This window comes from Aulonocara stuartgranti (genome assembly GCF_965226115.1).
Source record: "Aulonocara stuartgranti genome assembly, chromosome: 20".
NCBI classification, from domain to species: Eukaryota; Metazoa; Chordata; class Actinopteri; order Cichliformes; family Cichlidae; genus Aulonocara; species Aulonocara stuartgranti.
Genome location: NC_138956.1, coordinates 7,115,402 through 7,176,349, shown reverse-complemented (window position 1 = coordinate 7,176,349; position 60,948 = coordinate 7,115,402). Strand labels below are relative to the sequence as shown.

General features: G+C 39.4%; 2 protein-coding genes across 4 annotated transcripts; both read left to right on the top strand.

The window, feature by feature from the left end:
- The first annotated feature begins 207 nt into the window (after window positions 1–207).
- LOC309696506 (transcription factor HES-2-like) lies at window positions 208–1,152 on the top strand. Its single transcript, XM_082517757.1, has 4 exons — window positions 208–321; window positions 431–526; window positions 642–729; window positions 825–1,152. Exons 1-4 carry the CDS (start codon window positions 232–234, stop codon window positions 1,148–1,150), a joined length of 600 nt encoding a protein of 199 aa, XP_082373883.1. The 5' UTR covers window positions 208–231; the 3' UTR covers window positions 1,151–1,152.
- A 978-nt stretch (window positions 1,153–2,130) lies between these two features.
- acot7 (acyl-CoA thioesterase 7) lies at window positions 2,131–59,772 on the top strand. 3 transcript variants are annotated; one of them, XM_082517756.1, is made up of 10 exons: window positions 2,131–2,469; window positions 7,258–7,375; window positions 8,330–8,486; window positions 26,280–26,371; window positions 26,668–26,782; window positions 27,867–27,881; window positions 28,446–28,532; window positions 43,028–43,144; window positions 47,243–47,427; window positions 59,286–59,772. In XM_082517756.1, the coding sequence occupies exons 1-10, from the start codon at window positions 2,420–2,422 to the stop codon at window positions 59,382–59,384; spliced, it is 1,035 nt and encodes a 344-aa protein (XP_082373882.1). In that variant the 5' UTR covers window positions 2,131–2,419; the 3' UTR covers window positions 59,385–59,772. The 3 variants fall into 3 exon arrangements, with proteins under 3 accessions (XP_082373882.1, XP_082373880.1, XP_082373881.1); XM_082517754.1 differs by lacking the exon at window positions 2,131–2,469 and adding an exon at window positions 6,156–6,604; XM_082517755.1 differs by lacking the exons at window positions 2,131–2,469; window positions 27,867–27,881 and adding an exon at window positions 6,158–6,604.
- The last annotated feature ends 1,176 nt before the right edge of the window (window positions 59,773–60,948 follow it).

Sequence of the window (60,948 nt, the reverse complement as noted above, 5' to 3'; positions counted from 1 at the left end):
TGGATTAAAGTAAAAGACAGATGGTTATCTGACTAAATTTGATGCCTTTGTCTTGTTTTCGTAGAATGTGGGTCCCGTTCAAATCGTTTTGTGCCGGCTTGGGGGCGTACCCATGACGCACGGAAACCGACGCCACGGACCTGGATATATACCCCAGTACTTGGCCGTTAGAGGCACAACTTCGCCTATCTTGGTTTTGAACACTACTCTGGCACAAAGTCGACGCTGAAAATGTCTCCGAACATGACATGCGAAGCTCTCCAATTTTTTTCCCCAAAGCTATCTCTTGCCAAAAGAAAAGAAGCTCTTGAACTGAGAAAGGTAAGCAAAGTGGCTAAATTTAGTTTCATTTCCTTAAGTATTTTTTACCGCATACTTCACACATGTTGTAATGAATGAATACTAAATTCTATGTGTCCTTTTGTTTCAGACTATGAAACCGCTAATGGAAAAAAGAAGACGCGCCCGTATTAACGAAAGTCTGAACCGCTTAAAAAACCTAATCATCCCCCTCACAGGCAGAGATGTAAGTTGTTTGAATTTACATTTTCAGTATGCTCACTTTGCAGATGTAACTGACTATAGTCAGCACAGCATTTTGACTCGTACATCTAACATCTTCTTTTCCCTTTTGTCTCCAGCACTCTCGTTACTCCAAGCTTGAGAAAGCAGACATCCTGGAAATGACCGTGCGGTTCCTCGGTGACATTCAACCTGCTAACGCTAAAAGTAAGTTAGCTATGACTTATTTAACCCTTTTATTTCTAAATGTATTAACAACAGATTAGATGAACATCAATCCTAACATTTATCTGTTTTTTCAGGTTCTGTAGAGAATTACAGGGAAGGTTTTAAGGCGTGCCTCAAACGCGTCTCTGTTCTGCTTCCCCAAACCAACTTGGATCCAGACGCACACCAGCGCGTCAATGAATTTGTCCAGCAGTCCATATCCGCCACCGTCACCCCAACCTGCCTGAACTGCTGCGCCCAGACCTCGATGACTTTGCCTCAGATCCATCAGAGACTCTTGAGCATCAAATCCAGCTTCAGCTCCAGGGTGCAGAGTCAGCAACGCAGCAGCGCAGCGGTCCCAAACCATGCGCAGTCAGACTCGCAGACTGCCAGCGCTGCAGTGTGGAGACCTTGGTAAATTTTTTAAGTGGTCCTCCGACAGCTGTAAAAAGACTGTAATGTGTTTAATGTTGGGAATAATATTGAGAGAGCATTACCTGTAAATACACACAGTGATTAAGAGCTTGGATTCCGTGATGAAAAGCAACAATTCATCGTATTGGTTGAGTATTGTATACTCGTTTTGCGCGCGAGTCTTTTGTCCTGTACAAGCTGACAAGTGTAGACAGTCGTGTATATATGAATTTTTTAAAAATCTGCATGTATGTATACGTTCAATATTTAGTCCTCGTCGCGGACTAAGTAATCAGGGGCCATTGAAACAGCCCTGTAAGACCCAAAGGGTCAGTTTATGTCTGAATTTGCACAACAGACTTCAGAGTCCTGAATCTGTGCAGATGAACTTTGTAGACATAAAATGTCTGCAGTGAGTATCTCTGTTGGGGTGTGTTGTATTTTTGCTGTTTACAGCAAATTGTATTGTATATTTTGTACAATAAATGAATAAATAAACTAGTTAGATCTCGCTTTGTGTTTTTGCTTAGACTTTCTGGTCTTTTAAAGGTTTATTGATATGGATCGTTTATTCAGTAATAAAAGGAAAAACGCTCTTTGGACCATGACTGTGATTTTAACTGTAAGGACAGGGGCAGGACAAGGCACGCAGCAAATTTGCAAAGCAAAACTGGCAGTATGAACTGACCTATATTACAGGAAGAAAGCAGACAATGCAGCACCAATGTGTACATAAAAAAACGGAGTTTTTTGAGCTAAAACGTGGCGTAGAGAATTGAATGCATTTTTTTACATTAATGAACAAAGTATTATATGACACAGTTGTCAGGCAGATGTGAACAAAACTGACGCCACTGGCTGGGACGCATTTTGAGGTCAAATGCGCCCACAGCAGGCAGCATAAAATATTGCTCCTGAATGGATAGTTTGAGAAAGTGCGGTCTCTGCTGCCCCCCTCTGGGCGATTATAGGTATTGACATAGCTGAGGTTTCTGTTTCTCAAACATGCCTTTCTCATTTAACAATTTAGGAAGCTATGGAATGCAAAGGATCTTCTCTGGCTTATTATATCGATAATATAATAGTTTGTTATTTTAGGGCAATTTTAAAAGAACAGATTTTGCAAAACATTTAGCAGATAATTTCTACGAGCTCTGCACATTTCCTCTAATCGAGCCATTTCGCAAAGACACTGCGACCACAGCAGCCGGCGGACGCCGGGAGAGTGATTTCCCTTCACATCACACACGAATCTCACTGCAACACGAGAACCATGTCGGCACCGCAGACGGGCGAGGCAGCATCCCCCCTTCAGATATGCAGGTAGGACGTTTAATAAGACACGTTTACACGAGTGCTACCTTCACACACATGCTAATAACGTGCTGCTGGTCGCCAAATGACGAGAACAACGCGGCTACCGGCGTAGTTGCGTGAGAGCTGCTGAGAGGACGATAACCCAGATAATCCGCTTCTGCTTCTTTTTATATTTTTGCGCAGACTCCATCGCCCGAGGCGAGTTCAGCCGCTGGTTCAAGATGTTTGACGTGTGCTGTTGTATAAAATACGAGACGCAGTTTTTTCAGGATGTTTAACGTTCGAGCTTCGTCAGAGGTGCGGACCATCTCAGCCGCGTTTCACAAGTGATGACCTCAGCGCGGTTAGCTCATACAGAACAGGCGAAACACGGCCAAGGACGAAGGCCACTACCATTTTACCCAAAGTCCAAGAAAAGTAAACACTTTATCGCGTGAAAGTTTATCGCGTGACTCAATTTGTCTGGACATTAGTTTAATTAGTCCGCACTTTGCCCCTTTATTTATTTAATCAGATAATGAACAGATGTAGAGCCCAGAAAGCAAACAGCCATCTGTGATAATAAGGGCACGACTGCGACCTATTAAAATACCTTTCAACTGCGCGTAATTTTCCAGAGAATAGGTGGTAGTACTTGCGCCCGTCCGTAGATGGAGCCAAACTTCTCTTGCGCACCTCTGCTATGTCAGAAATATATGCCTACATTTAAAGAAAAGAAAAAAAGGAAAATAAAACATTCCCTCAAGTAAAAACACGAAAAACGACGAAAAAGACGGGAAAAAAAAATGCACAATCAAAAGAAGATTTAAATTATTCTAAAACAGCAACATATGATACTTATATAAGTCACTATGACATCTATAGGACATTTAAATGGTAAATGGCCTGTATTTATATAGCGCTTTACTAGTCCCTAAGGACCCCAAAGCGCTTTACATATCCAGTCATCCACCCATTCACACACACATTCACACACTGGCGATGGCAAGCTACATTGTAGCCACAGCCACCCTGGGGCGCACTGACAGAGGCGAGGCTGCCGGACACTGGCGCCACCGGGCCCTCTGACCACCACCAGTAGGCAACGGGTGAAGTGTCTTGCCCAAGGACACAACGACCGAGACTGTCCAAGCTGGGGCTCGAACCGGCAACCTTCCGATTACAAGGCGAACTCCCAACTCTTGAGCCACAATCGCCCAGTTTTATAAGTTTTATAATCTTTTCTCATTCTTCACTGCTCAGTGTTCAGTTTCTGAGAAGTTTACCACGGTCTTCGGAAGACTTTCTGAAGCCAGACAGTATTAGTATTAGTATTAATGAATCATAACTTCAAAAGTATTTCTTTAAACATTGGGTCTGATCCGCCCCCCCTCGTGGAGGATGTCAAGTATTTCTGGCTTTGCATGATTGATGCGTTGAAACCTTTAGGTGACTGACCATGTGGGAGTAAGTTTCCAGTTACTGGGATGTTGCGGTAAGATGCTAGTAGTTCGATTGGATATGAACTTCTTTTCTGTAATCATGAAAAAATGTAATGTTTACAGTCATAATAATACAGTGATCATCAAAGATTATGGGATTATCTTTAATGATCACAGAAAACAAAGGCGACAGTCACAGGTTGGGTCAGTGAACATATTTATTTAAGCTTATGCTATAAACTCACACTATCTACTTCAGCTACACTACCACAAGCCCAAAACAGATTTAGCCTTGCTAAACTAACATGAAAACCATGTAATGTCTAAAAGCAAAGAGCGAAGAAAAGAATCCCACCAACCACAGGTTGTCACAGACTGATTGGATGATTCACTGTATAAAAGGTGCACTCACTTATCAAATACATCATTCTTCATCATGCTTCAGTGCACCAGCTTCTAGATAAATCACTCACAGAATTCAGTATGAGTGCATATTTTCAACATTTAAGGGCTGAAAGTGTTTCAATCCTTTACAAAAGGATCAATACAAACTATTCAATCACCAGAACGTCACCTTTTGGGCCGTGTGTGTGGAAAAGTCACTGAGAGCCCAGCTCAAACCCAAAATCCTAGTGGTATACTCATCCTGCTCTCTTCTCTCCTTCCTCTTGTTGCTGCACTGGCAAATTCTTACAGAGTTGATGTCAACAGGTTCGTGAGCATTGTGCACAAATGACAGGGAGCAAGGCCAGGAAGTGCAAGTTTATTATGTGAACGTCTCAGCAGGCCCTCTGCCATCAAAGCTTTTCAGAAAAAGTGCCTATTTTAATCAATGGAGTGTAAAATGACTGAATAAATATTTGCAGAGCTAAAATTCAAATCATAAGGAAAATGTGTACTGCATAAAATTTTTTAATAACATGTCCACTTTGCCACTTTACCACAACACTATGACTGTAAACACCCAGTATAGCCCAGAGGACGGCTTTTTTTGTTAGTCATTTAGATTGAGGTCTTCCTAAGAAGTTACCCTGACTGATCCATTGGATATTCTGTCTTTGCACAATGATCTTTAACGTCACTGAACAGTTAGAAGTGGATGTATGTGCATTAACAGGAAGTTAGTCATCTAGTTCTTCTTTAAGTCAGCTTCACTGACTATATATCAAAGATGCGCTCCGTCTGATTTCTTCGCTGCAATAAGAAGCTAAACAGGATCCATCAAAGCGCCCTCGTGATTAGTTTAAGAGTGCATTTGGAAGCGTTATGACCTTTATATTGTTGGCTTTCATTTGGCCTCATATCCAATATTTTTTGACTTTCATTTTGGCACTATTAAGAACTTCAGATTGCTTTTCTGCAACACACTAGGAAGGTATATTTTTTCCAACTGTTTGCTCAGAGTTCAGTTTGTTCCTCTCTAAAAGATTCGTACAACGGCTTTGTGAAAAGCTAAAAAATATAAACAATTTATTTTGTGACTTTTAGTACAGAATAGGAGAACACCAAGTGGTAAGACAACATTCTCTGACTTACTGTTTATGCATACAGCGATATGGATGTGTGAGTGTGTTTGGCAAATGCCTGTCTCACGTGGTAATGTAAGTATGCTTGCAGTTAAACACTAGGATGCAAAATCACTTTCACACCTGTGCTGTGATCTTGTTCTGTGGACAGCCGGGAGAGAAATGACACTGAGACCCCAGTTTGTGAAGATAATTCTGTCTTTCAGCCAACATTGTTCTCGACGCAGGTAAACTAAAATAAATAAATAAATAAGAGTTTTTTTTCAACAGGCAGAAGCTTTTGTCTTAGGCACCCATTAACAGCAATATTTTGCATTTTCAGTTAGTTATCATCTATATATTGTTTGTATGTTTAGTCCAGTGGTGCTGCTTCTAATCAGAAACAACGTCAGCTTTTGTGTACTCACCTGTGTATATAATCTGTGTATTATAGATATTTTGGTTGATTTACATGAGTAAACAAGTGATTAATCAACTACATCCTGATTTGGAGGTGTGTAAGTGTGATTTGAAAGGTTTGTGGACTTGGCTTTCTTTATTTTACTTTTTTAAGCCTGCTATTCTGTTGAACATATTAAACTGTATTATGTTGGTACTGGGGTGGTTGTAATCTTGGCCAAGTATCTTCAGTTTGTTTCCTAAATTTCAAAATTTAGTCTTTACTATAGAAAAATACAGTGGAGAAACATTCTCGTGAATTAAGGATCTGAGACAAGTTTCATTCATCTGGTGCTTTGCATGTGTCTCAGGACATCTTGGCAGATTTGTCACTGTCAAACTCTGTCAGCTGCAAGACTCAAACCTCAATGTGATGATGACTTCTTTCATTAGCTAACTCCTGTCTGTCTTTGTATCAGCGGGTCTGCTGAGATCCAGTTTGACTAGTTAATGTGGTTTGAGCGGTAATACTCCATGACATCACTCAGACCATCAACGTCAGATCTCAAAATCTTGAAAGCTGGGTTCTTAGAGCTCATACACAGAGGAAGTAGGTGAGAGACGAAGACTGAGAGCCAGTCCGTGTTTAGAGATGGATTGCTCTAGGGCTCAGCAAAGTCAGGCTTCAGATGAAGTGGATAAGACGACTGCAGTGGTGGAGAAACAGCAACATAGTCAAAGTAAGCAAGTAAGCAAAGATGTCAGGGAGGGTGAGAAGACTGGAGCTTGGAAGTGTACCAAAAATCATCTTAGCAGGTACTTGGTTACTGATGCACACACACTCACACACACAGTCTGTTTTGATCATTTTGTGTTGGTTCCTAGTCATTTCCTACATATGGTGAGGAGTTTTGTGAATTCTAGTAAATAGAAAACTGAGAATTGTCAAGTTTTATGGGAAGTTATTGATCACCTTTCTATTACACAAGGGCTTACTAATGCTGCCAAGCTGCGTATTGTCTTCCTTTTTGTTCTATACACACACACACACACACACACACACACGCACATACACACACAGTCTAAATCTTAACCGTGTGTGTCACAGAATTAGTCAGTGCAGTGGCGCACTGCATTATTGTGGTTAGACATTTGTACATTTTGGATTAACAGTGCGTAAAGTGATTACACCAGGTATAACTGGTACGACTCGTTTATCCATACACTGAAGAAGTGGAGCCACTTCATGCACCGTCTGCGATAATGATGCTGTGCTTGATAACACTATTCGGGAAGCTTATAATACAGTTGGTGATATGTAATAAAAAGATAATGACACAAATTTGAATGTGAATCAGACCGAAAGTCATGGGTCATATAAAGAGCCTTGAGGCGACTGTTGTTGGGATTTGGCGCTGTGTAAATACAATTGAATTGAATCGTAGTAATGCATTCATTAATTATTGCAGGATTATGCGGCCAGACGATGCCAACGTTGCGGGCAACGTCCACGGTGGCAACATCCTCAAGATGATAGAGGAAGCCGGATGCATTGTCGGCACGCGGCACTGCAACACACAGAACGGGGTAAGAGACAACAGCCACTGTCTTTCTGGACTGTGCTATCGTACTGTTGGATAAATGAAGTCAAGGAAGTTCTCCATAAGTTCCTCTAATGTTAATTTTTTTGTAGCAGAGAGGTGTCATTTATATAATGCACTGCAGTACTAAATGTTTCTATTTTTTAGCACCTGAATAAAGAGACTAAAATATGTTGTGAATAACAGTGTTGAAAACTTCTGTACTATAAGTGTGAATTGACAGAAATTAATGCAAGAAACTAAGAAATGATAACCATTACTTTTACAACTCAAATTTTAAAAAAAGTTTAAAAAAATGTGAAAAATTAATTAAAAACACAATAAAGGAAATACAAAATCTCAAAAGGGAGTTATTTCTGTCTAACTTGCAGTTATACTAGCATTAAAAACATATTTATCAAATTAGTGAAGTTTCCATCCATCCATCCAATTCTTCCACTTATTCATTGTACTGGGCTAGGATATAGCCTGCCAATCACAGGGCTGACACAAAGAGACAGACAATCATTCACATTCACACCTAAAACCAGTTTAAAATCTCAAATTAATCGAAACCCTGTGTATGTCTTTGTGGGAGGAAGCCAGAGCACCCAGAGTGAACCCATGCAGACAAAGGGGAGAACACACAATCCCAGCCTGGATTTGAATCTAGGACCTTCTTGCTGCGAGGCGACAGTGCCTCACAGACAGTGACATCTGCAGTTGTACACATCATTAACCTCATTTGGACTATACAACCTTGCTCAGTGGTATTATTTTTATCACTCAGTGTACAGTCATGTAACTGGGGGAATCAACCTCAGTGACTCAGGATTTTAAACCAGATTTTCCCTCTGATCTTCCAGCAGAGCAATTTCCAGATTCCTGCCATTGCAGTCAGATGTTGTGATTATGTGACTATGTGTGTATAAGTTTTGAGTCTGCTGTTTGTCTTGTATAGGACCGCTGCTTGGCAGCTCTGGTTCGGGTGGAGAAGACAGAGTTCCTGTCCCCCGTGTTCATAGGCGAGGTCACCCACGTCACTGCTGAGATCACGCACACCTCCAAGCACTCGCTGGAGGTCCAGGTCAAAGTCATGGCTGAGAATATCCTCACAGGTGAATTGCTGTGATATTCAAAAATGAATGCCTAACCCTAACCCTTAGCCTAAACCTAACCCTAACCTAAATGTAACCCTGTCACTAAAACCACATTTTGAGTCTCAAAAATGCCTTCAAATTTGTGGAGGTGGGCATTTTGTCCCCATAAAGACTGTTGGTCCCCACAAGTATAGTAACATTACAATTTTTGTTCCCTACAAAGATATGTAAACATGGTACACACACACACATCAAACCTGTTTGGGAACCGTTTTATAGCATTTTTCAGTTAATGATGAAAGGGAATTTAATTCACCCAAACGATTTTAATCCTGCTTAGTTTACAGAAAAACTGTTTGTTATAAGATAAATTTAACATTAAGCACGCTACTTTTGACTGCTCCCTTGCCACAAGGGGTAACCACAGCGGAAAGTGTCATGGCTACTGAACGGACCCACGCGCAGACAGTTCTTTCAAGGAAACAAAAAGGGGATTTATTTACAATAGGGATCACCTTAGTGCAAAATATATGTACAGTGAGTTGGGAGGGGGTCCAGGGCTCCAGGGAGAGAAGGGGGGGGGGGGGGATCCACACACACGCTTCCTCTTCCACTCAGTCACCGCCACCGCTCCTCCGCACACACGCACTCCTCTTCAGCCGCACTCGCTCCAACACTCCACACACTGCCCCACTTGGACAGGTCCAGTGATTCGGTCCAGAATCTACAGACAGAAGGTCAAGGTTAGTTCCACAACATAAAACACGTGTAAGCGATTCTTCTTTGAATATGCCGCGAGCACGAACTCAGGTGGTTCGACGTTCCAGCGGTGAGCTGCTCTGTGCCACTGCCTTAAATAGCAGCTGGGGAAATCAGCCAGATCAGCCGCAGGTGGACACCATCCACAGGGGTGCGTGGGCCAAGAGTGAGAGCCCGTAATGAGCTCCACCCAGGCAGAGAGGAGGAGGAGAGACAAAAAACTAAAACTAACAACAACAAAACCTGTAGCCAGCGTGGGCCAACCAGAGAGACACGGGGACCATGACAGAAAGATCTGCAATTTTTAATTGACTGATTTTTATGTCCTAAACAAACCCAAAGGGGATTTATGTGTCCAGTGGAATCTAACCAGCAGTGGTTAACTGCACATCAGCATGCACATTGATGTAGGATTTCTGCTTCCTGGATGATTTTGTTTGAGTCGCACTACTTTATCTGTGCATCGTTGTTCACCTTTAGCCTCATTCTCATCATTTCAGAGAACCAATGGTATGGTAAACATTGAAACAGGAAGTTGACTACAGAAAGATAAAGTTGACAAACACAGATATACAAATATCTGCATGTTCAGCATGTACTGTAAAAATTGGGGCTGCAACTAATAATCTTGTGTTATTAGTTGGAACAAGTAACTATTTGGAGCTTTTGCTTGGAAATATCTTAATCAGTTCTCAAAGAGCTCTCTTATTCAAAAAATTAACATGTGACATAAAAAAAAAGCAAACGTGTGTGTGAAAGTTTAGCAGTAAGCGTTATGGTGTAAAAAGTGCATAGGTGAAACTTTTTGTCTGGTTATTTGTGCAAGTCAAACATTAGTTTTGTCTTTATCTCTTTGTCTCACTGTCAGGCAGAAATATTTATGAATCGGAATTTATCTCTGTGTTTCACGCGTTATTTCTTAAATGGGAAAGACTTCCTATGGAAATATTTTGTCACTTCTGGAAAATTGGATTACTTAACGATCAATGAAAAATGACTTCATTGTGACATTCCGCTGTTTAACCACAAGAGGGCAGCACATAGTAAGTGGTACTGCTTGTGGCAGCATGAATAATGAAACGCTTTCACAAGGGACTGCATTACGTGCTGTGATGGGGGAACAGAATGTAAGAGGGATGCTGATTTCTAGAGTATTTGGCAACTGATGATGTTTCTAATTCTGTAATACACGTAATACACTTTATTTATATGTGTGCAGGTTAACTTGAACACACAGGCTCCCACAATTCTCAGAGTACCTCAGGTAAAGATGCAGAGACCACTTTGGGTTGCTGTATCTGAACCTTTAAATGGCACGGGGACAGAAGTCTGCCTGTGATAAATGTCTCTACAAATTTAATGTCTTAAGGCACTGTAAAGTATGTAATTAGGGGGTTATCTGTGAGTTTTGGCAGTTTACACCAGGTGCAGTTTTTAAGTATGAAAGAAAAGCAAATTTTAATAGTTGTGCAGTGGTGGTGTCCATCTTTCAGCTGGTGAAACTAAAGACGGGAGGAAATGGAAAGAGAGGCAGATGGAGAGCAGCAGACAGACATATCGATGGGGAAAAAGATAGCAAAGAGAATTTAAGAGGAAAAATAGCAAGAGTAGCGAAGAGATAGAAAGAAGGATGAGGAAAAGGAGGTGTGGGAAACAAAAGAAGTATCCCCTAGACAGCCGTTGCCCTAGCAACAGGCTTATACTGGTTGGTTGGCTGGTTGCTGGGCTGAAAGCAGGTTGACGGAGGCGGAGGCACAGATATGAGGTGACAGGTGGAGAGCAGCATACATACGTGCAGGCACCGGAATGGACAGCCCTCTACAGTGAATGGCCCGTTAGGAAGGACCCCTAATGAGGGGGAGATCAGGAAGCAAGCACATGGACTCGAAGCATTGTTCAGTTTGGTTCAAACATTTCTAACAGGGGAGACATTTTCAATAAAATGGAATCTAGCTTCCATTCCTATATTCACTATTTAGTCACATCAAGTTTGTCTTATAAAACATGCTAAGAAATCCTAATTTGCATTGCAATATGTAATAGGTTTTAAAGCAGTAGTCCACAGTTATAGAAAATGACACAATGCATCTTCTGGTACTTTCAATCATTATTAATTTCTAAATTTTCTGTTCTCTTGAGAGTGAAAAATCTATTACTATACTCGCATAAACAAAGAAAAAGGATTCGTTGTGAGGGTTTGAGTGTAGGTTTAGTGTCAGGGCAATGTGGGTGTAGTGTAAATAAGAGGAGTTGTAGCCCGGGGTGGGAGCAGGCATGGAGGTGAGTTCCTCTGGGACATCAAACTTTGCTACTGAGGTCTCTAGAGGCTGTGTGGGCCAAGCACAGTAATAGAATTAGTTTATATTGTATGCTAAATTTTATGTACAGTAAAAAGTACACTGTTTTCCTGGTTCACACTTAACAGCAACTTATGTTAGTCACAAATACCCCCCCAAAACAAAGTCAAGTCAAAGTTTATTTATATAGCACATTTAAAAGACTAGTGTACATCAAAGTGCTTCACAATAAAACCGCAGTGCGGGCAGAACAAAGAACAAATAGTACAATTATACTTAAAATTGCATTTACATGGTGTAGTGCAGGCCGAATGAAAGTCAAACTAATTTGTTTCAAAAGCTAAGTTAAACAAGTGTGTTTTTAAACGAGATTTGAACGATTGAATTGATTCCAAAGTACGGATTTCGACTGGGAGATAATTCCAGAGTCTAGGGGCAGGGTTTTTAAACGAGACCTTGGTTGCATTTGGAGCAGTTGGCTGGAGGATCTTAATGCTCTCTTTGGGTTGTATGGATCAAGGAGATCAGTTAAGTAGCTAGGAGTCATGTTATTTAGAAGAGAAGAAAACAAAAGTACAAAACTGCTACAGATATTAATCATTTGAAGCGATCGAAACCTGCATATAGTAAAGTGAGCTGGCAATGTGAAAGACTTCATTAAACATTTAAAGGAGAGCCCGAGAAGGAGCAGCAGCTTGGTGGTGTAGTAGGTCATATTTACAGGAAGTGGGCCATATTTGTTTGTATACTGTAACTATGGCTGTGCATTTGAGTTGGCGCAGCTGCGAAAAGCCAATGGTTATGCATTTAATGGATCTATTTTTGTCCAAATCTCAGTAGAATACAGTATGCTCAGCTGTGGCCGAGCACATGTTTTTAGTTTGTATTCTTGTTAGATGTGCACTTTTGTGCCTAATTTTTTGAATGCATATTTGGATGTTCCATGCGCACTTCATACATGCATGTGGGTTTTCGTCTGTGTTTGGCTCTTTAAAAGGTTCCTGCAGGGCAGAGAGGGAAGAGAAGATAACGGGAGCAGACATTATTTGCTTCTGTCATGTTGGCTTAGCATCATGGCTCACACAATGTGGCCCAGTCAGACACGGATGCCAAGTGGATGTACCTGCACACATTCTCCGTCACAACGCATGCACGTACCCAACACACTGACCCACGCCCATACACACACGGGGTTGTGCAGGGATGACCTGCATGCATGCAGAGCCTCATATGTAGACACAGAAAAAGAAATCACACACCTACGTGTTCTCACACCCACACTGAATGAGCACAGTTTCCTTCTTGCTAAAAGAGAACACATACCGAGACAGGACTGGCAGGTTTTACATATTCCCGACCAGCTCTTTTCCAAGGCAGAAGATTGATGGATTGCTTAAAACAGGAATACAGAACAAAGGATTTTACCAGTTGTAGACCAGATTATGCACTTTGTGTATTTTCTGGTGTACATCACAGGGTGTGCATTTGTGCAGCCGTGCATGCTTTTTTAGCTCTGTGCAGATGTTAATGTGCATGCTCCTTGTATCTTGCACTCTTTGTGCAAGGATCTTTGCATTTATTTAATATGTATGTGTGTGTGTGTGTGTGTGCGCGCGTGTGTATGTGGAGGAGGCAATCATCCAGGTTCCACAGTCAGTCAGGCAGCATCTCGTCAGGCAGGCCTCAGTCACAGACCCTCAGGGTAAGGCTGCCTACTGTGGGCACGAGCCGTGATGATTGTCCCTGCTGGGGGGATTGCGCATGCGTACTAACATACACATGCACACTCACAGTCAGACCTACACACACTACAGCACGTGCAGATTTGCAGATGTGAGAATACACATACATAATGAAATGCCACACTCTCTCACACACACACAAACACTCGCCACTTTATAGAATGTGCACATACACGCACACACACACATGCACACACACATACACACGTGCGCTCTGTACATTCATATAATGTGCTTGTGCTCAGTCACTCATGGGACTCGCATATATATATATGCAATGCTACTTGTGTTGCACTCTGGCGCACATTCACATGAACACGACATACACAAATCCCTCCTGTTCAACACACATGAGCAGGGAGAGAGCTGAGAGCGCAGCATTGTGGGTTTGATGCTTAAAATGTTGTAACCATGATAGTTCCTGTCCTGGTAGGTCACAGAACTGCACATCCTCAGAGAACATACAAACACATCTAAAATGGATTGTTTTAGCTTTAAATTCAGCTCAGCAACATAAAAAAAAAAGATCATGCTTTTTTTTTGTAATAGCGTAATTGTCATTAATATATTTATATGAAGAAAATATGTTTAAATCTAACACAGAAAACAATATACTTAAAAATACCACACAAAAACCCTTAACAATAAAGCACAAGACTGGTTTGATATGAAGGCATCTCTTACTTTTTTTTTTTAAAAACATGATGCTACAAGAAAATGAAGGTTAGTTTAGTTTAACAGGGAGTTGTTTATGTGGACTCACAATGGAGTCTGTCAACTGTGCAGAAGCTTTTTGTCTCACAGCTGGATTTTCCAGATCTTTATTTTGATTGAGAAGAGAGGTCCTCGCAGTAACGATGTTCAATTCAGTGTGCTAAGCACAAACAAATATTAAAAAAAAGTTTACATTGAGTATCAGATAATCCTCACTCAGAAAGCACTGTTAGAAACTCCGCTGCTGCCATGATTTAATCTATTCCTATCAGGCTGTAACATTCCCCAGAGAGGGAATGTAGTATTATTAAAAGTAATGGAGCCTTGGCTGAGCACAATGGAAAATCTGTGGTTTTGATCATGGGGATCAAGTACCAAGAACGATCCCCTCTGCACTGTCTCAGAGCCTGGAACAGGCTGTTCAGGAAGGAGAAAAGAAAACAGGGTCTTTTTTCTGCTTCGAGAGAGAATTAAGGCGAGTGAGTAAGAGACCAAGGGGAGAGCACAGAGGTGAATCAGTAAAAGACACAAATCAAGTGAAATAGCTCATGGTGAAAAAAAAAGGAAAGATATCGGGTAAAGGACAGGAAGGAAGAGCAGGAAAGGTGAGAAATTACACACACACTGAGGTTGTCAGACTGGGACTGCCTAAAAGGTTTTCATTTGAACAGAAAGTGTGAATTTTACTATGAAGTCCTGATTGATGCCTTAAACTTAGATTAAAGGAACTGGAAGATGTATGAGTCATGCTGGAGGGACGTTGTCCCCTACCACCCCCACCAACATAAGCACCCATGTGAGCCGTGAGATCAACACCAAAATGCTCTTATTTCTAATTAAATGTGACACAGCTTAGTGTTTTAAATGCTGCTGCATGTTATGCTAAAAGAGTGTCTGTGTAGTACTTACAAAACAACACCTATTGGATTCTTGTTCCATAATGAGGGTTTTTATTTTTGCCTGTCTCTTCAGAAGGTGAAGCTGTCCTTTTAGTGATGTTATACTCCTGTAAGAAGAGCCAAGTGATACTAGTTGGCTTGTATCACGTGCAATGTCCTTTCTTGCACAGGCAGTTGCAATTTTGCACATTAAAGCACTCACTGCACCGCTGCACTGGTCTTCCTCCACTGACACCCCATATATATTGGAGGGGGGAAAAAAAGGTGCCTGCCACTGCTAGGTGCCATTTCTCTCAGCTGTCATAATGCCTTTTACCATTTATGCAGGCCCTTGTTCCAAAGCTGTCACTGCCTGAACTTGAAAAATCATCCCCAAAGTCAAGCGAGATCCGTTAGCGCAGAGTGTAGAAATTTGACAGAGCAGATTTGTGCCCGTGGTTCATGGAGCCAAAAATCTTCCTATTCTGCAATTCGTAAATCCAAACTAAGTAAGCAAGCTGTTCCTCCTGCTAGTTCAGACCCAGCTTTTGTGAGTCTGTAGACACGTGTCAAAATCAACCACTTTTCTAGTAATGGTCACTTTTACATGCAAACAGTCAGACGATACTGACCTTAAAAAGCAACTTAAAGGCTGCTTCAGCTCGTCAGTGGGGCTGTGTCGTCTACGGTTGTACCCTTGACAGTGGGTAGTGATTGGTGCCTGCCTACAAAGAACAGTCTTAAACTTAAGTGTTTAAGGTATGTGCTAACTAAAAATAAAGACAAAATGATAGTTTATTAAATTTTAATGAAATTTGCAGATTGTTTCGCTGAAGTTTAATAAACTCCTTGCTATCTAAAATATAACAGGACACCGGAGTAAATTCTCGAGCATCTCACACTTCTGATGATCAGTTGTTTGCTTGATGTTTATTCAGCTGTGTAAAAACTTTAACTTTAATCTCAGCCAAACCGATTCACTCAGGAACAAATAAAATACTAAAAAAAGCCAAACAAAAACATAACAAGTTATCTAAGTGACTTATATATCATGGTTAACCTGAGTAGCGAAAGACGGCGGTGGGTTTGAAAACGATATGCCAGGAGTCCGGTGTTCTCACGGGCTCTAGTGAGCCTTTCCCCCAGCTAGCTATCGTGCTAGTGGGTAACAGACGTCTCCGAAAACGTCGGAGCGCTTTTGAAAGTATGTGGTGTCTTGATAAACTGAGCAGATATTTGAAGTTTACACAGCTACATTCTCGCCTGAAAATATGTTAAACTTTATTTTGTGACCCAAAAAGAATAATAAGAGTAATATTAAAACTAACTAGCTGCCGCCATTGTTGGAAACTGAGCTGTGTCACTACCCGATCCGTACCGGAAACCCGATCGGTACCCCGCATGCGCAAATCTTACGTCACTTCCTCTCTTTGCCAACATTGCGACATTCAATATATTTGAATGGTACGGTTAGCGCCCAGTTAGCTCCTAGCATTTCTCAACAGCTCTGCCTCCTTTTCGACTGCCCGGGACATTTAAACAATGGATAATCCGTATACAAAGAAATTCATGCTTTTCTCCTCAACAGAGAGCGTCCCCCGATTGAGCAACAGCGCCGTAAAATAAGAAGAATGGCGCCTAATTACAGAGTTAATAATGCAGACTTTGTAATATCTCACGTGTAGATTCATCAGCCAGATTAAGTGTTTACTGACAATTGACAGTGATAGCGCACATCATCATCACTATTCGAACAATCCTCTCCTCACAGACAAGCATAAACACACTCGACTATCGCTAAATCAGATTTAACACACGTTTGTAATGACGATAATTCAGTTTATAATAGGGTTTATTCGCTCGGTCAGCAGGTGGCGGTATCCTCGTACACTGGGGAGTAAACTGCCATTAAACGAACAGAAGAAGAAGAAAACATCTGCACATGCGCGGTACGGATCGGGTAGACCCGATTTGTACGGTCAGACTTTACACATGCGCAGTAAGGATCGGGGAGTCCTGATCCGTAACTTTCTTTTTATTTTTCGTTTTTGTCTACATTGTACTGAAATGCTTCATTATTGCAAACATTTTAAGATATACTTGTTATTCTTAACATTTTAACAGATACTCTGACCCATAACTATCGTAAAACGCTACGACCGGAAGTAGAAACCTTTCGCGCATGCGGGGTACCGATCGGGTTTCCGGTACGGATCGGGTAGTGACAACCTGGGCTGCGCTATGAATTCTGGGACACAGCTTCTTCTTCTTCGGGGTTTAACGGCAGCTGGCATCCTTGTACATGCAGTGCTGCCATCTTCTGTTTCAGTGCGTTATTACACTCTTAAATCCTACTACTTATTCCTGCGTCTTTTGGGATCTTACAAAGCTTCAAACGACGCGTCGACTATTAAATTAGTCGTCGACGATTTTAATAGTCGACGTAATCGTGACTAGTCGATTAATCGTGGCAGCCCTAATATTTATAAACAATCAAAAACAACAATTATTAGGCAATTTATTTCCAATTTGTATTGAATTTATTTCTGTTAACATGGTGTTTTTGGTCTGATTGAAGGACTGATGTGATGGTAAGGTGTCTGCTGCTCCGCTTTGAATATTGGTAGGCTTTTTTTTTTTTTAAATTTTCACAAGAATTGCTAGTTCCCCTAGAGTTTTGGCCACCCCAACAATCAGACGATTCCCTATGAGCAAGCATTTAGCAACAGTGGGAAGGAAAAACTCCCCTCTAAGAGGAAGAAACCTTCGACAGAACCAGGCTCAGGAAGGGACAGCCATCTGCCGCGACTGGTTGGGGTGGGGGGAGTAAAAATTTTAAAAAAAGAAAAAAGCCAAAGTGATCATTATTGGAGCAGCTTAATGAATTTTCCCAGTGCTGTTAATACCCTTTTCCAACCCCAGTTTGTGTTTTTGTCACTTTTGTCCAAGGTGGAGGAGGCCATGCTGTAGATTGATTCTGTATGGTCTTTCAATGTCAATACAAGGGAACCTCTTAGAGAGGCCAGGGTTGAAAAAGGGATGCCGGAGAACCTCCGAGGGTGTTATCCGCTGGTGTGCATCCAAGGCCAACATCCCTTTAATTAAGCTGACAAATAAACGTTGGCCATTTTCAGGTCCTCGTCTAAACACCATTACTTGTTCGAGGTCATCAAGACGCGTAAGTTTTATGTATCGAGTCTCCAGGGACTCATATCCTGTCTCGCACTGAAATTGTTGGTCAGTCTTAAATGTCCAGCGCTGTTGGTTGTAGTTGTCTTCAATGAAATAGTCTTCAGTGTACACGCCAGAGTCCAGAACATGATCTAGTGGCTGTCCTTGAGTCTCTATGATGAATTTCAAAACATCATATTCTCCATTTCCAGGGTAGAGTGGCACCCCTGTACCAAGTTCCACAGCTATCAGCCCCAAAGACCACATGTCAGCTGCTTCATTATAAGGAAGGCCAAGCATAACCTCAGGTGCACTATAACCAACCGTCCCCACACAATCACTAGGATTCACTGCAGAAACAGGACATGCGAGGTCAAAGTCTATAAGTCTGACTTTGACTGGAGACTCATGGCGGTTAACAACCATGATGTTTCCAGGTTTGAGGTCAGTGTGCACTATTCCCACAGAACCTAGGTGTGACAGGGCATTTGTGAGTTGATGTAAAATTGGCCTGACTTCGCTTATGGGGAGACCCTGGTTTTTCCGGTCCCGTATGTAGTCCCAGAGGCATTGATCAAGGAGTTCAAAGTTTAAGCAGACCCGCTCTCCGTCGTGGAAAAAGCCGTTCCATTTAACTATGTTGGCGGCATCTGGATCCAACCTTCTCAGCTGCTCCAGGATGCAAATTTCCAGTTTTGCCTGTTGCAGAGTATCAGGACGGTTCCTGTTGACTTTAATAGCCACAGCACGATTGGTTTTGGTATCGCGACATTTGGCTACAATACCAAAGCCCCCTTCTCCGAGGAAAGCCTCTACCTTGTAGCGGTTTCCCAAAATGCTCCCTTCAACTATTTCAAGCTCACCTGAGTTGAAGGATGAGCTGGCTGACGTGTGGTCGCATACTTGCAGAGAAAATTCAACTGAGTTTTGGAAACTGCAGTTGATTTTCTGTGATCTCTTGCTTTCCAAGTTTGAAGGGTGCTGAAAGACCACAGGGTTTTGTGGTCTTTCAACACTCATGTTAGTGCAAGGGGAACTCTTACGGTTGAAAAAGGGATGCCGGAGAACCTCCGAGGGTGTTATCCGTTGGTTTGCATCCAAGGCCAACATCCCTTTAATTAAGCTGACAAATAAACGTTGGCCATTTTCAGGTCCTCGTTCAAACACCATTACTTGTTCGAGGTCATCAAGACGCGTAAGTTTTATGTATCGAGTCTCCAGGGACTCATATCCTGTCTCGCACTGAAATTGTTGGTCAGTCTTAAATGTCCAGCGCTGTTGGTTGTAGTTGTCTTCAATGAAATAGTCTTCAGTGTACACGCCAGAGTCCAGAACATGATCTGGTGGCTGTCCCTGGGTCTGTATGATGAATTTCAAAACATCATAATAATTTCTCCCAGGGTAGAGAGGCACCCCTGTACCAAGTTCCACAGCTACCAGCCCCAGAGACCACATGTCAGCTGCTTCATTATAAGGAAGGCCAAGCATAACCTCAGGTGCACTATAACCAACCGTCCCCACACGGTCACCAGGCATTACTGCAGATGCAGGACATGCGAGGCCAAAGTCTATAAGTTTGACTTTGATGGGAGACTGATGGCGGTTAACAACCATGATGTTTCTAGATTTGAGGTCAGCGTGCACTATTCCCACAGAGCCCAGGTGTGACAGGGCATTTGTGAGTTGATGTAAAATTGGCCTAACTTCGCTTATGGGGAGACCCTGGTTTTTCCGGTCCCGTATGTAGTCCCACAGGCATTGATCAAGGATTTCAAAGTTTAAGCAGACCCGCTCTCCGTCATGGAAAAAGCCGTTCCATTTAACAATGTTGGCGGCATCTGGATCCAACCTTCTCAGCTGCTCCAGGATGAAAATTTCCAGTTTTGCCTGTTGCAGAGTATCAGGGTGGTTCCTGTTGACTTTAATAGCCACAGCTTGGTTGGTTTTGGTATCACGGCATTTGGCTACAATACCAAAGCCCCCTTCTCCAAGGAAAGCCTCTACCTTGTAGTGGTTTCCCAAAATGCTCCCTTTAACTATTTCAAGCTCATCTGAGCTGAAGGATGGGTTAGCTGACATGGTGGAATGTGTCGGCTTGATCGGTGAATTGCTGAGAAACGTGAAATTCTCTCAAAACTTTCCAAAAGGGTTTTGGTTGCTGTCAGGTCTACGTCCGTTAAGCACTAAAGTTTAACAGAGCAAAGCCCCTATTTATGGGCTTTGCCTCTCAGCAAGATTATGACATAACAAAGGATCAAAGGCATTCTATTTTTTTCAGTTGAAACACTGAAAAAAAATAGTGTTTCAACAGGGCAGGCTGGCGCCCTATGGGACGCAGAGGTGATAGGGTAAGGATGCAGAGGATAAGATCCAGGATAAGATTTACTTATCGGTCAGCTCATCAGCAGCTTGGCAGGAGATGGACTCAGGGTGAAGACACAAAATCAACAATGACAACACTGTTATTCTTTATTAGTGTGAATGCTGGTAAGCATGTGTTTCAACCAGGGTTTTAATAGTTTTGCAATTTTCATTAGTTTTTATTTTTATTTAGTTTTGACTTCAGATTTTCAATTTTATATCAGTTTTAATTAGTTTTTACCAATTGCTTGCTAGTTTAGTTTAGTTTTTATTTTTTTGAAAATCCTTAGTTTCAGTTACAGTTTTAGTTGTGTTTGCAATAATTAAGTGTAACAAAATCCCAGTTTCATCATATCAGTCATTCTCTTCTGCTTATCCTTGGGTATGTTGCTATTCCAGCTACCATACCCTGCACCCTGGACAGGTCGCCTGTCTGTCGCAGGGCTAACACGCAGAGACAGACAACTCACATTCCCACCTATGGGTTCTTTAAATAAATAAATAAATAAATAAATAAAGGCAGATGAACAACCATTGATACCAGGCAACTATAAAATGTATATCTTGGCCCCAATGAGACTATTAACTCTTACAGCACCGGGTGTTCATAATTTTTGGTTCAAGTGAATTGATGAACTTTTTGAAGGCAATTGACTCACACAGTTATGTAGATATCCCAGTCCTGTTGTCTCGGGATGCATCACGCTGCCTTGCCTGGGGTTAGCGTCTGTTTCTGGGGATGAGGGTTGAGTGTGCTCCCTTACCTTCTCAAGGTAAGCTAGGTGAGCCTTCTTGTGTGAGCTTTTCAAGTGCACTTTAAGGTTTGTGGGATTTTTTTCCCTTTAGAAATGTCCCTCATAATTTGTCTCTTTCCACTACAAGACACTTGCTTTATCCAAAACACAGTCATATTCAAAGTAATCCCAAATTGGACTCTGGCGCTTTCTCCCGACTTTTCCTGACATGATTCTGCGCGTGGACGGAGCAGCAACACAGACGACTCGACTAACGTACTTGCCACCTGCTGGCATAATTAGACAGCAAGAAAAAAATCTGGAAATTAAACTTCATTTTCACCCTTGACTATTGTATGACACGCACACATCAATAAAAACTAAACACATTTTTGCTATAAATTCAGTTAATTTTAGTTAGTTTTGTGAACACTCATTACAGTTTTTGTTAGTTTTCCTTTTTTTGATTTTATTTTTATTTCCGTTAACGAAAATGTTTTTTCACTTCTAGTTTTTGTTATTTCGTTAGTTTTCGTTAACGATAATAACCTTGGTTTCAACTGCTGCTGTGTGCACAGTGTTTGCTCTACAGCCATCATTTTACCCTCACGCATGGAGTCACACAAACCACCTGCAACTCAACACCTCAAAGACTAAGGAACTGGTTGTGGACTTCGGGAGGTCCAGAGAAGGTCCACTGCCGGTTCAGATAGAGGGGGAGGAGGTGGAGGTGGTCAACAAGTACAAGTACCTCGGGCTGTGGGTGGGCAATAAACTGGACTGGTCATGCAACACAGAGCACCTGTATAAAAAAGCCCAAAGCCGACTGTACTTCCTCAGGAGGCTGAGGTCTTTTAACATCTGCAGGAAGCTCCTGAGGATGTTTTACCAGTCGGTGGTTGCTGGAGTACTTTTCTATGCTGTGGTGTGCTGGGGGAGCAGCACAGCAAAGAAGGACTCATCCAGGCTGGAGAAACTGATCAGGAAGGCTGGCTCTGTGGTCGGCATGAAGCTGGACACTCTGGTGACAGTGGCCGAGAAAAGGACATTAAAGAAACTGCTGGACATTATGAACAATGCTGGGCATCCTCTGCACACGGCCATAAACAATCAGAAGAGTCTGTTCAGTGACAGGTTGCTTCTCCCCAAGACAAGAACTAACAGACTTAAAAACTCCTTTGTCCCACACGCCATCAGACTGTTTAACTCCTCTCTGGAGGGGAGAGGGAGGGGAAACAGGAAACAGGAGGACAAAGGAGGGGGGAACAACTAAGCTGTAGTGCCTCTTCACCTCACTGTACAATACCTTGTGCAATACTTTTTGTAAATAGTCAACAGTGCAATAGACTCAATACTTGAAATGTGCAATTCACTTGTATTTTTATTTTTTATTCCTATTTATTCTATTTATCCCCTTTGTATATTTTATTTATATTTGTCTCTGTATTTATATATGTGTGTGTGTGTGTGTGTGTGTGTGTGTATATATATATATATATATATATATATATATTTATTTATTTATATATATATATATATATATATATATATATATATATATATATATATATATATATATAACAATTCTGTAACTGTAACTTCGGTCGTTGCTGTGCTTTTTTTTGGAAGTCGAATTTCCCAGAGGAACCCACCCGAGGGATTAATAAAGTTCTATCTTATCTTATCTTATCTTATCTTATCTTATCTTATCTTATCTTATCTTATCTTATCTTATCTTATCTTATCGTTGTTGTCTTTCCAACAGCATGTCTTTCAAAGCTCAGAGATGTAAACATTTTTAAACTGTGTGGATCCAAGTGGAGGGATAACCGACCCATAGAAATACATTATATTTTCAGACAGGAGTTTGTCTCAACAGCAGGAAAGACCCCACTTTTTAAATTGCTCCTGTGACCAAAGTTTTGACAGCAGGAACATGAAGAACACACTGTTGTATAGAACAGGTCCTCGGGATCGTCACCGTTTGAAAATGATTTTGATGGGAGTTAGGGTCTTGGATTTAGAAGCAGTCGTTCAACAGGTGCACCGAGGCAGATTTGGCAGGGTTTGGCCACAGAGTAATAGTATGTCAGTAGTTAGTCCTGGACAACTAGATCAAGCATTCCGATTGGCCCATGAAATTCAGGCTTCTGTTTGATTGGTGCATTTGTTTTCAGCAGACAGGTGGTTCAGATCTGGGCTTTTGGAGTCAGTTGATGACTTTTAGAATCATCTTTTCTGACTGGATCATTAAAACTTAAAGCATTGATCTTTCTGCAGTGGATTCTCCCACATTTCAGTGATATGGTGAATAAAAGAATATTGTAAAGTCAAAATACACAACGTCATAGTCTCACTTCAAGCACTTTATTCCTTACGTCATGTTTTTCCGCTCACCCACAATAAGAACAACACACCGCAGGCAACAGTACTCTCGCGATATAACAGAAAATAACAAGTTAACAATCTCCCTCTTTCTTTTTTAAAACACACACAAATAACAATTTAAAAATTGTTATTTGTGTTGTAATCTTTATAAAAAACCTAAAAAAAACCCCACCTCTTAATCTTTGGTATATGGCGAGGCGCTGTGGACACCCAAGTTTGTGATTGTGTAGAATTTTCAAATCAATACCATGGTTGCATCTGCTGAAAATCTCTGTGAAGCTTAAATCTCAGTGACCTTGACTTCAAGGTCAGAGGCCAACTTTTTTGAAAATCAGAGCAGTTTCACATTTATAACACAGGTATGTCTACTAGGAGGCTGAAGGGTAGCACTATATATTTATTAGGGCTGCCACAAACGATTATTTTGATAGTCGACTAGTCACCGATTATTTTTGCGATTAGTCGACTAATCAAATCCATTGGACGTAAAACGTACAGCACCAGCACCCATCTGCTCTCATATAACTATCATTAGCTTACAGCTTTAAGGGCACTATTTATTCCTTGATGTTGTGACAGAAAAAAATATACCTTTAACAAGGGGGCCATATTACATATGAGGAAACCTACTGATTTATATTACATAAATTGCTACTTTTAGGACTAAACTGACATGTCCACTGCACTTTTCCAGTCTCACAGATGACATAAAGTTTTAGCTTACTCATATCTGTACCTACAGTACACATATCAATGTTTAATCTAACATGCAGTACTTTGGACTGTGGGAGCAAACTGGGGTGCAAAGAAAATCACCAAACACAGTAAAAAAAACAGCAGAAAGGCTCAAACTCATACACTCCCTGTTGTGAAGTGAATGCTAACCTACGTCCCCGTTATACACAACAAATGCTAAAGTAAAGTTATCTAAATGCTTTCTAATTGCGCTGAGGGTATATTTTAGATTTTGCATAATTTATTTTTGTTTTTGGCAGAACATAGACTGCTTCTTCTGATACTGCACATAAAAATCTTGAAGAAACAGTGAAAATAAACAACTTTCACTGCATGGGATCATATGTGTACTTTGTGTCCCTGAGAAAAGCATGCAGAGTTATCTTAAGATCTAATAATTAGCCCTAAGGGGCACATTGTGAAACTGTTGTATTTTCAAGGTCTGCCTCAAATTTGTCTTGCCTTCAAAATGTGCTATGCCTGTAAGCGTGATGCAAAAGAATATGTGCTGTTTCAGTAGATGAACTGTGAAGGATAAAAGGTTGCAGCCTGGACGAGGATATGGTCAAACATTGACATTGTCTCCATTTGATGTAGAGGGATTTTAAATTCAAAGCCGGTTATCTGGTTCCTTTTCGATCAAAAAGGGCATCAGTCGTACTGGGAATGGTTCTTCCATCCTTTCTTCTTCCCTTCTCGCTTCTCTCTCGTTTCTCCCACCACCCTAAACACAGTTCACTTCAAGGTCCATCAGTAGCTAATAATAGAGTAGAGTCACTCAGTCTTGGGTAGAGTCAAGGATATGTAAATATCCCTCCCTTTTTCCTGTGGGCAACTTCCTGGTTGCTGACAAAGGCGGGCACAAATGAGAGGAGGAGGAAAGAAGCATGGTTGGCATGGCAACGAGGCCTGGCTGTCTGCACAGTTTTTAACTCGGGTGTAAAATGCAAATGCTATTTTCCCAGGAGTAGCCTGTTAAAAGCTGCTCGCTCAGCTCTCTTCTCTTAACTTCACATGTCCTCATGCAAAGATCCCAGCTGGTTCACCGCTGAGACACATATTAAATGACATATTTTCTCTAAGGCTGTAAAGATGCCTTATTTTTAAGCCTGTGGTCATGCACATTTATGAAATTTGACTCAAGTTATCGTAATAAAAATGCAAGACGTTCAATAAAACATTTTGCTCATTCAGGCCTCAAAAAGGACTTCAAAGCTCGAAAGCTGAAAAGTTAATCGGATATTGTAGGTAAAAAACCCTTTAAAACAGTAATTTCACTTCAACCTGCTGCCCCGATGCTGCCTTTAATCTGCGTGCCATAACAACGCCAACCTAAAATAGCCCCTCTCTCTCTGTGTGTGTTAGCAAATTAAGTGAAAAAGTGTGGGCAGAGTAGAACAGATATATCACTATGACAACCTTGCTGGCTGATTGCGATGTAATGTGACTTCTATGAGTTTTGTTTTCTGATCATCTCGTTCTGAATTTTCTGTAGGAATTCAGAGTCAGTGCTACAGCCTCCAACTGCCAAAGCATTACACTGTGGTATAACCAACATACATATTTGTGCAGACACTTGATGATGAATGAGTTGCCATGGTTTCATTGGTTTCATAATTACAACACTGAAATGCAGAAAATTCAGGATTTACAGATACGCCGGGCTTAGCTAGCTACGTGACTGTGAGTACTTGTTTTCTGAACAGGCAACAACTATTGTGTTTGAACACAAAGTGTTTTCTTCTCCTTTTCTTTTCACAAGAAAGACGAATCTTTTGCAAACAGGCAGCGCCAATTGACTTGTTAAAAACTGAAGTGGCCTTTATTGTGGTATTAATAAAAGTGTCTGTTTTGACAACAGCCGTTTCAAAATTCTTTACTCCATTGTTGTTTTATTTGAAAGACAAGATGTCAAAATTTCTCGCCAATTAGATTATGGTCACAAAAACGTTGCTTCTTCATTTGGTAGAAATGACGCGTTCCCTGACATTTTCCCTAGGACAAGTACTCAACCTTTTCTCTGTGACTGCAGGTGCCAAAAAGCTGGCCAACAAGGCAGCGCTGTGGTACGTCCCCTGCTCTCTGCAAAATGTTGACAAGATCATGGAGGTGCCACCCATCAAGGTACATGGAAACTCAAATTGCTTGCATCTTAAAATTGTGGCAGCTTCTCTGTGTCTCAGTGACCTTTCCACCCACCTTCCCCCAGCCCCACATCTAAAATGACACGAGCAAGGCTATATGGTCAAGATAGAAATGACTGACATTTAACAATGTGAAAAGTCCCTTTCACTCACCTTTGTTTTGAATACCTGCTTGTTGCAATTCTTTGCTGTACTCCTCGTGCATTTGTGCAGAGAGTGGTGTTCGAGTGGATCTATGCACAAGTGTTCAGCATGTTGAATATATTCTTTCTACAGTATGCTAGTGCTGAACAAGAGGAGGAGGGCAGGAAGCGCTATGAGGCTCAGAAGATGGAGAGATTGGAGACCAAGGCGAGGCCTGAAGAGATGATGCCATCTCCACCCAACCCAGGTAATATATTCAAGCTCAGGGTCCCATATCAGTTTGCAGATACAAAACCACAGCTATAGAAGTCGTTTCCCTATCTTACAAGTTTTCAGTGATGATGCAGATATGAGTGAAATTTCTTCCATTTCCTCCCTCATGGGGTTTGCTAATAGTATGCCATAAAAATACTAAAAATACTGTACAGCCATCTTTGTTGTTGCCCAATTAATGCAGTGACGGGAGAAGCAATTAGTTTTTTGATGTATTTTCACTGCTGGCACCATGAATTCATGCTGAGCTGCAGCAGGAAGTCAAAAGCAAATGTTTTTTTCAAAGTTAAAACACAGAGATATTATTGCTGAATATCAAGATAAAACAATGATAAATCAAGCAAGTGAAGAATCCCTGGAGTGCTCTCAGAGTGCGTCCACAGGAATACATTTAAACATTTAACATGTAAACACGTGGGCCCTAGCATCCTCACAAGAGCACTTGAAGAACTCAGAAATGGATCCATTTGGAAACACTGCTGCGTGGGCACTTCTTTTCTCATTTCTGAGGCTTTCTTTCTCTGGCAGGGGGTGATACCCTCTTGAGTTAGCTTTAAAAACACCTCCTAAGCCGATTTTTTTCAGAGCCACTAAAGTATGTGTTTTACTTTGACTGTCTTCACACACGAATGGCAAATTGGCTGGTTCTTATATTTCGCTTCTTTACTCCACTTGATGACTTAAAGTGCTTCACACAACATGGCTCATTCATCCATTCATACCAACAATTATTTCTCCGTTTAAGTGCTTTCAATCTAACATTCACACTCTGATCTCACCAGTTTCAGCACCACTCTCACTAAATGTCCAGGCAAAGACATCTGTTTTATTTTCTTCTTCTACTTTTATGTTTCTTCTTTTGTAGTATTTTCTATAAGTAGTCAGGCCTCTGCTTCTTGTTTACATGTTGTAGGATTGAGTGGTCATGTGTTCTACATTTACGGGTGTGCATTAAAAGTATTGTATTCATCATTAGGTGCTATATACATGTATTCATCCATATTAAAACTGTAAAGACTCTAATCGAATTCCCTAATTTTGTCACGCTGCTTCATCAGAGGATCCACCAAAAGGTATGTGATCAGCAAGTAGCATGGCAGAATCTATTTATGCATGAAGGTGTTGTTGGCATTGGCTTGCTTTGCTCACACATTTTATTTTTAAATGAATTCAATTTTTTTTAGGCTGACCGATACAGACATATTTTAAGACTGATACAGATAGACAGATTTGTTTCTTTCAGAAACACAAAACAAACATAATTCCCTGTTTATTTATTATGTGCACTTGTTTTTGAGTCATTATTAACACAATATAACAGTAAAATTGTGGATTAGTTGTGTATGTGCCTTTGCTAAGTGCCTTGCCAACGGGGAAGTTGCAAGAGTGCCCTCTGGTGGACAAACTCTGCAAACCCACTCCACATAACATGTCCGAAGGGTGTTTTTCCCATCCTTCCCTTTTCTTTTCTGTTTCAAATCTTAATTTGTCACTGCTGGTTATACATATCAGTACCAATATATTGGTAAATGGCTTATATTGAATGATACGATGGCCCTGTTCGTCAAGCTCTACCTTAAATTGTTTATTATTTTTTATTTTTCTGTTGAATGTGTGTTTGTCTGTTTGCCTTGCAGAAAAGCACACTGTTGGCTTTAGCCAGTCGAGTCTGATTCATCTGGTGGGCCCTTCAGACTGTACACTACATGATTATGTTCATGGAGGTTAGTCTATTTCTTTTTCTAGATACATTCACTGATGAAATGTTGTACAGTTAATTTCATACACTAATATGTATCTGAGAGCTGAGCATTTAGCATTTTTTTATACTACAGCATGAGGGGACATGAAAAAACACACTAAATTCTTGATGAAGATTTAGGTTAACTACAGTCTGGCTTTTAGATGTGTCTTCTATAAACTCAGTGTTATTAAACACATGACTCATTAGTCATGACTGAAACTTCATTTATAGAATAAATTATTAAGCTGTTAAAGATAGAAATACATTTTCACACTATCAAAGAGGGCAAATTAACATAGCATTACATGGTTCGAACTAATGAAGGCTTCATACTTCCTCTTAGCCTTAATCCAGTCTTAAGCATATATATTTTCTTCGCATCCAAAGCTATATTGCATGAATGAATGGGTCGGATGTTGACTGCTGCTTACTAATCATTTGTATGAAGAGCCTACACACAACAGTAGCTGATGCTACTGTATTCTATGCACATTCACTGGATACTTTATAAGGTAGACCTCACTAGTACTGGGCTGGACCTCCTTTTGCCTTTAGAGCTGCCGTTATTCTTCATGGCATAGATTCAACAAGGTGTTGGAAACATTTCTCAGAGATTTTGGTTCATGTTTACATGGCAGCATCACACAGTTGCTGCAGTATTATTGGCTCTACATCCATGATGTGAATATCCTGTTCCACCACATCACAAAGGTGCTCTACTGGATTGAGATTTGGTGACTGTGGAGAACATTTCTATACAGGGAACTAACTGTTATATTCAAGAAACTAGTTTGAGATGATTTGAGCTTTATGACATGGTTTGTTATTCTACTGGAAGCAGCCATCAGAAGATGGGTACACTGTGGTCATAGAAGGATGCTCACTATCAAGAGCAATACTCAGGTAGGTTGTGGCATTTAAATGATGGAGCCTAAAGTTTGCCAAGAAAATATCTCGTGCACCATTAAACCACCATCACCTGAAGCACTAAAACAAGCAGGATGGATCCATGGTTTCATGTTGTTGACACCAAATTCTGCCCCTAACATCTGAATGCTGCAGCAGAAAATGAGAATTCAACATGTTTCCAATTTTCTATTGTACAATTTTGGTGAGATTGTGCAAACTTTAGCCTCAGTTTCTTGTTCAGTGCTGAGAGGAGTGGCACCCGGTATGATCTTCTGCTGCTACAGCCCACGGCTTCACTGCTTGTTGCGTCTCTAGAGATGCTCCTCTGCATGTCCTGGTTATAACTTGGTTGTTATTTGAGTTACTGGTGCCTGACTATCAATTCAATGCAGTTTGACCATTTCCAGAGTACTGCCACTCACTGGATATTTTTCTTTTTCAGACCATCCTCTTTAAACCTTAGAGATGGTTGTGTGGGAAAATCCCAGTAGATGAGTGGTTTAGTACCTACAGCTGTGCCACGTTCAAAGTTAGTTAAGTCACTTTTCTGATACTCAAATATTGATATGCCTATATTCACTGAGTTGCTGCTATGTAATGAGCTGATAAGATACTTCGTTTATTGAGTTGATCAAGTGTACCTAAGAAAGAGGCTGGTGAGTGCACATCAAAGATAATGTAAGAAAACAACCAAAACTTGCTATTTGCTCAAATCAGTAGAAAGTGAAATTTTAAAAGTGCTTTTAGTTTTATTCACACTGTGTGATTGATTCACTAACAGCTGCTGACAAGCCATTTCGGAGCTCAGTGTTTTCAAGTTGCCGTCTGCCATTTGACTTCTTTGTCATTCTCACGCAAGTAAAACAAAGAGCATGAATGACATGCTGTTTAGTATTCAACGCAGGGACAGGTCAGCCCATTCACTGCCTCAGTACAGTATGAAAATTCTGCAGGGAGTTGTGGAGGATGAAACAGCTGCTCAGAGTGGAGAACATACAGTAAGGCAAACAGGTTTGGGCAAAGTGAGACAGATTTAGAGGCGCAGAAGAAGATAGCAGCAAGGAAAGACATAAATATAATATAATATATACTGTGTTTGTTTTTTGGTGTTAATGCTTGTGTTAAAGTAAAGGCAGAGTAACCCATGTCTGTGTAGGTTCTGTGTAGGTGGAGGTTAAAGTGGGATTTTGCAGGTGGGGGAACAATAAATACTGGTGTACCAGTGCACTGGAGGGAAATGACTCCATAACAAATAAGTCTGTTTCTCAGGCTTGACGCTCTTTGTGGATTTTGCCAGCTAAGTTCTTCCATACATATGTTAAATCAACCATCAACCATCAGGGCTACTTTCCAGTTTCTAGCCTGTATAAAGGCAGCATAAAAGTAGTATTTGGCAAGTGCTGCTAAAGAGCATTATTGGTTTAAATTTAAATCGATGACTCTTTCAAAAGGGCACCTAGAATCGATTCCTGCAGCCATACCTAAACACACTTATTTTGAAAGATTATCTAGATTAGTTTTTGATTAACATTAAACATAAAACAAAAACTGCATGCGCAGAATATCGGTTCAGAATTTGCCAACTTATCTCACAAATACGGGTTTAAAAGCTGTTTTCCTCTGGAAGGTGTATCTGCCACCATCTTTGCAGTTGAAAAATTCTCATATAAATTTAGTGTCATTTCTGTCTCTTATAATGTCTCTACTGCAACCCATGACCTTACCTAATGGTGACCATGGAGACCGCACTCTGCCCTGCACCACTGCATCTAGTCCATCACTGAAAACTGTAAACAATACTGCAAATCACCCAGTTTAGCCTGCTGTGCTCTGCTGTGCACTGACAATAGTCTCTCATCTTCATGTCTAGCCCTTTCATTATTACATCTTTCCCCTTCGCGAAGAGTAAAATAACACACATTAGCATTTTTTTTTGGCCTGGAAAATACAACAACTATACCTTTAAGTAGGAGACCCACTGTGTGCCAAACTGCTCATATTTGTTGAGCTATTTGAAATGTTGCAGGAAATGTACGCAGGTCCCTTGGGTGACTTAACTGCCTCGGTGGCAATAGCTGCAGGACATGAAGCCCATCAGATGTAATTACTCATTAACTGAAGGCGCAGGAATGCTTTTCTGGATCGTTCCGTCCCACTTTAACCTCTAGGTGCAGGTGAACAAAGAGGAATGTTCCAGTCTTAGATGGCAAATGGATGTCTCTTTCTCATTGCTGAACCAAAAAATACATCTTATATAATGTTGTCAAACAAGCAACAGAAAAGAACTCAAGCACAGCATCAAGTATTAGTGAGAGTTAGCTGTTAGATTGATTTAGGTACTGCACTGATGATCCACAGGCAGACTGCAAGGGGACTTTTTCCTCAGAAGCAGACACCGTGACACAGCAGATATTGACTGCCTGCGATTGAGAACAGGTAAAACCTCAGCTGACACATATGCAGAAATAGTTGCTAGTTAATTTGTAAATTAGAAGGGTCAAATGGACTGGCAAAAAACTCAAGGACAGGAAAAGCATTGGCTGGTCCAGCACATTTAGAAGCAGGAGAGGCTTCTACTCCCCTTCATAACCCAGGGGGTTATGAAAGAGTGGCTCCAGGAAAACTTGGTGGGCAGGATCAGATGGGTAACTGCCAGATTCAATGCTCTGCCAAGTAAACAACTGTCTGAAGTTAGCAGATCAAGTGGAGAGACTGGCTCAAGGTTTATACTTTCAGCCTCATATTAGCCCTAGCTTGGGGGTTACTGGAAACATGCAGAAAAGCATACGTGAAACAATCCTCAAAACCAACACTGTTGTAAAGGAACATTTCTTCTGGTTGGGCTCATTGTTCTTCCTTGAGCTTTTCCATGAGCAGTGCTATATTTGAGTCTGTTCTTACAGTAACAGTGTCTGTTCATATAAGAGGACACAAAGGCAGGCTGAAAGAACAAATAATAATGACAGAGAAAGAAGCAACACAGATCAAATACAAGAAGAATTTGGACAAAATCCTTCAAGGACAAACTGGTAAGAAGGGACTGGTCATACAAGTGGAAAAGGAAAGGAAGACAGGAAGTAAACTATAATAGGAGGATAATAATGAAAAAGGAATCTACATATAAAACCCAAGACAATGACAAATTGCTTCCTTGGGTAAAAACTTCCCCTATGAACAGGGAAGAAAAGACTTAAAGTCAGATATGCTTTGGAAGCTACCATTCCACCTGAGCAGGTTAAAAAGGAGGTAAAGGTGTTTTTAAATGTATCTGAATTAACCCTCATGGAAAGCATGCAGGGATTGATAGAAGTATTCTGAGTGTGAAGGATCCCTGTTATTAGTTTGATGGAACACAAAGCTGTGACTAAAGCTATGAGGTCTGTGAGTGAGAAGTTATTTCTCCCATTTGTAGAGGAATTTGTGCAAAAACTATCCCTGTTATTGTAGTGTGCACACAGAACAGACAGCTTGTGGACCATGAAAAACTATTTGCTGAATTTGTAAAAATAAGCACTTGGATTAGCACGACTGACTTTATCTTTAACCCCCCGCATAACAGAGGCACAGTCGAAGAACTGCTGATTTAATCCAAGGAGAAACGTCCTTGAGAAGCATTTTTCTTGCTTTTAGTGCTCTTGGTGTCCTAAGCGAATGGAGAACATTTATGTGCATGTGTGCACTGTTGCATTGCTTAAGTAACTACTTGGGTGGCTGTCGTTCTGTGTTACTTGCATAACGGCACTCTGGTGTTATGAGGAGGAATGCAATGAGGGAAAAAACAAAATGCTGAACAACGAAGCAGGAAATAAACCACTGAAACAGTGAGCGGAGCTCTTTGTAGCAGGAGGTACATGTGCTTGTTATCTGTACTTCATGCTACTTGAGGTGTGTGGATTTCGGGCATGTTAAAATTTCTTGCTTCAAAAATTCAACCATTTTTATGTAGCGAAACTATTTTTTAATAGTATTATAACTGAAAATCTGTGTCTGTACAACCCTGAACAGATCTTTTTAGTTTTTTTTGGTTTCCTTCTGGATGCTGCTGGGTTTTATCCACACTTCCCCTAAAAACAACCTTTTTTCAGTGTACTTTAGAGAAAAAGAGAAACAAAGCACTGTGCAAACAGAAAGCGAACTAAGATTAAAGGCAAGACGAACAATGAACGCAACGAGGGTAGCATAGTCAGATTTGATGTTTAAGCCAACTGTAACAACAAAAATCTGCTTATCTGATGTTCCAACCTTATAATAAGCAAACTCTTACTAGAAGGCATTCAGGCTGCCCTTCTAAAAAAAGAAAAAACAGCATTTTATCAGCGCAGACCAGATGCCTTTTATCAGTTGAGATATATTGTTTGGGCTTCGATGTTCTTGCCTCATGCTGACATTTCTATTGAGGTCAGCTATGTAAAGAGGCCATCAGAGAGACACAGTATATATAAGGAGGAAGAGAAGCAGAAGAGAGATGTTGACTGAGAAAGAGAGAGGTGAAAAGGAGACAGGACGGGGCAGCGGGGGCGGGGGAACAAGGTGGGACATATAAGTCTCGCACGTGTCACGGTTGCCTTTTTAATTAAGAGGGTTTGCTGAGAACTCTGCCCAATTAAAAATCAAATGTGGAACAAGCATGCAGGTCATTTAGAACGCACGTATGCACACGCTGCCGACTTTTTCTGTACATGCCGTTGCTTGTTAGGCAGTGTTCCCTGTTGTTCGCTTCTGCTGCCTTCACTGCACTTAATTTGTTTACATAACCAAGTGAGGTCACAGAGCCAGGGTGTACGCTCTCAATACCTTACAGTCTTTTCTCCACTTGGGTAAGGAGTCTGTACAGAAAAGGAGTAGGTGTTCCTGAGTTGTTAGACGTGATTGGCTGGAACCACTTATGTCACTCCTAGATCAACTGGTAATCCTGACCCTAAAACAGCCATGTCTAACAGCTGAGGAAGGCCCGCTGGTTTCCTAAATAAATCAATTACCTCTTGACCTGTTTTGGTTTCTAGCATGCGGATGCAATGTAGTTTGGATATTATTCAACAAACTTCCAATATGTTTTCAAAAGTTTATTTTTAAAACTGATTTCTACTGAGGAATATAGTCCCTTTGAGGTATGTGGTGATATAGAGCACTGTTTGAGAAGCACAGTTGGTTCCTTTCATCCCAGCAGGTGGTTTAGAGACAGATGTCTCAAAAATTAGTCACACAAATCCAAAACTATATGCATGACTACATAGTGCCAGGAATAAATGAGAAAACACATCAGTGGATTTTGAAATGCAGTTCTGGTGCTTTCACAATCTATGGTGAAAGGTCTTCCTTTTCCTTTTTTTTTTTTTTAACTTTTCTTTGTTTTGTTGCTTATCCTTTACCATCTGCTTACTTCTCCTTATTATATCCTGCCCCCCTTCTCTCTCTCTCCCTTCTCTCTCTGCCCGCTCCCTCCACCCATTGTGTTCTAAGGAAGCGTGCCACCTGTTTCTATGGAAACAGCAGCTGATTGCCACAGGTGGACACCACTGCTACCCGATTAAAACAACTAGAACAAAAAAAACAAAGCGAGAGAAAAATAAAAAGACAACACTGTAAGCTGTGTTTTGTAATGTTTGTCCACGCATATGCCATGTTATGAAGAAATCGTGGACTGCTAATAGACAGAATGTCTCTCATGCCACCAATTAATGTGTGCATCTGCACGTTGTGGTTCTGTGCACAGGTACTTTCGCTTTCCGAATCTCTAAAAAAAAGAAAAAAAAGAAACAAAACCAAAAAACATCAATGATATCTCAGAAAACCACTCCTGCAGAGCTAAACCAATGCATCACAGTAAGAAAGCAAATATTTAATCCTGATTTTAAATCAAGTTTGATCTATAATTAAGTTCAATTTCAAATTTAGTTTTATTTATATCACAACAACAGTCATATCAAGGTGCTTTATATTGCAAGGCAACGACCCTACAATAATTCAGAGAAAACCTCAACAATCAGACGATCTCCAATACTGTGCAGGTTTATATGAAAGAAAAGATTCTTTGGTTGTTCAAAAACACATGCATTACAAAAACCTTTTAAAAAATTACAAGTAAAATATTTGAAACTGCTTATGGTCATATTCATAGAAGGAAAGCACAGGAGCTACATGATGTTAAAACCAGGCATTAGCAGGGAGTAGTGTTAGAGAAGCGTTGGTTTAATTGTGCTAAACAATATCTTGAAATCAATAGAAGAGAGAAAATGCACCAACTTTAACTATCGCAAATTGATTCAGTGCATCACAAGCTGATAGACTGGTATAACAAGCCTGTGTTGGATCCTATGTGAGTTTATTTATCTCTGCCTACCCAATAAAGTCACTCTGCCACCTCAACTGAATTCTGCTGATATACCTCAACTATAAGTTGCACTAATTGTGGGGTCTAAGCAGGTCAGACTTTCTCTGAAAATAAAAAGAGGCGATTCATTAACTTGTGTAGTCAATTTTAAAGCATGTCCATGCTCAAAAATTGCCAAACAAATATATAGTGTATTATGTGTTTATCTTGTTTTTTGCTTTTTTTGGTTTGTTTTTTTGGAATAGGAAAGTGACTTGAGCCAATTGTCTCTTGTTAAAGTTGGTTTCCTGTCCAGTTCGTATGGTCTTCTGCTGATCCAGTCTGTATGTCCAATTCACATGGATACGCACACTCACCGACCACTTTGTTAGGTACACCTACTCCACTGCTTGTCAAAGCAAAACTCTAATATGGCAGCTACTCAGTGCATTCAGGTATGCCCATATAATCAAGATGAACCAATAAGGTTAAAACCGAGCATTAAAAAAAGGGAAGAAATGCGATTTAAATGACTTCAGCAGTTGTTGGTCTATTTCCGAAACTGCTGATCTACTTGGATTTTCCCACACAACCATCTCTAGGGATTAGAAGAGAGTGCCCCGAAAAAGACAAAATATACACACTGAACACAGCTCTCTGGAGGTCAAATAAGACTAGCTAAACAGTTTTGAATTGATAAAAAAAGCAACAGTTAGTAAGATAACCACATTACAACCAAGGTACTCAGAGAGGCATCTTAAAGGAACAATACAGATAAAACAAAATAACGCAGTAGTGAAAACTATGAATTAAGGAAAGATGAAAATATCAAAAACTGTAGTTCCTGGAAAGGCCGCTTGAGACAGGCCAGAAACCTCCACTTTATAATGCCCAAATTTACAAATGAATGAACTGAACTTTTTATAGCTCCTCAAAAAGCTCTTTAGTCTCTATAGATAGTTTTCCCTCTCATATAAGTTTGTTTTTTATAACTCACCAGGTGAAATTATAATAAATCTTACATGTATCCATTTTTATGGTTGTCCTCCAAACTATGTTGCTGTTTTGGTGAATGAAATCCTAGTATTTTATTCGTATGTTACTTACCATTAATTAGTAGGTATTTCTTAACAGAAAGCAGCCATGTCAATCACTCTAATGAAGGCCAAGGTTTACATGTTGAAAAATAATTGACAGGAGAAGATGAAACACACCTTCATAGGTGGCGAATCCCTTTATCGAAAAACATGTTTTGGTTTTTTTTTTTCAGAGAAATTCCATTACAGGAATTTTATGAGTCATTTTCTGTGGCATCAGGTAAATGGTAACTATGACCGTGATTGTAATTAGCACATATAGCATTTTTTAGGAGGCACACGCTGTTTAATAAAGCTCACCCAGAACGTTAAAATATACAAAAAATGTAGCGTATGGGACTTTGTAAGAAGATGTGGGTGGGTTGCTGCATGGCAGTAATGTTAACAAGAGCTGTTTCTATAGTAACAGCTCATTAGGAGGCAGTTTGAACCATTTGATACTGTCCATGATTAAAGCACGTGTTGGGGGGTGGGGGCAGAATTGTGGACAAAATTGTCAGCTGTAGATGAGGACAGACAAAATGCAGGACAGAAAAAAATAAAGACGCAGTTATCGAAGGGGTGAGTATAGGAGGCCATGAGAGAACGCATAAGAGAGGCTGAGGTCTCTCATGCTTTGCTGTCGATATCCTTTGGTCTCACATGTCTCTGCCTTTCATCCATGGGTGCCTTGCGTAATGTGCGGAGCTGGTTCTAATTAAAAGTGCTTGAAGTTAGTACAGAGAGTTGATGGGCAACAAGAGCTGCCTGGAAGACTTCCTTCATTGTTCTCATTGTGCCTGTTGCCTATGGAGAGCATTGTCCGTGAAGATTTGGGAAAATCGTCACAAGGAATCTAATCACTGAGGTATTCTGCCCCGTGGCAAACTGGGCTGCACTACGGACTTTGTTGCTAATTGCCCTTTTTTTCCCATTGGAGTGAGCTGTCTTTCCTCTTCACACACACGCTGCCCCTCCCCCTCCCGCCTTCTGTGTTCCCACCCTACGGCAAAGGGAGAGTCATAGTGTGCCATGTCATTCTGTGAATGTGTAACGCCAGGCCCAGGGCTGACTTGGCCTTGCATGTCCTCTTTTGCAGTCTCACATTGAGCCTCACTTTAACCTTTTACATTGACTGTACAGAGAGATTTGTGCAGGAGTTGCATTAGCAGTTCCTCTGACGGTAGTGATTAATCAAGACAAGCATCTTTGGTCCCCAAGGACAGTGCAGTCTTTAACTTGATGTGGCACAACATTGTAGTCATAGGGTTTTGTTGCACTTGGTAGTTCGGGAATCCAAGCTGATCTTGGAAGAAATAAATGATATGCAAGCATTTATTTGGGTTCAAGAAATGTGGAATATGTGCAGCTAAAATGAGTTGTCAGCAGTTACCTGATTTTGACTGTTGTCTCTTCTGTGGACAGTAAATAAGACACTGCATTTACCAAAATTGCAGTTTAGCTTTTTTAAAATTAGCTTTTAAAATTTATTTCAATTAGTACAAAAAATGTCTGCCAGACAGAAGTGAACCTTTAAGTGTCAATAATGCATTGTCCATGATGCTCCTCCTATGTACGTTTTCATGTAGTTCATGTACACTAAAAGTTGCATATTTCATGCACATGTTACACAGCCACTTATGTGCTTAAATGTTGGATTAATAAGGAACTATACACAGTAAGTAAGCACTTTAAATAGGCGACACGTGGCATGTAGTAGGATGCAGATGAAAAAGTAAAGGGCTATATGAAAGAAGTTATATCTTATTGATTTTATGTGTATAAAACATGTTTTTATTATATATTTAATGTTTTCTGTATTTAATGCTTTCTATTCTATTCTATCCATCATGTCCTGTCCACGTTACAAAATTTTTTGGTTTTTTTGTAGCTCTGGTCAGCTTTTTAATAAAACAACTGGGGTCCTAGCGTCCCCCATGTTCTTTATACACACTGGCACGCACTGCTTTTCCCCAACAACAACTTAATTTAATAGCAGCGCTCTGAAGTAAATACAGCCTATAACTTTACTGCTGCTGATGAGTAATGCTAATGAACTAGTCTGGGAAGTGCTAAAGCATTTTCCTGTAATTTGACAAGCATATGTTGTGGAAAAAAACAAACGTAAACTTAACGAATTTTAAAAATGTAGATAATGTTGACGATTCTTCATAATTGCCTCTCAGCAAGGTCATTAAACTTTTAGCGAAAAAGTGCTTGTAGTTATTCTTAGCCGCCAGAAGTCTCTGGGTTTATCTGTTGACGCATGGCTGCTTCCGACTCAGATACTTTGTTGTTTGAAATGACGACAAACAAGACATTAATATAGAAAATGGAGCTGCACTATCTACTTACTGCTTATCTGGCTCAGTTAGATTGCTGCCTTAAATTCTACTCCCAGATTTCAGCTTCAATTGTAATAACTTTGTAACAAATCTGAGTGTATGATTGATGTATAATACAATAAATTATCTTTTCACTACCAAATGCCTTAACTTTAGTGGAAAAGATTTACATAAAATGTTGCAGTTCATTAACAGCTGAAAAACAGCCCGATGCCTGGATGGTTATCAGTTTATGTCAGGGAAGCAAGATTTTGCTAAGCCAAATATCAATATTATTATAACTAAGAAGCTCATCATTCAAAAACTGAAATGACCTTTAAATAAAAAGTCTTCCTAAAATCCTAAATGATAAAACACATAATGTAGCAAAGGGAAGGACAGCTGTTTACTTACTATGTGTAGAATCTTTAATATCTACTTACAGAAACTGATATTTCAGATCAGATTCTGTAACAGTGAAATATCTGGCCTTTTGCTGTTAAATGCTTTACTCTGTTAATGAGCCGGTTACTAACTTCGCATGTAGTCTAGTCCTGGGTGGGGGATTTTTCCTGAAAACAGCTGCTTCCTCTGTTTAAAAACATCGATCAGAGCTGTGAGACGGAGAAAATAAATGCAGCTGAAATCCACAACAGCTAGAAGTTGTTATAAATGTTAGGATGGAGTAAAACCGCAGAGCCGGGTGATTATGTGACCTATTTTGCATGCAAACAGTACTATGAAAATTTTTTATTGTCTCCCTTTTTGAATTTTTTTTTATAAGGTAATGATTAAATTTGTTGGTAGATAAAATGGAATGAGCTGAGAGGAACTTTCAGTTAGAGGGGGATCCTAACAAACTAAAGTCGGGAAGTTTACCACTTTGATGTAATGCAGCATTTACTTTCAATTTTATCATCTTGTTCAGGTCAGGATCCATCTCCATTAAGTGTTACATGCTCAGACACGACCGCTACAGGCTTTGAATTGTAGTAGCCTGCTGTGCCTTGTACCCAGGGGAAATTTTCAATCTTAGGTGAGATCCCATCAATTTTCACAACATAGCAGAAATGAAAAAAACAAAAACAAAGCAAAACACAAAACAAGATAAAAAAAAAAAAGTTGCTTTAAAAAAAGAAAACCCCAATTAAAAACAACTTTGCAACAGATTTAAGGACATAATTTTGTTTGCCCAAACACATTTTAGCTTAACATGCTATTGTCCCATTTATGTGTGGCAACAGCATTTCCTTAAATGTAGTCATATCATCAGCCTCAATCAGAGAGCACTTTTGACAAATATACTTAATCAATCAGCCGTTTTTTGTTTTGGGTTTGAGTTGAACCAAATAATCACACATCAGAGTCAGCGCTAATCCATTTTCTATTTTAAAACGTCCTGTTGGAAAGTCATGAACTAGTACAGTCTGTAATGGTTCTACTTAGCTGGACAGTGTCATTTTGCAGACACTGGGACGGTAAATAAAATGACCATTATTCTCTGAACATGATTTGGGGGTAAGAGCATGTCTCAGTAATAGCGTGTTTAGTTCTTAATCAACTCAGTGGGCCCACTTTTTACAGTGAATGCTGCATTTTGGAGAAGCGGTACATTCTGTTTGTACTCCCACACATTTGGCTGTCACAAACAGAGCTACACAGTGCAGATGGTATGAACCCTCGGGAGCCAAATCAGCAATCAGAAAGCACACTTATTGATTTGCTGTAACACAAGCTATACAAAAAGCAGCTCAGAGGGAACGACTGAGGCAACCGGAGTGTCTAGCGGAGGGTACGTCTGTCTTCAAATGAGCGTAGGTGCACAAAAGCACATGTGAAAGAGTGCACATACTCTTTCACAGAGTGCACACACTCTTTAACAGAACAGACAAGCAGACGCCATCCTCTTTATTTTTTTCTGTTCATTTTAAGCCACACACTTGCTTTCTGCGAGAGCTCAACTAACAACTGCTTCCTTTGCATTTGACACAAGTTGCCAAGTTGCGTGTTGTTCGTGTAATCTCTAAACTTTGATTTCAAACTGTTTTCTTGTACATCAGACTATTTCCAAGATTTATTTGCAAGTGAAAAGGTGGTCTGTAAACTTTTTTGTTGTTGAATTGTTTGAAATGTGATACTTTTCACTAAATCTGTCTACATCTTAATCAAATGCACACCTTCCTGTTGACTTTAAAAGGAGGCTGTTGAGCTTTTGTTGTTTCATCTCTCACAGAGAACAGACTTCACTGTTGCACTTTGGAATAGCTGCAGGGCTGAGACTGAGTACCCAGTCATTGATAACGACTGTAATAACAAACTGCGGCAAACAATCTATCCAAGTCTTCTTCACATGTGTTACGACCACATGTTTTCATTTTCTTGAGAAACAGCTCTTTGTCTTTGTGCAGGTTGTGTTCCAGATACTTACAAGCACCCTGTTTTTACCAAGATTGGGCTAAACACATTGACTGCTCACAGCAAACACAAACATTTATCTCTGTATGCGTTTCAAACACGCAGGGCTTACTGGCTCTGCCTGAAGCGTGACTGTAGCTCACTAATTAATGTTTATTTGATCTGTAACAGTAACAACAACGCGTTGCAGTTTTACTGGAAATTAGATCTTAGCCAGACGGCAATTTTTCCTAACTTTGTGCTTCTTGCCTGGCCAACACCGGTTCAGACGTTTTGTGCAGGAATAATAATTTTACACTCTTCAATCTCTTCAGGCTTCTTAGGACACTCATTATGTGCAGGGCTGTATAAACAGTTTGCCAGTTTGTCTGAATGTATACAGTAGTGAGTTTTACTATACCCGTTTTATTAGACTCACACTGTGCCTCAGAAAAAGCAGTGCAGGACCAGTGGTCATTGTATACAGTCAAACATTGCAATGAAGGAAAAATGGCACAATTACTGCCTGTAAACTATTTGTATGTACTAATTTGAGAAAATATTGTTACTTAGATTTAACATAAAAAAATAGGTTTTGGTAATGTTACTCTGTCCTGTTTTAATTTAAAATGTAAATAAAAATGTAATATCATTTATCCTGTTTTAATGGTGCAGACAAATGACCCGTGTAGTGTCTGTAAGTGTTTTTTCAATTTGTCTTTTCATTATATGTTGTTTACAGTGGATAAACAAGCTGTAATTTGAAGAATTACCAAACATGGGGGAAACGTAAAAATTAATAATGGCTTTTATTTAATTGAGCCCTGATGACATCTTTCAGCTTACCGTGAGCTGGCTGGAAACACTTCTGGTAGACAGTCAGCTCATACACATTAGACTAATGCGTCTGAAAGAAAAGGTAATGTTGAGAAAATGGCAAGCAGACTTGTTCATTATTTGGCATTTAACTTTAGGTGGATAGTTTTCTAATTGCATTAGGAATCCCATTAGCTTCCACATCCAATAATCTCTTCTCAGTGAAACCGTGTCTCGAACTTGGCGGCAGCTTGATGACTACATTTTCTTTTAAAAGCTTTTGTCGATTTAAAGACAAGCGAGTGTCAAGTTTCACTGGGGATGAAAAGAGTGCTGGATGCTACAGGTTGTACAGGCTCACAATCACATGTTGGTCAGTTTTGCTTCATTCTTGACCCTGAAAATGTATTTTTATTACTCACAAATAACAAAGCTATTTTGTAGCTTGAGCAGAGAGTGGAGCACATTAGCTAATATTCACATGTAGCATCGCTACAGAACTGATGGACGGGTGGTGTCATTAGTGTCTTATTGTTCAAGAGAGCCACAGTGGAGTAAGAAAATGTGGTGCAAAAGGGTTATCTACGCAGCTTCTTTTTTGGCTGGACTGCATGCAATAAATTAAAAGTGTGTGTGTTTGACACAGGTGTGACCATGAAGCTGATGGATGAGGTCGCTGGCATTGTGGCAGCTCGTCACTGCAATACCAATATTGTCACTGCCTCAGTGGATGCCATCAATTTCCATCGCAAGATCAAGAAAGGTGAGGATAACACAGAGAATACACTCATACTTTTAAATCTCTGATACTTACAAATATCCAGAGATGCAGGGAGATATTTCTGCGTGATTATTGCTTTTTTTTTGTCTTGTCCATTTGCTTTACCAAGAGGAATGCTGCAAAACGTTTTCTCGCCTTTTGACCAGAGATGATAAAATGGAAACTCTAAAGCGTTTTTCAATTTAGCCTCTGGCGGTGCTGTTTTAAATCAACTAAGCCAACGTTAACAGCTGTCACACGGTTGCTATCCAAGGCCAACTGTGTTTTGTAGAGCTGCCACTACATCTGGAAACACACACCACTGTTAATAATGACCTAACTATTTTCCATTACCAAACTTTGTCTATTTATACTGTATTTGCTGTAAGCGCCTTACAGTCTGAAAGGTTCAGATGAACAAATTCTAAGCCTCTAAATACCTTTATCCATGTAGCCTTTGATATTTCAGTTGGAAAATGTGTCCAGTCGAACACTGGAGTGCAGAATTTATTGCCAGGACTTCCTGGATAAGTTCGCTTATCCAAAGTCCTTCAGGGACAGTCATAATAAAAGCAATTCTAAGAAGGCAGGAACATAGTCTCCTAAAAAAGGCACACATAACAGACATACGTATGATACATGTCTGACAATACAGTATAACTGCAACCTCCTCAGTTCAGTTCGGGGGGGGTGAACAGCACAGAGTGGTGGAGATCCATGACCACATCTTTCATCTGCCCCTAGTTGCTCCACTTGCTACCTTCATCTGTCCTCACAGTTCAGTTAGTGCTGACATGATTTCCCCTGGCTCCACTGTGACTTAGGGGTTATGTCACTTCTACAGTTCTCATTTTTGCTCTAGCTGGTCAGGCAAAAAAAAAGAAGTTAAGTTTAGGGAAATAATGGAAATAAGTATCAAAACAAAAAGGATCCTAAAAAACAGCCACTAGCTTTGTCGTCTCTACCTCTGGATTTATTTTGTCATTTTATTTTTATGCATTTTCATCTTGCTACTGTTTCTTTTGACAGTTGAATTGCTCCCAACTGTTTGGTGCTAGCATTTCAATCTTTGCCACATAAATATATAAAGGAACACACAAATGTCTTGTTAAGGTCCTGGTCACTAAGTGCCAGACATCTGGATAGCTTAATTTTAATTGTGGTAATACAGTAGAAAAATTACAAAAATTTACCTAGTTGTGATACCTGAGAGGACGGTGGACTTTTCACTTTAAGCACCATAGATAAGAACTGATTTGAACTGCCTCAGAGGTCCACCTTTGAAAAATCACAGAAGACACAAAGAACACCAGAATTATAGAAAAAAAAGCAGACTTAATAATTCAAATATTGAGGCACTGATGAGGATGCACTGGTGATAATATACTAGTCAATAATGTACCATAGGAGGGTTCAGGCAGGGGTCTTTTCTGTGATCCATTATAGCAAAACAACCAGAGATACAAATAATGAGAAGAAAGGCTTGAAACTTCAAAAGGTTGGATGAAAGGATATTTCAGAGACAGGGACTGGAGCGCTGATGGTGAGAGTGAAAATGTGATACAGAAGAAAAAATAAAAGCACCAGTGTGTCATCGTGAGTGGTCACAATGTTGTTCTTGTTTATTAAGTGTACATTTCATTTCATTGAAAGCATTATTTGTTAAAACCCCGACATTTTCATGTACTGTCTAGCTAAAGAAAAAAAAAAAGACCCGTGGAAAGACACTCAAATGTGTTTTTGTCTTCAGTGCTATTTGTTAGTCAGTGAAAAGACTAATAGAAAAGCCTAGACTCCATCCATCCATCCATCCATCTTCATCCGCTAAAATAACAAATCTGTTGTTGTGTGGTATTACATTACATGCACACAGCACTGAGCCTGGACATGGACTGGGTACCTTCATCAAAGCAGATTAGCTTTATCAGCTCTTCAGACATGGGACTCTGCCAGTTGTTTTGGTTGGCTGACCTCCAATGCTGCACAAGTCAAGAGCTACATTCTGCATTAATCTGAAGGTCTTCAAAATCACCCATCATCAAGCCTCATTTTTGTGTAATGTCACTGAGCAGAGGTTGTTTCACTGAGCCTAATAAATCTTAGTAAGAGGTAGTTTATTTAAATGAGACTTGACACATGGGAGCATTAAAAAAATCCTCTAAAGGTCAGTCGACAAGAGAGAAATGAAATGCTTTAAATTTGTGGTCTCGGTTGCCAGGTATGCTGAAAAGACCTCACCGCAGTTACTGCACGTTACTATCTGTTTAAAGTTCTTTACCCATATGGATTTTCATGATCACCTTGTTGCCGTTTCCTAAATATCTCAGCATCCAAGGTTACTGAATGTGTGATAATGATAGCGTAATAGTCATCTTAACATATATAAAAATCTGTGTTGTGAAATGTTAAAAACAAATAAAGACTTCAATTATAAAAATAAAAAAAATCTAGAAAGTTGAATTTTCTCAACTTGATTAAAGACCTTGTGCATATTGTTGGATTAAACATTACAGAAACTTAAAAGTGATTTTGGTAATTAATAATACTGTTAATTTAAGGCAGCTGTGGCTTAAACCTTGTATTTGGTGGTGATAATCAATTTGCTAAGCTCCGTATATCATTAGAATTCTTGTTGTTTGTAATTTAAGATTTTGGACATTTTTTGCATGGCATAAAGTTTGACTGTGTTATTGTCTCATGTGTGCCTACTCTGAACCTGTGTGCAGTTTTGCATTTCTTTGCCATCTCCATTTTTTTTCTTTTTACCCTCAGTACTTCAGTTCTAGGCTGCATCACAGAAAACCATAATCAAAACAAACACAAAAAGTTTGTTTGTTAAAGCCTTAAAAACTGCTTTATAAATGTAGTCTCGTTGTTCCTGTGTGTGTTTTCTTTCCACACGCTCTGGGCCTCCTCTCACACTTCAAAGACATTCATGTTAGGGTAACTAGCTATTCTAAATTGGCCCTAGGTTCGAATGTGAGCGTGAATGCTTGTCTGTCTCTTGGTGTCAGCCAAGTGATAGCCTGACAGCCTATCTAGGGTGTACATGGCCTCTCAACCTGTCACAGCTGGGATATGCTCCAGGCCCCTGTGATCCTGAATTGGATAAGAGGGTGGATGGATGGATGGGTTAGGGTAACAAACCTGGGTTTACTGCAAAAAGCCTAATTATTGACTCTATAAGCATATCTTTTGACAACAGAGGCTTATTTGTCAAGAAAACCGAACTCATACCCATGAATTTTGCAGAGTATCCTGCATGAATACGAGATCTGTAACTGAACAACAGTCAAGTCTAATTCTGATAGAATTCTTGTATTGTTGTCATCGTGTCAGAGTGCTTTGCAGCTCATACACTGATAAAAGCCTTTCCCCCCCTTTTTTTATGTGCATCATTTATTATTTAGGACTTTGACTATTTTATAAGATCTCACTCATATACTTGCGATCTGTTCCTGACTGCAGGAGTAACACCTTCTTTCCTTGTCTCTATGGCAACTGCAGTAATATTACAGTACAGGCACATCAAAGAGAATAATGAAATACATCAACAATGCTCTGTAATATTATTTGATGACTTTTTTTCCCACCTCGCTGCAGTGACAAAAGGTAGAGAGCACATTTTTGAGTGAAAGACAGTTGGTTGATTAGATATCTGAGAAAGTGCAGCTTCAATATTACTTCAGCGTGAGCTTTTAGCCAGAGGTCGCCGGCCTGTCTCGAAAAGTCCATGATGCAACAATGTGATAGAGACTGCAAGACCAGAGCTGAAATCTTCCTCTGCTAGTTTATTATATAGATCATATTCAGTGTAATTAAAGCTATTTAGTATGAGTTTACTTACATTATTCAGTATTTTTGATGTAGCGGTTGGAATGCTGTGTTTTTGTGAAAACCTGATGCCTTGTGCAACTTCTTTTTTTCACCTTTATAAGACTAAGTGAAGCCTTAAAATAACTGCTATGTCTGAGAAATAGTAGAAAATGTTATGGTAAAGATCAAAAAAATGAAAATGTCTCTAAATGGCAACATATTTAGGTTTTATTTTAAAACACTGAAAATCAGAGTGCTCAATATCCTTTTCCTCTTCTTCCCAAGGGTGTGTGGTGACGGTGACAGGACGACTCACATTTGTCAGTAACAAATCAATGGAGATTGAGGTGTTGGTAGACGCGTCCTCAGTGGTGGAGGCAGAGAAGGGGAAATATCGTGCTGTCTCAGCTTTCTTCACCTTCATCTCCCTGGACAAGGACAATAAGCCCCTGCCTGTCCCTGCCCTTAAGGTTGGTATCGTCCAATCTCCTTCTAAAGTCTGCCTGTCTTTTAAAACCTTGATACATAATTTGTGATGTTATACTTTATTTTATATCCATATCCCTTAGTACAGAGTAATTACATTCACAAACACTGACAGTCAAGTCTGTTTTTTTACAGTATTCTAATGGAAAATAATCAAGGCATGGATTTTATTGCATTTTTGCTGCGATATCATCTTTTAAAGGCTAGTTATTTTTAGCTCGGTCTCTTCTAACTGCTGATAACATTTCCATTAGTAATTTTTCTTTATCGTGACATGTAAAAGGGCCATTACAAGACTGGATCAATGGAGCCTTCATATATAGAAAATGTTGAGTTGGGTCAGACTGATCTTTGATCCAAAACCACTGTAAAATTTTCCAGATAGCTGAAAAAAATGACAAATATGAAAAAGTATACTAATACTTTTAAGATTATATATTAAAGACTGTCTTCACAGACATGGTTTTTGGAAAGCTCAAAGATACTGCCCATTGTTTAGGAATTCAACATGTCAGACTCTTTAGAAAGCATTCAAATCCTCATAGTGTTTGGGTATTATCCTTCAGCAGTGAGCAGGGCTGAATGATCTTATTCCCACAAGATCTCTGAGATGAGTATCTCTGGGATGAGTATGCCTGACTCAGCACTTACTGCCAGCAAGCAAAGACTGCATGCTTACCTGCAGACAGGAGAGAGATGCCTGCTGTTTGTTCAGGCTCTCCAACACATAACGATCCAAACCTTGTTTTTATGCAAACACCGAGCTCATGCGCCATCTGTTTAAGTCATTAATATTAATGAGAAGCTATCTTTTTGCAATTTTACACAAGCGAGGAGCTTTTAAAACCATATTCTAAACAAAGCAATGTAGTTTGTGTTAAGGTTCACATTATTTTTAAGTGTCGTGATTAAGATTTTCACTCCATATTTTGTAACTGAGCAATTCAAATTCTACTTAATGTTTTGTTTGAGTTGTCGTTGTTGTTATTAATGATGTACTGCACTCCATTTTCTTGAGATGGGTGGGCAGTTTCAAATTTGGGTTAGGGTCATTATTCCCTCAAGTGCACTTGTACAAATTTCATAGAGTTTACACCAGAACTTATAATTAAACTAGAAGTATTTGTAGAATACTGAAAAAAAAACAACCAAAGGCAATAATACTAGCAACAGAAGAACAAAGAAGAAAACAAATAGTATGATAATAAGTACAAATAGAAATAATAAATCTTTGATTTTTGAAAATAACACATGTATTCTACAAAAATGCATTTTAACTCCCGCCTGCAAGACAGTAGTGCATGACACTATGTCCTTCCATGTTTCAAGTACCATGAGCGTGTAATAAGAAATTTGCAGGAAGAAAGCTGCTGTGGTTGAGAGTGAAGCGTGAAAAAGGATTGTTATAGGTGTGTTGTCATGCCACAAGTGCAGCAGTGACTCATTTGACCATCAGGTCACAGTTGAAGGTGCAGTGTTAGCCTTTATAAACCTTTATAAACCACAGCACATTTATTCAAGACTTCTCTGATGATGCCCCTGCAGATAGAAGTGTTCATCAAATGCATGTCGCCTTTGGTTGGCCTTTTCAAAAGTGTCTGTCAGTCCCCTGATTTCCATTTCACAAAACCTGCATTTGGTTTGCCCATTGTCTGCCTCTCCCTCCATGCATTCATTACCTGGTTTTCTGCCTCACGTAAGCTGCTCATTGCTTTTGTTTTAATAGGAGGGAATTGTAGCAGTTATTACACTCATTGTAGTTTCTATTCAGACCTCAATTTTATCAAAAGAGAGGCTAAAAAATCTCCTGGTGATTTTAATAATTCATCCTCAACACTATAAATGGAAATCTAAATGGAGCCTAGGCTGCCAGGGATCTGATGTAGCTTGTCAAATAAACAAGGGCAGGGCAAAAGAGAAACGCGTGTGTGAATGAGTTATGAAGAAAGTGCATGTACACAAACACGAGCCCTTTGTGTGCAGGTCTGCATGTGTTAGAATGAGCATTGCCTGTGAATGTGCACATCCATGGAACAGATCATTGAGCACAAATGCGTGCATGTTTATTTATATGAGCAAGAGGAGGAGGACAAGGCTCGATCGGTGCTATTTCTGGCTTTATGACTATTTACTGGAGGCATAAGCATGAGATGAGATTGACTCTGACTCTACTGATGGCAGTAAACCTTTTCATAATTGTTGGTCTTTGGTGTGTACACGAGAAACGTCATGTGCAGGAAATAAGGTTCAACACGTCAGTCCAATTAACACCCAAATTTTCCCTAACAGGAGAGATGGGACTGTGGGAGTTGGAAAGACAAACAGATCAAAAAGCAAAAAAAGCATCGTAAGTCAGATGATTGTGAGCAGAACAAATCAAAATGGAAGGATGTGGAAGTGAAATGTTTTTGTGTATTTGGCTTCCACATCCTTACATTTTGGCCACATAAAAGGTCTTGTGCAAAAGTCTTGATTCCCCCCTCATTTCTTTATATTCTGCTTCCAAAGAGCCAGACTTGTAATTTTTAAAATAGTGTTGAGTAATAAACGTAGGCCGACCGTTTTTAGAGGAATTTTATTTTTTTTGGTAACTTAATACTGACCTGTGAATCAGTCATAATCGACATAATAAAGCATTTTGTCTACACACACCAAACAAAATAGCAAATATTTTATTTTAAATGATATCTTTAGGCACAAAAACACATAATTTGTTTCCAGTTCTTTTGTTGAATCAGTATCTCTAAAATACTAACGATTATAAAGTCCCAATCAAAAGTTTAAGACCACTTGAAAAATGGCAAAAACTCATATTTTGCATGGTAGGATCTTAACAAGGTTCCAAGTAGACCTTGAACATGCATTAAGAAGAAATGGGAGTGAGACAAAACATTTTTTCGAGCATGCAATTTATTGAAAACTGAAACAGCTGATCGAGCTTAGGACCACATGCCATTAAAAGGTCAAATCTGTGCAAAAATCTTGATTCATTGTCATTTTCTGTCAGGTCACACTGTCATGACCTTCGGATGGCAAAGGCAAAAAAAAAAGTTCACTTTTTGAACATGGTCGGGTTGATGAACTGCAAAAGCTTTGGGACCTGTACCATTTGAGAGGGATAAAATAGTATTTTGGCACTAACAAGCTAATTCCCCAAATATTATTAGCATTAGTGTGCTGTGTGTCCTTAAAAAATCTGGGGAAACTGCAAAAGTGGAAAACAAAGGAAATAGGAGAGGAGCAAGATGCCTATGTCTAATGTTCAGTGAAGCCTCATCAAAAATGGTCTCAGTGAAAGGGTGGCTGTCAGGAAGCCCCTGTTAAGGGAGAAAAGGCTGTATGCAAAATTAAAAGAACAGAACTGAAAATCAGTCGCAACAGTTCTTATTGAGTGAAAAATATAAATCTGAAATTTTTGGGTCCAGTCGTCATCAGTGTCTTTGGAGGAGATACAATATACAGTGTCTACAACACACACAGCATCCAAATAAGAATGTCCTTCGAGAAGACTAGAGAACTATTTCTGTAGACTAGTTAAAAAAATTAAAAGAACTCTTGTGTTCAGGCTGTATAGAAATATAGGTGTCATACCAAACAATGACTTTCAAGCCTGTTAGAATCGTACAAACTCTATTTTTGCCTTATGTACATGTACATTTGCCTGTTTCAGTAAATCGTTGCACCTATTGCCAGGTTTACCTAGCAAAGCATAAAGAAACAAGGACTGGCTCAAGACTTTTGCATGGTACAAAATAGTATCATCAGCTATTTCCCAGAAATAGTAAGCCGTGGTATTTACTGTCTCTGTGTTAAAGATCCTCCAGAGAATTAAAACCTTTTCTTCTGAGCTAGCATGAAAGTGTGATTACACAAAACGTGTCTGACAGTTAGCAGTTAGTTTGGCACAAAGAGTGGAAACCTTGAAGCAGCCACCCTGGCTCTGACTAAACATAACAAAAGCTATCTACCAATGCTCAACAGTGGGACAGATTGTGTTATTACTCGGTGTTACTTAGACTGCTACTTCAAGAGTCCTCAAAGTCACTGTATCAGCTAAAAATACTCCTGTACGTGACCACAACTTAATGTGACCTTTAGAGATGGGTAATTTTGTTACCCATGAACAGTGCAATGCTTGTTGTTTTTAACCTTTTCACTGAAGTAAAAAAAAAAAAAAAAAAAAAGCTTGTTTGGCTTGGCATAAAATTTAATTAAGCTTCATTTCCCCAAATACTAAACTTGCTTCCTCTTATACCTTTAGTCTTCTAATGCCCCATAGCCCTTTTCATCAGGGAATACTGAAAATCCTTATAAAACAAACAAACTTGTTTCTCTCTTACTTATTCTGGCTGTGTATTATTTTGCCAGGAATGATTGAAATGAGTAAACTTTTCTGCATGCAAGTAGAATAAGACTAATGACTGCATGTACTGTTACATAAATTGAGTTACTTTAAGGCACTGTGATAAAATGGACTGGCTGCTGTAAGTCTTTAAAATGTATGACAAAGACACCCAAGTGTGCGCTTTCAGAACTAAATAATAATAACAATACCTTGACTAAATCTATTTGTCTTTCATAGAGACCTTCCATGTTTATGGAAACCTATACCTCTGTCATTTTTCTCCGTCTCTGCTGAAGTTGTTGATCTTTTTCAGTAGGTAAAGGCTATAAAAAAGAACTACAACTAGAGTCTTTTAAAATCGTCTGTTCTGTGGACATAAAATGTAGAAAGCACACTGGTAGCATGAGACGTTAACTGCGGACCATTCAAACCAAGACGTTCCATCTTCTTGGGACAGCATATATATATGTGTGTGTGTGTGTGTGTGTGTGTGTGTGTGTGTGTGTGTGTGTGTGTGTGTGTGTGTGTGTGTGTGTGTGTGCTAACATGTATGAGCTGGACTGCTTACGCAGCCTTGTTTTTATCTCTCCAGCGCACCTGTCGTCACTGTCATTTGCACCAAAGCAGGTGAAACTGATTCACAATGGTTTATGAATTAGTACCCTTGTTTAACTGACTTTATGTTATATTGTGGCCATCTGGTATTCCCCTAGTCTTATTGAGCAGTGTCTATTACAAGATTGCATTTCACCTCTCTTTTGTCTCTCTGATTCTTTTTGTTCTCCGTTATCCGTTTGTTAAAAAACAAACAAACAACAACCAAGAAAAAAAGGTGATTCTCCCTGCTTCTCTTTTATGTTTATAATGCAATTGTCTCTTTTTTTTGTCCTTTTTTAGTACTGCTGAAATTTAAACTGAAAACACTCCTGAAAGCTCAAACCATCACTTATTATAATTTCATGGCAGCTTTTGCCCCAGTTGAGCTCTATAAATAGTCTGATCGACATGACTTCTGCTATTTTTGACTGCAGGTGCTTTCCCTCCCATTTTCCCTTCCTTGATTTCTTGCCAATGAGCTCAGTGCAATCACTATTTTTAGATTTTTCAGTTTCAGCTCACTAGGGAGTTAGGGACGGTGGGAGTGTGTGTATGTGTAGCTGGGCTGTCACTAATGTTAGCATACTGTGGGTTATGCTGAAGTGGGGCATAAGGACAGCAGGCGCACAGAGGATAGTGGGGAATGCCTTGCCTATCTATAACAGTAATCTTGAAAAGGAATTACTGAAATATAGTATATATACATGCTAGGCCAGGATTTTGGTCAAAACAGCAAGCACAAAAAATGCATTGTTAGTAGAAATACAGTATTAATAGGTCCACCATTCATCCCTGCTGAACAAAGAAAAGCTTTGTGTCTTTGTGTATGTGTGTTTTTCTTTATTGCATATCTCCATTTATTGATTTAAGTATTGTTTCACTATATCTCTCTTATTCTTGCCTTCTTGCTCCATCTTTCCTCTGATTTTTCCTTCTTCCTTCTATTCCATCTCCCTCCTTCCTCGCTGGCAAAGACTCAGCTGGCCTCCCTTGACACGAAAACAAGCCTGGTCGTCATGACAACCTCATGTAGTTCACATGAAGTGATGCTCGTTTATTTTTAGATACCTCCCATTTAAGACAATCAAAAACGTGTTAACGGGTACACCCGTTAAATTTAACGCCCAGATCATGCCTGCATCTGTTAGGCACTGCTAAATGTGCACATCAGGGGGTTATCATTCTACCTCATACACTAAATATTGTGTGTTCACAGTTCGAACTAAATTCTCTTCAGTTCAGTGAAACCCAGTTTTCTCTTTGACAGTACATTATTTAGATATTTTTTTGTTAAAGTTATTCAACTTTTATTACTTTCCGATAAACATCTGTCTGTCAGCAGCACCCAAAAGAAGATTAAAAGGGTGATAAGTTTTGTCTGTGATGTTGTATTGTCATGTTGTTGCCTTAATTTGAGATCAAATTCAAAATTAGATACTAAATCATAATGAAAAAGTATAATTTTGTTATATTTAGAAAGAGTAATTTAGCATATTTATGATATGAGTCTTTTCAGTACTTGTATTTTAGTGCTTTTAAATTTTCCTTTCAGAAAATCTTTGATAGAGATCAGTGTCACTTCTAATTTTCTTGTAATTGCAAATTACTTGTTCTTTAAACCCAGTATTTAAACTGCTACATAAGCAACAACTGATCATTTTCAGATCTAAAATTGTCATCAGAGTGAATTTGAAAAAAATGATATGAAAAAATTTATTTTTTGTTGTATTTTTCCTCAAAATTACCTGATCGATCTTTCATACTACAGTAGAAAGTTCAGTATAATTTCTGTCCGCTATCTTACATTAGTAAACTGCTGAAAAATAGGATCCAACTGAGGCTGTATACTTCAGACTCTTCATTGGTGTTGCTAAAGCTGCGATGAAGCCCATAAGAACTTGGCATGTCTGTATTATCAGATAGCTGCAGTGAAAAAACTCAAAGCATTTATGACTAAATGAAAAGATCCACTGGAAGAGCTCCTTTCACCATCCAGAAGAGCCTGGCTGATATAAAAGGATTCATTTTATGACTAGAAATGAAATACCTTTCATCTTTGTCTAAAATGTCATCCTTTGTGTATACCTCTCGGTCCCTCTATCACACACAGATATATAGGTTAGTATCCAGGCTCATTCTATTATTTGTCTTGTGCTGGCTGTTTACAGCTTTGTGCTACCTTTACACAGTGACATTTGCCAGTGCCACTGATGCCCCTTGCCCACTCTAATAGCAGCTCGCGCCAACACAACAGAACCCACCTGGCATTTTGCTGGCATTGTCTGAGCAAATCTCCTTTACATGTATTGTCCCTGTTCCACATTTACACCGTATTGGTTTTTCATGCTCCATTCAGCTGTCCACCGAGTGGATTTAATTAACAACAGGTGAAACATCTGTCCTGGGTGTTTGACCCAATCAGCCAAAGTTCTGGGCTCTGATGTTATCTCACTGGAAGATTTTGAGAGTAATTCTTCTTTTTCCTCTTCTTCTTCATCTTCTGGGCTTGTAACATCAGATCATCTGCCTTAGTAACCTTAGTATCATCTTCATCATGTTTCACCTGATCATATCTATATATGCAGATAAACAGCATGGGTCAAGAAATGGCAATGCCAGCCTGGTAAGTCATTGATGATCAAGACTAATAACGGATGAGTAATTTTCTGAGTTTTCAGTGAGCACCAACACAAGGACAAACTGTTATGCTGAACAAAATGATGATTTAACAGTCACAATCACATTTTTTGTTTGTTCAATACTTTGATTTATGAACAGAATAGATGGGAATTTAGGGAAAGCCCTGTTAACCAAAAAGCTTCTTGTAAGTCCGTAGACACTGAATCAGCTAGGGTCAGCTATCATTCTTATTGTAAAGATAAATAACCTTGATGAAACATGAAATGGTTCAGTTTACCCGAATGCCAATACATGTAGTGATTGTCACATGACACTGCTGGAGTATAGGCATTTGCCTTAAATACAATATAACAAGCATGCTGGTTTTTGCAAGGATATTTCTGCTTTATTTTTGTAGTGAAGACAAATTACTTAAGAACACAACAAGGACCTTAATAAAAAATGAATTGCCTCATGGAGTTATGCAAATGTAATTAACATAATGGTTAACATACCCATGACACACGTAACCTGTGGTACTGTGTGTAGATGGATGTGCACCGGCCATATGTGCATATTATTATTATTAGTAATATTATTATTGTAATTATTGACTATTAAGTAATAAGGCTAAAAAAACAAGGTTTGAACAGTGATCAGGAATTTGTTTTTACTGGATGGGTGAGCTGAATGTATAAATTGGTGTCTGGAAATATAAATCAATTATTCAATTACAAAATATTCATGTAATTAGTTCAAATCAATTTCAAGCTGTGCAGGAAAAATTGCACGTTAAAAATGTTTTATAATAATTATTATTTTAGTTTAACAACCTTTGATATGTTAATAGTCAAAGCTTACATAAATCTCTTCTTCAGGCAGACAGCAAAGCTCACATTTTTCCTGCCAGCATCATTTTTAGCTGTCATTGTCAGACAGTCTGCAGCTATGATTCATCAGCAGCAGTAAGGTATACAGTTTCGTTTTGCTGTTTGCTAACTCATCTCAAACCGTACATCGATATGGTTTTAAAAAGAGGGATTTTTACTATTTACTAGTACAATTTTTATTCTTTAAAAAAGTTAAATAAAATATATTAATTCATTTTTTTAAATTAAATTGACATCCTTACAGTTCTGTCTGATCATAAACAGTCTCACCATGTAAACCTTTTTTCTTTTGCTTTGATATCATGGCTGCAGTTTTTCAGACTTAAATAAATAAACAATAATGTCTTTGGATTGTTCCAGCCTGTTCAAGAAGGATGATTTATAAGCCTCTAATTGGTGTTAGGATCCTAAATCACCTTGTTGGGGGTTATTTCAGTAATGCTATAATGCAGCTCCCTGCGCAGCTCAAAGTTTTAACTAGATAGAGCAAGATGCCTCTGCCTCATTAATGCACTTGATGAATTGTTAGGCTAGTCAATAGATTGTCCACAGAGTTAGACAAAAGGAATTATGACATTATAGGTCATGTTTGTGTATTTGTCTGCCTTCCAACATTGCAACAGGCAACCATTTGTAACCACCTTTATAATAAACTGTATAACAGCGAGGAAGGAAACACCATTTAACTGAGTAACTGTGACTTGAAAATTAAATATATGTCAGTATATTTGTCTTATGTGAAGAAAATGAATAACCACTAAATAAAAAATTATTTGTATATATGGGGGCACATATTTACAAATACTTCATTAAATGAATAGAAATGAAATTCATTGTTTATAGAGTATGCGAATAGATATTTAACAGATACGTCAGAAATAAGCCCAGCATCACATTGAGGACCTGTCCAGGGTTTACCCTACGCCTCGCCCTATGGTGGCTGGGATAGACTTGGAGCTTGTAGAATACAAAAAAAGATAATATGTTAACTTTTTGCCAACACAGAGATACCAGTTAAGACGCTACAGATGCCGCTGGAGCATCTGTATGTTTAACAGTTAGTTAATGTACAGACACTTAAATATAGTAAACTTTGCAATGTATTTTTTAATAAAGGAGCAGAACGTTGTGTGCATAAGTTCTGCTTATAATCATTTTATTTACTCTGGTAATTCTTCATTTTCATTTTTTACTGCTGACGGCTGCGTTTAACTATTTCATTTTATTTGTGGTCCTTAACTCAAATTTTGTTTTAATTGTGCTTACTTATGTCTAATAATTAATTTTTTAATAATGCAACTTAAGTCATGCTTTTTTCACCTTTAAGAAATGGATTACATAAATAAAGTTTTGCTAGAACATTTCAAAACCTTTTAATTGTGTCATTGCATTATAGAAAGATAATCATACTACAGTAGTAACAGTAGTAGTAATAGTAGTATTTTTAGTAGTAAAATACAGACCTTGAAATTTGTAAAACATGGGAACATTTGATGCAAAAGTTAAAAAATGGGATCAGCATTGTTCAACAGTGTATGCATGCATATATGAGGTCATTACAATCACAGTGCACTACATTTGGTTGCTGTTTGGGGTGTAAAGCAATGGCTAAGCTTGTTTAGAGTTGATCTGACCCACCCTGCCTGATTCTGTAACTCACAGTCTGTAACCCATCTCAATCCAGTTAGAACTTCATCACACCAGTAATCACTTATATAAATACACATACCTTATATAATTATAAATAATTTTATTTGTGTATTTAATTTTTTTTTCACTTTTTTTGCAGCCTATTCACCTACCTGTGTAGATATTCTGACTGAACAGAACCACGTTTACATTTTACATTATGTACAGAACCACAGTATGTGGTTTTCAGCAGGCATTAAGCATGTGAATATGTAAGATACGTAAGCAATCATTTTTATGGTCATGACTTGTCAGTTCCTTGGTTATATTACATGACGCCCAGATATTGTATGTTATATGTGTCTATATTATTTTTCTGAAAAACTTGTTCTTTCCCCCTCTCTCTCTCTTTTCAAACTCAATGAACTGGAATTATCCATTACTTTCAGTTGAATGGCAAAAGCAAAACTGACTGAGCAGTATGTTGACTGTTATATAACTGCCATACAACAAACACACCAATATGTATGCTGTATGCTCCTGAACCTGTTCTACAGATAAGATATTCCCACTGGTGTTGTGTTTGTAGCTCAGCGCCACTGTTTTAATATTCTCGTCACATTTGAGTAATGACCCCCTTGGGCTTGTCCCCGGCATTATGTTTTGTCATGTTTGTTACCACCCTGCTCTCTCCTTAAATTTAAGGTGCCATCTGTCAGTTTTGCACCCTGTTTGTGTGAGTGGCAGGTGCTCTTGAATCTGCCAACCACCTGGTGTGTACGCAGCAAAGAGCCTCCATCAGAACATGTCATTAGCTCTAACAGTACGCTTTATATATGAAATACAAACATGTTCACGTACCCTGCTTTGTTACAGTGCTTTGAAGATAAGGTAAGGAGAAATCAGTCAGCACCTTCAAAGAAAGTGTGACATGGTCACTGGTGGTGGTATTGTTGCAAATCATAAGGTTGGCCAACAGTCAAATTAAACTGTACAGAATATCGAGTGCTTACTCCTATAAACCAGCAGCCACATTTAGCTTCAAAACAAACAACTGCACAGAATTAAACAGTAAAAATGATTCATAACAGCTGTAAATCTATAGAGTGTTTCCAGATGCCTGCAACATCAATAATACTGCACTGGCGCTGTGCATAGAACACACTATCATGGATGCGGTCAAGGTTGGTCAAGAGAAGGTTTGATGAGATGATGACATGAGTTGAGAGGCTAACACTCACCACACATTACCGGAATTGCCCTTTATGTACTTCTACAGCATTATTTACCTATTTATCAGGTTGTGTCTAACCTTGTGAGTAGATGTTGTTACTATGACCAAAAAATGGATTCATGAACCTGATCAGCTGACTCATCACCATTCTTCAGTCTTGCCATTAGTGTTGCATTAATATAAAATGTGTTGCTGGAAATAAATGCATTCACACACCTTTAAAATGCAGAAATTTCATATGTGGCAATGTCCTGCATATGTCACATGTGGTTTCAATCAACTTGACTTATATGTAGTCTTCTTCATATATTTTGTATATCATGCTGGGTCTTTACAAGCCTAGAGTCAGACGCATTTGTTCTATATTTCACCTAGAAGATGAATGGCAATTTCAGCAGCACTGTCAAGTCAATTAGATCAGAGCTTCATGCCCACGGTTAATATAATAATTAGAGGGGAAACATTCCAGTGTGTAGATGATAAATGTGTCTGGAAACAAATATTTTTGTCTATTTTCTTTTCCTCTAGGTTGAAGGCGAGGATGAGCAGAGACGTTTTGACGAGGGGAAAGTACGTTACCTCCAAAATAAAGAAAAAAGGCTGTCAGATAAGATGCGTGGCCAGTGACGCTGCCACTCAGAATTTAACACCTGCAGCAACAATACAATAACCCCACACAATATGTAGTATGAAGTAAACATTTTCTGCTTTATGATTATTGCTTTTTCTTGAACCTGAACCTGTGATTTTTTTTCCTGTGCTACACCAAAGTATCCACATATACTGTATATGTATGTAAGAGTACATAATTTATTTTGGAGAGAATTTTAATGACGTATGAAGACTGTTTTTTTTTTCGATCACTGTCTCCTGTCTCTGTGTAGAAGAGTACTATTTTGTTTGTGGAAGATCTGAAGACTTAATTATCATGTCAGTTTAAAGTGATAATCTGAGCACAAGGAAACTGATGAATAAGCGAGTGAGTAGTAATAATGAATAAAAGATCCAAGTACTAGTCTGGGGCTCTCGCCTTGTGTCCTTGCTAGTTTGATGATGGTGATGTCTTTGTCTTGGGCATGCCTTGGCACAGAGGGCACACGCTATTCATCTTTTCAGCACTGTGTCTTTCACAGAGAAATCAGGGGAGCTTGGGGGTTTTGACTCAACTTGCATCTCTCCCACATCACCCCCTCCCACTTCCTCTCTGCTCTCACCCTGCTTTGCCCGTCTATCACACTATGCCTTACCACACTCTCTTTTCCCTTTTCTCATTACGACCTCTTCTCATCCAATTCCATTCTCCCATAATGTTGCTTTCTTGCTCCTGAGTTTCTCTTTATTTACCTGTCTGTCTCCCTTGTTGCTTCTTGTACCCGTATTGTTCTCTTAGTCTCCAGATGACATTTGAGGATTCATCATTGTCTGATAAACAAAGTGAACTGGATAAAAAAAAAAAAGTCTCTATTAGTGTCTTTCCATGTGTCCTTTGTAAGTGCGTGTGTGCACAAGGTAAAATCAGAAAGATAAATGGGGCCAGTGAGAAATCAATATTACCATGGCCATGACTATATGGCCAAGCCAAGATTGAACACTGTGATCATTAACCAGCCATAAATACCATGGTATTATATTTCTTTTTTTTTCTTTTGCATTTTATTTCATTTTAGATCAGAATCAGATTCATCAAGAGGTGTAGGTAGGGCTGCGCACTGGACAACAGGGACTAATTTCGGATCAAAACCAAAGTGAAACTGAAGATTATTAAAGTCCAATGTAGAAGCTCAGACAGTGACAAAAGTCTAAACATTTGTAAATTTTATTTTCTTTGGACCTTTATTCCTCCTCATACTGCCTTTCTGACATGGACAGAAAATGATTTGTCATTGGATCATGAAGGTTATTGTTATTTTTTTCCTCTGTCCTTCCAGCCAGCAGAGTATGTGTGCTTTTCATTTCCCCCATGAAAATAAAGTTAGGCCCAAGCTGCACTGGGGGCTATATCTATTTTTAACCCTAGTTATGCAGAAGCGTCTTGTGAGAGGAGGCGAGCACAGGAAGGGAGAAGACGATACAGTGAGACAGTATGGTAAGACGAGACTTCTGAGAAATATGAACTCATTGAAAAGCATTCGCCATACGTACAGTATCATGACAATGTCATTATCTAAAATAGATGTTTCTCTTTCAGCTA

Coding starts and splice junctions, on each gene's coding strand:
- LOC309696506 (XM_082517757.1), top strand. CDS start 232: ATGTCTCCGAACATGACATGCGAAGCTCTCCAATTTTTTTCCCCAAAG. Junction 322..430: donor AAGCTCTTGAACTGAGAAAG/GTAAGCAAAGTG, acceptor CTTTTGTTTCAG/ACTATGAAACCGCTAATGGA. Junction 730..824: donor TCAACCTGCTAACGCTAAAA/GTAAGTTAGCTA, acceptor CTGTTTTTTCAG/GTTCTGTAGAGAATTACAGG.
- acot7 (XM_082517754.1), top strand. CDS start 6,441: ATGGATTGCTCTAGGGCTCAGCAAAGTCAGGCTTCAGATGAAGTGGAT. Junction 8,487..26,279: donor GGCTGAGAATATCCTCACAG/GTGAATTGCTGT, acceptor CTGTGACTGCAG/GTGCCAAAAAGCTGGCCAAC. Junction 28,533..43,027: donor ACATGATTATGTTCATGGAG/GTTAGTCTATTT, acceptor TGTTTGACACAG/GTGTGACCATGAAGCTGATG.